The sequence below is a fragment of the Leptidea sinapis genome, chromosome 24, assembly GCF_905404315.1.
Source record: "Leptidea sinapis chromosome 24, ilLepSina1.1, whole genome shotgun sequence".
Lineage (NCBI taxonomy): Eukaryota > Metazoa > Arthropoda > Insecta > Lepidoptera > Pieridae > Leptidea > Leptidea sinapis.
The window spans coordinates 5120423-5192511 of record NC_066288.1 but is presented as its reverse complement, the minus strand read 5'-3'; the positions used below and the strand labels follow the sequence as shown (position 1 = coordinate 5192511).

The 72089-nt window shown below is 33.1% G+C and overlaps 4 protein-coding genes across 10 annotated transcripts; 2 read left to right on the top strand and 2 right to left on the bottom strand.

Annotated features, from left to right (window-relative positions):
* Positions 1-42035: 42035 nt before the first annotated feature.
* LOC126971591 (juvenile hormone esterase-like) lies at positions 42036-57529 on the top strand. Of its 7 annotated transcripts, none has more exons than XM_050817915.1 (4): positions 42036-42276; positions 50952-51090; positions 53854-55142; positions 56608-57529. In XM_050817915.1, the coding sequence occupies exons 2-4, from the start codon at positions 50965-50967 to the stop codon at positions 56762-56764; spliced, it is 1572 nt and encodes a 523-aa protein (XP_050673872.1). In that variant the 5' UTR covers positions 42036-42276; positions 50952-50964; the 3' UTR covers positions 56765-57529. The 7 variants fall into 7 exon arrangements, 6 of the variants coding, with proteins under 6 accessions (XP_050673872.1, XP_050673871.1, XP_050673873.1 ...); XM_050817914.1 differs by lacking the exon at positions 42036-42276 and adding an exon at positions 48330-48472; XM_050817916.1 differs by lacking the exon at positions 42036-42276 and adding an exon at positions 48922-49068.
* Positions 57530-59961: 2432 nt separating this feature from the next.
* LOC126971663 (uncharacterized) lies at positions 59962-62646 on the top strand. Its single transcript, XM_050818045.1, has 2 exons — positions 59962-60379; positions 61800-62646. Exons 1-2 carry the CDS (start codon positions 60196-60198, stop codon positions 62540-62542), a joined length of 927 nt encoding a protein of 308 aa, XP_050674002.1. The 5' UTR covers positions 59962-60195; the 3' UTR covers positions 62543-62646.
* On the bottom strand, positions 60385-62929 carry LOC126971629 (uncharacterized). The gene is made up of 2 exons (XM_050817990.1): positions 62634-62929; positions 60385-61328 (listed from the first exon to the last, which is right to left on the bottom strand). The coding sequence occupies exons 1-2, from the start codon at positions 62927-62929 to the stop codon at positions 60440-60442; spliced, it is 1185 nt and encodes a 394-aa protein (XP_050673947.1). The 3' UTR covers positions 60385-60439.
* Positions 60385-69670, bottom strand: LOC126971693 (splicing factor U2af 38 kDa subunit). Its single transcript, XM_050818088.1, has 5 exons — positions 69412-69670; positions 69109-69263; positions 68157-68314; positions 66987-67186; positions 60385-65602 (listed from the first exon to the last, which is right to left on the bottom strand). Exons 1-5 carry the CDS (start codon positions 69453-69455, stop codon positions 65473-65475), a joined length of 687 nt encoding a protein of 228 aa, XP_050674045.1. The 5' UTR covers positions 69456-69670; the 3' UTR covers positions 60385-65472.
* Between the last annotated feature and the right edge of the window lie 2419 nt (positions 69671-72089).

The following is a 72089-nucleotide window of genomic DNA, read 5'->3' as shown; positions in this document are numbered from 1 at the left end:
CAATAGCGATTGCTTACAACATGACGTGATCGTATCTGACCAATGCGCATTCAGTACCACATGCCTGCTCACCTCGCTTGACTGGATTGTTTGTATTCGCGAATATGTAGAAGTGTACTGGTATATAAAATATACAATAAAATAAAAATACAACCACAACTCACATATATCATCAGATATCACAATTGTAGTGTGTTCGTAGAAATGTATATTCTGTGAAAAGAACACAATTCAAAATGTATTGAATAAAATTTGATGTTCAATAACTAACTTTCATACCTAACGTCCTTTACTACATTACCGTGACGGTAACTTGAAATTATTTGATATCAATATATATTTTAATGACTAACTAACTCATTTACAACAGGATTTTTTCCATCTTAATATCTCCAAAATTCTACAACAATATGTCTAATATATTTAATATTAAAACTTTTCTTCTCAATCACTTCGTATTATAAAGTCCACCGCTGCGTCTGTCTGTCTGTACGCGATAAATTCAAAAGTACTCGATTTTCATGCTGTTTTCACTAATTGATAGTGTGGTTCTCGAGGAATGTTTATAACAATTTTTGTATACATATTTGTGTTAATTTACATTTTTGTTGGAGCTGTCGAAAAAAATAAGCCGTCTGGGAGCTTTCAATGAAAACTCTGTATAAGCCATTAGACATAATATAACAAAATAATGTATGGTGGAATTGTTATATAGATAGTTATATAGACAGAAAAGTCCGCGATGGCATATGTTAAGGAGAACATACTATGTCCATTGTTTCATTTTTAACTAATTGAAAAATTATAACACATTTTCCGATGACGCATGAACTAGATTTTTTTCAAATACATCATAGTTTTTTTTCTACTTACAGAACAGCGTCTGTCGGGTCAGCTAAAATAAAAACCAATCTTTATTTTTTATTGAAAAAGTTGATTGTCTATTAGAAACAAAGATCGGTACTATATTAGATATCTTTCCAGGAAGTGGAATACCCACGTAATAAAACTTTAAAATAGATTAGCGGTAATTTGGATTACAACCCGAGCCATCTAGGTACGTGTAAGACATCCTTAAACCGCTCTCTGTTCTACTGTCAACTGAAAACTTGAAGTCAAAATAGAGCTTATTTTCGAATTCATAATATGTACTCTTATGGTGAAGGCTACCATTGTGAGGAAAACTAGACGTACCTGTGTAGATATTAAAACGTTTTGTGGTAAGTTGGTCCACTCGCAGTGGGCAACGGGGACTTATAAAAACTAAAAATTCCTAGGGGTTTCTAGTGCCCACCTCACTGTAATAGATTTCGCAACGATTTGCCAAAAACTACCCATGAATAGTATTATATTAATACTAGTGGATTCGACAGACGTTGTCCTGTATTTGAAAAATCAGTCCAGCCGTTAGGAGGAGTTCACTAACATACACATGAGCAGGAGAATTTTATTATATGGACGGAATTGAGAATCTAAACCAATCTCAAATTCACTGGAACACACAAAAAAATCATCAAAATCGGTCCAGCCGTTTGGGAGGAGTTCAGTTACAACAGACGCACAAAAGAAATATATATACTTATTAAGATATATATGGACGGAATTGAGAATCTAAACCAATCTTAAATTCACTGGAACACACAAAAAATCATCAAAATCGGTCCAGCTGTTTCGGCGGTAGTTCAATTGTGAATCTAAACCCTTCTCGAATCCACCTGAAGACACACAGAAAGTTTTATTGAAATCGGTCCAGCCGTTTAGGAGGATATATATATTAAGATTACTAATGAAGTTGTAACGTACTTTCAGGACGAAAACATAACAGTATGTCACCGAACATAGTAATATAAATATACTAGCTGCACCGACAGACGTTGTTCTGTAGATAATAAAAAAAAATACTGTTTATAGAAATTTGCCAATAATATTTCAAAACGTCAAAAATTATTCCGTAAAAAATGCTCCCTGTTGACTGTTGTTATAATGAAATTGTTTCACAGCGGTAACTGTCAAACCGTGCGTCACTAAATTCTCTCATAGAAAATATGTGCATACAAAACAATTATTGAAAATAAAAATAATTATGGGTCCCAGATCGACATAAAAACTATCCTATCTCTCAAGTTGGACCAAACTGCACTCCATGAAGTAATCCACATTAAAATCCGTTCATTAGTTTAGGGGTCCATCGCGGACAAACAACGTGTCACGTAATTTATATAATATATATTAAGATGTATTTATGTAGCTATATGATTCACGATTGGGTGAAACACTATTCGAGTTATAAACAAACAAAAATAGAGAAAATATTATTTCCTTGGGTTGTTTCGAATTCGAATCACCTAAATGCGAATTCGGTGAAAACGTTAAAAATATTTCTAAACTAAGTAAAAAAACTCCTATTACAAAGTACAAGATTTTTAAATGATAAGAAACTTAGCTACGAGAATATACTTAGAAACGAGAGAGACGAGCAGGACGCTCAGGTGATGGTAATTGATACGCCCTGCTCATTACATTGCAGTGCCGCTTAGGATTCTTGAATAACCCAATAATTCTGTGCGGCACTACGATTGCGCTCGTCACCTTGAGACATAAGATGTTAAGTCTCATATGAACAGTAATTTCACTAGCCACGGCGCCCTTCAGACCGAAGCATAATAATTAATAATACATACTTACACATTACTGCGTTACGGCAGAAATAGGCGCCGTTGTGGTACCTAGCCGGCATCCTGTGCAAAGGAGCCTCCCACTGGTTGGTTATCAAAATACTATTAGTTAAACTTCAAATATTATTTCTTATTTTTTTTATGGATTTTATGGTTCAGCCTTGTATTGTTTTACTAGATTGCATTATTTTTAACATATATATGTTTAAATTTTTATGTAATTAGCATGTATTTGAAATGTATTGTCAATAAGATATTTTTGACTTTGACTTCGTATTCCATAAAAAAAAATTCAAATTTGTTCGACAAAAAGAGGAATACAAAAATGAAATGTTATGCATCTGCTTGTCTGTGGTTCGGAATTTATTATAATACACGTTCAATCTAACATCTCAATTTATTCCGAGCGCAAAAGCTACTTCTGTCTCTGTTTAAAATTCTTGATGTCGTATTATTTATTTATACTCCCATAGCAAAAACTACTCGTGAATTCAATGAATATGGTATTAAGTAGCTATTGCATTTTGTAATTTTAATTTGTACTTAAGCTTGTTGTACTGTGGACTTTAATATAAAAGATTTTTTAATTGGCGACTAGAATGGAGAAGAACTAATAATAATATTTACATTTCTGACGACCTGTATAGCCGAGTGGTTAGCGATCCTACTTACTAAGCTAGAGGTTCGAATCCCGGTGGGTGCACGCATTTATACGATGAATATAGATGTTTGTTTCCGAGTCATGGATGTTTAAATGTATTTATGTATGTTTAAGTAAGTATATTGTATTAAATATATCATTGTCTTGTAACCCATAACACAGGCTATATATGCTTAACTTGGGGCAAGATAATTTGTGTAAAAAGTGTGTCAATATTATTATTATTATATTATTTCTAAAGAGTAGGTATACCTACCTACTCTCCTCTCTCCTACTTCTATAATAATTATTGCGTATTGAAAATATATTTACAGACAATGTGTTTCCTCGTACAATTGGATGTAGTTCCTGAAAAACGTTCCAAGCCACAACCATTTTAAGGAATTCGTGTTTAAAGTTAGTGTATTCCATACATGTGGCGTGGGCTATTAGGTCATCATGTCATTTAAAGAGTGATAGTAGGGCTGCAATTTTTTGTCAGTCCGTTACTATAAATCCCGTGACCAGTTTAGTGTTCTTAACTCAAATTCGACATGATTGTGGCTTGGAACGCTTTTCTGGAATTACGTCCAATTATTAAACCGGTTGCGGTTTTAAGTTAAAAAAAACTCGTTAAAGCGATAATACGTAGGTCACACTAAAAGTTTTGCGTAACTTAAAAAAACAACATGTTATAACCAAAATATTATGTTTATTACTTTTCATAATACTCTCCTTTACATTTTAAACATTTTTTCATGCGTTCGAACCATTTTTTAAAACAGGAAGACCACAGATCTGAAGGCATGTTTTCTTCGTGCTGACTGAACGCTATCACTGCCTCTTCGGAATTGGTAAAAGTGAAACCTCTCATCAAATCTTTGATTTTGGGGAAAATACAGAAATCACAGGGTGCTAGGTGGGGGATAGCCCCGACCTAGCACATAGGTGCAGGATGGGTGACGAGTTGTGCTTTTTCGAAAGCTAAAAATGACTTAGTTTTGTTGGCAGTGTGTGAAGAAGCGTTGTTATGATGTAGGAGATGTAGGAGAACGTGGTGGTCTATCGCGAACTATTCTAATAGCACCCTGGGGAAAGAAATGGTAGAATACCACTTGGCATTAACACTCTTTTCATCTTCAAATGGAGCTGGAGGACTGTGCAGATGGGAAAGACCGAAGCTGAGAAAAAAAATTGCGGTCAATTTTTTACCAACGTTTCTCGCCTGCCTCACTTTTGTTGGCCATTTCTCATTTTCAAACACCCATTCACAAGATTGCTTTTCTTTTTCGGGTTCAATACAATAAATCCACGTTTCGTCTCCTGTGACAATGTCATAAACAGCATTAGAATGTCCGCTGTCGTACTTCAAAAGCATCTTTGAGCACCATTCCTCGCGAGCCCGCTTCTGCTCCGCTGTCAGTTCATGAGGGATAAATTTTTCTGAATTTGTCTCATACCAATCCCAAATAGTCCTCGAATTGTCTCATAGGTAATCTGCGGGTTTTCTTTAATAAGCCGCTTAACAGTTACACATTATTTTCGTTGACGGCAGTTGAAAACCGTCCTTCACGAAATTCGTCATGTAAAGAAACCCGACCTCTCTCAAATTCAGCCAACCATCGCCTCACGGTGCTCAAGCAAGGTGCTTCTCTCCTAAATGCATTTTGAAGACGAGTAGCACAGACTTGCGGAGAGAGAGAACTTTTAAAATCATAAAAAATCATCGCTCTAAAATCTTTTCGACTTAATTCTATTTTCGTTGCGTACGTATAACTTTGATGTGTGATAAAAAACAATCGACAAATGATTTCCCGCCAATTGTTGTTTTTTATTACTAAGAAGGTTGCAACGTTTAAAAAAATATAACATTCGAAATTCAAATAGTTCCGTTTAGCTAGAAGTGCAAAACTTAGTGTGCCCCATGTACTAAAGTATGCGGAAGTCGAAATAAAATTTTGAAATATTGATTGATATAAGCTTGAAATGGTTCATCATCATAATAAGCGAGTTCTGTTTGCTATAAATGCGGGATTTTCCTATTTTTTTTTCAAATTTATACAAATACACAGTTCCAAGCTTGTAAGGCGTAAGTTCGATTACTAAAGTTGACATTATATCATATTCTATGTAACTGGTACGCTATGTCGTGGCATGCATTGCGTCAAGTACAAGGCCAACTTAACAAGACAAGCATAACAATAAGTTTAAGCAACACAGTCGCCAGCCACATTGTTCTGCGGCGCCCTATTTCTCGTAGTCATTGCTCAATTATTCAGACTTATTTACTTTAATAAACATTTCGTGAATTCAACGGGACCAAAGTATAACTTAGTTAATGCCCTGAGAATATTATGGTCCATAAAGTTCTTTGAATCACATTTTCTAGTGAAAACTTTATTTTGTTTTCTGTGGTTCAAACATTTGACAAACTGAATTTATTGCAGTATAAAAAGTATTCACTGTAATCACTATAAAATTTCTAGTTGATTTTTCTCTATTAAAAATGTATCCATTATTAAACCTCTATTGCGTATAAGAACTTTAAAAACAATAACCAAGTCTTACCATGACTTTTTACTTGTTTACATCATGTCACGAGTCACGGACGAGTAAAAAAAGAAGGACATAACAGTGTAGCACCAAAACAAGCCGGGTAAATGTGTTAATACATAGGCCCGGGCACACACTTACAGTAATACAAACCGATCGGCCGCCATTATGAGATTTACCATCGTCTGTAACAGATCAGTTTGCGTCGCAATAAAATATTTAAAAATGCCGTCGTGCGTTGTGAAAAAGTGTAAAAACGATACTATATAAGTATTTGTAGCCATTTATGATTATTTACGGGAAAAAAAATTGTGTAACTGGTATCCCCCGTAACCGCACACACACTAGCATAAAGGTGCGTCACTTGCTAATATCACGGCGCGGAGTCCTTCTTTTTTTACTAGCCCCTGGTCACGAGTATTTCAAGAATATCTTTAGAACACATTTTCCGTGTCCCTCAAGTTTGTTTCTGCAAGTAAGAACGTACTTATACAATAAATTTGTAATTACTTATTTAATTTATTGCATTTCACGCAATAGCCTTAGTTGTAAGTAAAGTAGTTATTAAAAACGAAAAAAATATCGCCGGCACGGAACGCTGTCATCAGATGTGAACGGAGGTAATTATTAATTATTCAAATGTCATCATAATAAGAGTAAATACGGGCAAACTATGCACTTTCTAATGATAATAAATAATAGAACAGCTATATGAACAACAATTATTATAATAACTAATTATAAAATATAACGCCTTACACTATTCTAACAGCAAATTCTTGCTGTTAGAATTTGACTATACGAATTTGGCTTTACAGTAAGTACTGTTTTTCATAATTTACCTACAACTTTATTTAAACTTAAAATGTGTTTTTTTAGTTGAGTTCCCGGTTCAGGGCTTGTCATACTCGCTTAAATGACACTGCTCGTGGCGGCGACGTGGAGCGGGTCGTTATCTCCCTGAGATATCGCAAGGAATTTTATCTCGGGAGATGAAGATAGAACCTAGAACCAAGTCGCGTATTTTAAAAGATGACTTAGGAGTTGCAGCCTATAAGAGACGTACTGGTCATTTCTCAACTGATAATTTTGAAAAGAATAGGTTGGTAAAAGCGAAACATCTACAGAAATATCACGCAAAGGGAGGTCACAGATAAATTTACAAGTGAGCAACACTTTAACAAACAAAATGACCGTATTTATGCTCAAAGCTCTAAGGAAGCTTGCCAATTAGTAAACAGAGTGCAAGGTGGGCACTATCCGACTTCAGTAATGATTTGGTGGGGTATTAGCTATGAAGGAGTGACTGAGCCATACGTTTTCAACACACCATGTTCAATAACCAAGAATGGTCCTTCCAGCAAGGCTTGGCGCCAGGTCATAAAGCTTGGTCTACGCATCCTTGGTTGGAAACGAACGTTTCGGACTTCATCAGAGTTGAAGACTGGCCGTCGTCTAGTCCCGATCTTAATCCGCTGGATTATGATTTATGGTCAGTTTTAGAGAGTACGGCTTGCTCTAAACGCCATGATAATTTGGAGTCCCTAAAACAATCCGTGAAGAATTTTCCCATGGAAAGAGTGCGTGCTTCTATTGATAACCGGCCTCAACGTTTAAAGGACTGTATTGCAGCCAATGGAGACCACTTCGCATCAGTTTTTTTTTAATTGTTTTATATTTATTTACTAAACTAACACACTCCAAAAGTAATAAATGTTATTTGCAACAGAAAATGTTTTTGTCTTTGTTTCAGTATTTATGGCAACACTAGATATTTGTAGAGTGGCAATTAGTTTATTTAGGTAGATGTACATTTGTGTGTCCATAAGCACTTTTTTTAATAATGTAATTCGTGGTGGTTGTGGGAGGCTCCTTTGCACAGGATGCCGGCTAGATTATGAGGAAAACGGCGCCATTTTCTGCCGAGAAGCAGTAATGTGTAAGCATTATTGTGTTGCGGTCTGAAGGGCGCCGTAGCTAGTGAAAATACTGGGCAAATGAGTCTTAACATCTTATGTCTCAAGGTGACGTCAAGCTGAACGTACTGCTCGTCTCGCCCCTAATTATTGTCATAAAAAATAGTAGACAAACGATTGTAGATTTGAATTTAATATTGTTAATGCAACAGAATATTTTATGGCCAGAGTAATGTATAATGATCACAAGGACCAGTGGCACACAATACGGGGGTTGTAATTAAATTATGATAATCCCTCTGGCTTACGATTCCGATATTAAAACCGTAATAGTTATCTTTTGAGAGAGGGTTGTTTGGTTGTGCAATTACGTCGAACGTTGCAAGGACCGTGAACACACTAGAAATAGACGGAGCCGTTTCATGTAATTTGGACTTGGACATACCAGCGACATTTACGCTACAACAACTTGCAATATATATTTTATTTTATTTTTATTTATTTAATAGGTACACACAACAGAATTACAACAAATACATATTAAACAAAAAAAACAATCAGCTAAATACAAGATAGGCTGCAATTCCACGAGGGTGTGTACTCAGCATGTTTAACATAAATTAATAACTATGAAAATACAACACGCAAATATATACGCTTCATATCCCGATTATTACCTGCTAAATAAGATCATATAAGTTAAAACATGATAAGATTATTGGTTGTAAATAAACTTATTTGTCCTATGTTTAGTTTTGCTTGTAGTGAATAAAAATAGTCTTTGTTGTATGAGCCCTCTTAAATATTTATTTTAATCTGTTTTTTAGTATATGTTATATTAGTGGAAACAGAAATACATCATCTGTGATAATTTCAACTGTCTTACTGTCACGATTCATGAGATACAGCCTATTGACAGACGGACAGACAGACAGACAGACGGATGGACAGCGGAGGCTTAGTCATAGGGTCCTTTTTGTACCCTTTGCGTTCGGCACCCCAAAAAGAAAGATAAACGCTTTTAATTCGTTCATTATTATTGTGCATTAATATTATTATATAAACGAATTAACCAATAATAATTAAGAGAAATACTCTTTCTTTTGACATTACACAAAAGAAATCCAAGACAAATCATTAAATTTAAAGTTAAAACACAATAACTATATCTATAACTCATTATTTGGCAACTGTACAGACATCATGTTTGATCGATTGCACATAATTTATAATGATGCATGAAGATGAAGTGTTTCATAACAGATGCAGCATTCTGTTTAGTTGTTTCATTCATTCATAAATGTCGAAGCTTTAGAGAATTACGTCATACATTTGACCAAATCTGATATTCGGGTCGTTTGACAGACATCGCAACTTTATTTTGTATATATTATATTATTCTTTAACATTTCTTAACATTTTATTTATTTTTGTCGCTTATAACTAACAGAATAAATCTTTTAACTAACAAGGTAATTTTTTTTGTGAACATATTTTCTTAATTACTAGTGAAAATCTTATAACTAACATGTTTATTTTTAAAAAAATTCGTACTATTTTCATGGCTCATTTATCTTTAATTATATTATTACAGTTTTTTCTTAAATCTTATTATCTTATTCAGATCTACATGTTGCGTGCTGTGTACGTTCCCGCTTATTTGTTACTTCATCAGTTAATTTATTTCCAAATCAAATTTATCGAAGATTTTAAATAAATTAAAAAAATATATTACCTTTGAAACATTGTCTACCAGAAACAAGAACTAGAAATAACCAAGAATCCGTTAATCAATGACGTGTACGTATTTTGTCTCAAAAAAACAATTAAGTTGTTGTAATGTATGTGTATATTTACAAAGTTTTCTTTTTTTAAGTGATGACCCTCACTTCTGGGATTAAATATACAAATTTAATGTGTACCAAAATTTATGGACGATGCGAGAATCGAGCCCGCGCCTCTCAGGTTCTGTCCGAGTGCTCTTACCAATTGAGCCAACCGTCCGAGTAACGCATCGATCATAAATGTTGATATGTCTTGTTCAACTCTCAGGTTGTGGCTTCAACTACAGGATCTACTCTACAGTTGATAACCTGCTCAATTCCAATAATTGCATATTAGGAAATTGATTTGAGATGTCGCTCTTTCAAATCTAAACAGTTTGCTATTTTTAAGTGATGTTGCTCGCTTATGCGATTCATAGATTTCATATACAAATTCCAGAAAAAAAAATATCCCGTTATATTTGGCGTAATCCCAACACTTATCCCGGTGGCAATATTCACGTCAATGTAAGTTGGTACAACTCGCCCTACTTTCTCCGTCCTCCCTGCGTGACTAAGCCTACCTCTCTCTCCTATAAACTCGTTTATACCAATGAGATTGAAATACAAAATCAAATACAGTTCTTTTGACACTCACAGATATATATAAACGTGAAACTCATAATCACAAATTAAGCTTTCACGAAGGGTTCTTTTATCTTTACAATAAATTTTGAATTTGCCTTCTTGGGTTTTTTTTTAAATATATTCTCTGTCAAAATTTCAGCGGTCTTACTATTGCGGTTTATGATAATTTACAAAACAGATGGACAGACGGAAATCGAAGTTTTTGTATTAGGATCCAGTTCTCCATTATATTATTGTTATGTCGAATGTTCGCGAAAATCGATAGGTATTTACCGGCGTAAGGAAAACTTGACCTTGGATTTGCTTACAAAACATATTTTTGTTGTTGCTACCTACTACATACAATGTTCAACATCATTCTAGAATGACCTTTACTTATTCATTGATTCATTCAGAAACGAGCAATCAAGTGATTAGTCTGAGCGATACCTGTACTAGCGATATTTGTATTTATTAGTAATTAGTGTCATTGGCACATAACAAATAATATATTACCTAAGCATGAAATAAATTATTTGCGGGCGGAAATATACCGTTAGCCCTGTCACGTAACATTATGTTTGTTCTGTCTAGAATATTCTGTAGGTCTATGGCAGTTGTACCTAAGCATCGGCACTCTCGCTTCAGGCGTTACCCGGCACTCCCCTATGTTCTTTCTGCTCGTCCCCCCCACACTCCGTGTCAAATTGCCCAAATTTATGCAACTTATAGCCGTACCCTAAAACTAAATAGCACATCAAACGTCATCATTGCAAAAGGGCGCTCGTGTTTGAATAATTGTTATTTGAAAAGTGCAACCCGTGAAGTGTTTCTACGATGAATCATATTTATTGTTTTTTTATCAATGTTTTTTTAAATTGTATGTTATAAAATTGAATGGTATTAATTATTATAAATAAAATATTAATAATATTAACATTTTATTAACAATATAACAATTTTATTACTAACTGGCTGACCCAGCAAACGTTGTATTGCCGATATTAAAATCGCGATACAAAAGTAACTGTTGATCGTAGATGGGTGAAAATTTGAAGTTGTATGTATTTTTTAATGCTGACACATAATCAAACAAACTTAAAAAATAATGTCAAAAAAAAAAAAAGTTTGGCACCCTTAACATGTAGGGGGATGAAAAATAGTGAGATGTTGTCCGATTCTCAGACCTACACAATATGCACTCAAAATTTCATGAGAATCGGTCAAGCCGTTTCGAAGGAGTTTAACTACAAACATCGCGACATGAGAAGCTACACGGTTCTATGATCGATGTTTAAGTCTTAGTAATATTAATAAATGCATACTATTATTTAATATTTGTTTTATAAATGATGATCTCCAGTTATACCGCACTGCACCCTGAATGTTAGAATGCACCATGTGCTGTTAACCACAACAGTGTTTAAATTCTCTTTTGGCACTGGTGTAGTCATAGAAATCCGAATAAGAACGTATCTACTAGAAGAGACAGTCGCGTTAAACATGTCGCCACACAGGACTTACGGCCGTTCCCTATATTCAGTCTATCTCCGGTTGTGGCCTACTTGAGATAAAAATCATAACTATCGTTGACTTTTCTGTCTCAATAAACTTATCGACGGTAACTCACCCTATCTGTACACGCTGTCTGTCAATGGGATGACGTATAGCTTACCAGCGATAGAAGTTTTAATGGAAATTGCAATTCACGCGTCCCAATATAAGGTGATAAGAATGACTTATCGTAGGACAGCTTCAGATTATTGACAGATAATTACTGACAGTAGAAGGTAGTAATTTATCTCTATCTGTAGATAGTATATTGGGAACGGCCGTTATAGATCACCACGGAGTAAGTTGTATGTTATAAAATTGAATGGTATTAATTATTATAAATAAAATATTAATAATATTAACATTTTATTTTTTCACGTTAAAATAGACAGGAGGGTCTTTAAAACTGTTAGAGCTTTACAATTTTATGAATAAACGTTTATGATATTCGAATTCAAATATTTTTATTCAAAATAGGTTTTAAAATCACATATTGAACGTCAAAAACTACCACCCATTCGATATAGACTGCCTCAGGCCTGAGAAAATGTATTGATACATGTCAACGAACAGGTGACTTATAGGCAACCAAGTGGTACTGATTTACTGTTAATCTTTACGGCGGACGTGAGTCAACGTACATATCATTATATTTACCTTTCCGCATCGGACGGTGCCCACGGGCACTTGAAATTACAAACACACAGAGTTCGGCAGTGCCGCGAGGCACTCTTTTACCTTACCCAGTTTTCACCCTTATAACGTGTACAAGATGGTTTATTTTCCTACGCAATTATGAACGAGTGAAGTCCGATACACATTACGATACGTTACGATTCACCACCACCAATATTCGACGTCATAGCTTTACGGACATAGCATTTTTGTGTTAACTTGTTCCCGGGCGTCGCAGCGAGCGGTCGTTATCAAGACTGTGCACGAAGATTGTTCTTTGTGGAGATTTTGGTTTTATTTTATAATTAACATATAATGTTCATTACAAAAACATAAAACGAAATAAATAAAACATGTAATTAACATTGAAATTTCACCTTCGCACGACACGCCACAAGTTAGGATATCATCCCCACCATCTGGATGTGTGGCGATCCTTCACAGTGCGGTTTTCAAGAAGCTTTCTCCCTCGTACTACAAAGCTGTGGAATGAGCTTCCTTGTGCGGTGTTTCCGGGACAATACGACATGGGTACCTTCAAAAAAAGCGCGTACACCTTCCTTAAAGGCCGGCAACGCTCTTGTGATTCCTCTGGTGTTGCAAGAGAATGTGGGCGGCGGTGATCACTTAACACCCGGTGACCCGTACGCTCGTTTGTCCTCCTATTCCATAAAAAAAAAATTGAAAATCAACATTTATTCTAAAATATACCCATTTTTACACTTAATGTCGATTGAAAAGTCTGTGTGAAATAAAATAACACAATATGAATAATTTATACATGGTCTTATAGCTTGTTTCAATAGCTTTCAGTGACAGTCACTCAAATCACCCTAGTTATAAGCATTTTATTACTACACGTAAAATAATACGCACGGGGAGAACGCTGCGCGAGCGCCGAACGCATGCCGAACTTAGGCGAACATTTTGCGGCGGAAAGCGCCGATGTGGAAAGGTTTAACTGCGGAAACTTCCACAACCTACAACTATAACAATCAAAATATTACATTCCATCGGGACTTTATTAACTAAACTGCTGTTTTTTAAATAAATAAATTAATATATTTCAATCTGAGATTCTTAATTAAATTCATATTGGCGTCATTTTGCATACCATTCCTGCACAAGTAGATACCTGAATATCCGTAGCGTTGCAAGCGTACACAGCAATGTATAGGCGACAGTCAAGAAATTATCACTTAATATACTATGGTAGTTTTTAACGTTCAATAAGTGATTTAATAACTTATTTAGACTAAAAATGTCGGAATTTGTCTTTTAAAAACATTCCTATTACCTTTTTTCAGATTTCTTGAGTGCACCACTATTATGCTGCATAAAAACACCGGCAACTTTCCTCTGATTTCTCATTTGATCCTTCATTTGATTCCTCTGGTGTTGAAACAGAATGTGGGCGGCGGTGATCACTTAACACCCGGATCCGTACGCTCGTTTGTCCTCCTTTTCCATACAAAAATAGGTAAGGTGGTGACCGTATTACCCCAGACGGCTATCAACTAATGATTACTTGGTCGTTTGTGTAACATGTCATTACTAATGATACCCTGATCACTTGTCCACATTTTGAGGTAGATGAAGTGTAGTTACGTGTATTTTTTTAAATTTACAAATAACTTATCAGTAGGAGCATGTCTAAAGCCGGGGCTTGACCGAGTCGTGACCAAGATGAGCTGACATAGTTTAAGGAAGCGAAAAATAGCTTAATTGAAAATAATGAGCTAGGTTCGACCTAAAAATAGTTGCCAGCGATGTTAGTGTTGTGACGCCTTCTATACAGAACGGTTCTGTTAAAATCTATGAAGACTCGATCTGAGAAGATGATTTTAAGATTTATTACCTGGTACCTACCATAAGAGCGGCGCACCTGAAGAACACCGACGCCTCGCTCCGCTCGAATATAGTAATGCCACATCAAGGCTCTTGCCACCTATTTAAGCTCTTTCAGCCCGCTCCGCTACTCATTCGCGGTTGAACCTCAACTATGGAAATTATCGTTGCGAGTTAAACGGACTCATTAATGATCTCGCTCATTTCGCGGTCGAGCTCCGGCTTAAGCATTATTGTAGCGGTTCGAAGGGTGCCGCAGTGAAGCTACTGGGCTAATAAGATAACTTATGCGTCGAGCGCAATTGCGATCTGTGATGCCGTTCTGAACGTGAGGTTCAATCAAGAGTCCACGCAGCACTGTAATGGGCAGGGCCATGAGTAACAAACTAACCATTGCATGAAACTCTGGCTAGTCTCGTCACTATCTCATAAGGAAAACACATTGCAGAGTTTTATATGTTCACTGAAAGATACAAAAAAGTGGGAAAGCGTAACCTAACCATTGCGTGAATGTTTGGGTAGTCTCATCACTATCTCATAAGGAAAATACATTACAGAGTTTTATATGTTCACTGAAAGACACAAAAAAGTGGGAAAGCGTAACCTAACCATTGCGTGAATGTTTGGGTAGTCTCATCACTATCTCATAAGGAAAACATATTGTAGAGTTTTATATGTTCACTGAAAAACACAAAAAAGTGGGAAAGCGTAACCTAACCATTGCGTGAATGTTTGGGTAGTCTCGTCACTATCTCAAGGAAAACACATTGCAGAGTTTTATATGTTCACTGAAAGATACAAAAAAGGGGGAAAGCGTAACGCAAATAACACTACCTACCTTTGTATCTTCAATCACTTGATAACAACAGACTAGCTCCAGTAATGTATACTGATCAGATTGAAGCAAATTTTATTCAAAATAAGTTTTATTTAAGCATCCGGACGGCGGCAGCAAACAATGAAGAAACCCATGATGATGAAAGGTGAAAGAATACATGTAGTAAAAGCTACGAGAATGTACAAACAATACTGGTTACATTTCCGCGATGGATAGCTAGGCTGATCCATTGGACGAAATTTGATAGATTGAGACATAGATTAATGCTAACCTAAACACAAATCAAATTTCACTATTAAATTGTATAAATAAAGATCCTGGTATGTACTTGTATTCGTAACAATAATCGCCCTACAAGTCCAAATTTGATGGCTCCGTAATGACAGGAAAAAGTGCAAGATGCGATCGTCCCCACAATAAACTAAATCTATTGCTCGATGAAACAACATAACATATTACTGGCCGACGGCGCACAAAAAGCAATGAAAGCGTTTTCACATGAGCAGTTTTCATTCTATAACTCCCCTTTGTTCCCTGAGGAATGCCAAATAGTATCAGTAGATACGTAACCAAACCCTCTCGTAGCCGTGGGGAGGGCCACCACGAAATTGTTTCTCGTTCACCCTCGCATAGCCTCAAACCAAATTGTTTTTTCACGTTAAAATAGACAGGAGGGTCTTTAAAACTGTTAGAGCTTTACAATTTTATGAATAAACGTTTATGATATTCGAATTCAAATATTTTTATTCAAAATAGGTTTTAAAATCACTTATTGAACGTCAAAAACTACCACCCATTCGATATAGACTGCCTCAGGCCTGAGAAAATGGGCGCAAGAAACTCAGCGGGCTTTTTTTTTATAAAAATATGGATTACAATGTTATATCGTAAAATAAACATTTATAATTAAAGAGCCTGAGGGTGGCCGTTTCATTCCCAGTCTGCGGTATCATTAAGAAAATCATTTATGGTATAATAACCTTTCCCACACAAACCTTTTTTAACAATTCTCTTAAATTTCGTAACACATTGCTTACGTAATTTTTTCTACATCGCCCAATAAAAGACTTACTAACTCGACTTAACAAGTTTATGTTTGTTCCTCGTGTTATCATGATGTTATTAACAGTTTCTAGCAAATTCCTAAATGTGGTTATGAACCTATTATTAGAACATTATAAAGAATCTATTGAGATGCAACACTCAAAATGTTTTATTTTTTTTTTTAATTTTTCTCTTAATGATTCTTTAAACATTTTAGGATAGACATTGAAATGAAATATTATACGATATAGGAGATCTATTGTTTTAAAATTCTCGCAATTAAACATATACTTACACAAAAGTACCCAAATTATATATTACTTTGGCATTTAAAATGTCTCTATTGTAATGTAAATAATATCTATATGTCATAATGTCTATTTCATATTTTCTAGAAAATTATGTTTATGTACTTAGGTATCAAGATTGTTTCTTTTTTAACCTTGTAAAGCCCAAGTGTCCTCAGCATTAATTTAAACAAATATGAAGGTAGTTCATTAATCACGGAGCTGCGATGAAATGGTATGTTTTAATAATTACTTACATGTCGAACGTGTAAATAAAATAAATAAATATATCAAAATCACATATAAATAAATCACAAGTTTAAAAAAAAAGAGATAGTAAATAATTTACACCTTTGCTCATTCAGTTTATCTAGAACTTCAAAAACTCAAAATATTTATAGAAAAGGTTCTATACACACCGAAGAAAAATAATTAACTGACGATAACTAAAAAAAATATCAAGAGCAAGGATACACAGCATTCTCAAGTTATTTCTGTTAGTGCAAGCAAGCAACGATTGCTGGTCCATGCGTCAACTCGTTAAGGGGTGCTGCTTGGGTGTGTTCGACCTGCCAGTGAAACAGATGTTTGTAAAAATAAAAAATAACCTCAACGTATGAAGGGTACATTTGTGCCACCTCATTTAAGTATAGGTAGCAATTCTCTAAGTGGCGAACAAGCATGATTTGTGTTTCGGTTTGTCGGGCGCCGTAGCTAGTGAAATTACTGATCTAATGAAACTGTTACCTTATGTCTCAAAGTGACGAGCGAAATCGCAATGCAGTCGATGTCAGCCTAGGTAGCTTTGTAACTACATACATAGTTATAGGTGAGATGTGCTTGAGTCGTGAGGAGGCGAGAGCGGGTCGCGGCAGAAGGACACCGATTCCAAAAATAAAAATACTTGTAACTAGAATTAGATGGTATAAAAATAAGCTTTTATTTTTATACTTTTTAGTGCATATTATCTGCTGTTTTGGAATAGTATTTCTAAAGTCAGATGATTTTTTGTTATTTTTTAAGGTCTAAATATTATAAGTATTGTCATCGGTTATTAATGCCATCTTATGTCTCAAAGTGACGAGCGAAATCGCAATCCCGTTCAAATTTTGGGTTTTTCAAGAATCCTGAGCGACACTCAACACTGCATTGGAAAGGGCTGACTTACCATAGGGGGAATATCTTGCCCATATCAGTATTTCTAATAAAACTTGCACCACTAAAATAAGTTATCACGTATTCTTGATATAATAAATCTCGCAAAATTTACCGTAAGAATGCTTCGCTACAAAGTAAACAGTAAAGTATAACTTAAGTTTTCTTAATAGTTCAGAGAAATGCACTTTCCTGGTATAGCCTAATTAAGTACCTAATAAAGGTGAGTTTTGTCTCCAACATAATAATTAAATAAAGCTGAGAATACAAAAGTCATTTTAACGCACGTCTTACAAAATTAGAGTAAGGAGTTTTAAGGAGGCAACGTGTACGCAGTTGAATAGTAATAATTAGTCATTTATAACTACTACATAACATTATTAGTGCAAGCATTTATATGATGAATATGGATGTTTAAATGTATTTATGTATGTTTATATGAATTTATGTATGTTTAAGTAAGTATTATGTATTAAATATATCATTGTCTTGTAACCCATAACACAGGCTATATATGCTTAACTTGGGGCAAGATAATTTGTGTGAAAAGTGTGTCAATATTATTATACAGAATTACTTACAAAGTTATTTTTTAAAATTACAAGAATTAACTCACAATTTGAATGCAGGTAGTAGTTACCTCTTGAGGGCCGTTTATTTGGCTACGTCACGGTATTTTTTTTTTTTATGAAAACAAGGGACTCTACGAGCGGGACGTTCAGCTGATGGTAATTGATGCGCCCTGCCCATTACAATGCAGTACCGCTCAGGATTCTTGAAAAACCCCAAAAATTTTGAGCGGCACTACAACTGCGCTCGTCACCTTTAGTCATGTTACGTCAGCCCAGTAATTTCACTAGCTACGGCGTCCTTCAGACTGTAACACAGTAATGTCTACACATTACTGCTTCACGACAGAAATAGGCGCAACCTGTGCAAAGGAGCCTCCCACTGGTAAAATATAAGGCAAAAGGTATATTATAATATAACAAAAAAATATTTTTGCTACTAGTAACCTAAAAAAAGTAACGTGAAATAAATAACAAAATCTTATAAACTTATATGTTAACTAGTTTAATTTACTAAGGATGAATTTTTCTGTAGTTAATTGTATTTACGTAGATATCGAGCGTTATATTTACACAAATAAAATTTGAAAAACAAAATTTTATGAACGATGCGGGATTGAACCCACGACCTCCGGCGTTCCGTGCCGGTGCTCTTACCAACTGGGCTAACCGTTCGATTACCGCCTCGTTATAAAATTCTGTTTGTTTTGTTCAAGTCTCAGGTTGTGGCTTCATCTACAGGATCTACTTTACAGTTGATAACCTGCTCAACCCCCATATTTGCATATTAGGAAACTGACTTGAGATATCGCTCTTGTAAATCTAAACAATATGTTATGTTTTTAAAGTGATATCCCTCACTTCTAGGATTAATACACAAATAAAATTTGAAAAACAAAATTTTATGAACGATGCGGGATTCGAACCCTATACATCGGTTATATACGTCTAGATAGTCTATTACTGTTAGACAACCGATAAAAACAGGCCTAGAATATAAGTTTAGTGTGACAAGCTATGTCTTACACTCGCGTTTTGTATGACACTTTGTGATAGTGTGCGTGAATTGCTCAAGGCTAGTTCTAAAGTCTATTTTTTTCGACGGTTTCACAGCTTCATTCGTAGGTCTGAAAATCGGCCAACATCTATTTTTCATGCCCCTAAATGATAATGGTAACCTACGCCTAAATATTTTTTTGACAATTTTCTATGTTTTCATGATTCAGTATTGAAAAATACATACCTAAAACTTAAAATTTTCGCCCTTCTTCGATCTACAGCTATTTTTGTATCACGATTATTATATTATTATGTTCCATACACAGATCCGCAATTGGGTTGCAAGACGGCAATCGAATACATTAAATGTAGTATGATATTTCTATGTATCTACGATATATTTGTTATATGTTTTATACTTTTTATATTTAATTACTTTCTATGGCAATGCAACGTTTGCTGGGTCTGCTAGTCTAATATATAAAATTATCATGTCGCGGTGTTTGTAGTTAAACTCCTTCTAAACGGATTGACCGATTCTCATGAAATTTTGAGTGCATATTGGGTAGGTCTGAGAATCGGACAACATCTATTTTTCATCCCCCTAAATGTTAAGGGTGGTCCAAGACAATTATAATTTGTTGACATTTTTTTTTATTTGATTATGAGTCAGCATTAAAAAATACACACAACTTTAAATTTTCACCCATCTACGATCAACAGTTACTTTTGTATCGCGATTTTAATATCGATAATACAACGTTTGCTGGGTCTGCTAGTAGTCTTTAATTCAATTAATTATTTAATTTTTTTTCTTCTTTATCTACACCCATGCTTTAAATCCTCTATTAAAGATTCTGAAACAGTTAGCTTATTACCAACATTAAAACACCCAATATCGTAATAACCCAATGTTGTAATGTTGTACTGAATTTCATAACAACACTCATTGTTTTTTTTTTCGATCCCTTCATTCACAAAGAGTTTCAACAAACAGCCACATTCTTATTGCTCGATGCGTGGTATCTGTATGAATTTCAAAAAAAGAACATTTTCGTTTACGCTTTCCACGCTACCAGAACATGGCGCGCCGTAAAAAAAAAGTAGGTTATTCGAAACCCCGCCATTTTTCTTGAAAAAATGAGCGATTCATGTTTTGACAGCACACCGCCGGATATTTTAAACACTGCAAAATAACATAATATTCAAATGAATTTTAATAATTGCACTATACAAAATGTAAATTACTACTAAAATTAATAATTCTTTCATTAATACTTAGTTTATTTGTATATAATCAGTAAGGGAGGATATTAGGTTACTACTAGGGCTGGCTGTTTTAATGTTAGCAGTAAGCTAACTATTTCAGAATCTTTTAGAGGATTCATATTCTGGGTGTAGATAAAGTCTTGTTTGCAACTGTTGATAATTAGGTATTAAAACACTCATGTGATACTATTATCACACGAGGCGAAAGTGTTTTAATACCCCTTAATACACAACAGTTGCATAAATAACTATTAAAGCAAGTTGAGAGATTTAAAAAGCATCGGCGGCGCAATAGAACCGTTATGCCTCACCACGATGCCCTCATTTCAATTCTCGCTAGACTTATAAGAATGTGTTTTCGGGTTTTCGGTTTAAGAATTCATATAATATGTAAGGGAACCTGTTGTTTTTTTAAACCAGCCTTGGCACTAACTGTACCTAGGCCATGGTTTCAAAAATTTCTGCGATGTTAAATTCTATTGTCAAGTGTATTCTGTACGTAACTACTGATAATTCAATTTGAAGGTAGTCACTTACCGCCATTAAGCCGGTGTTTGGTGTTATCGACGTTAAAAAGTTTTTTTTGGCAAGAAAGTAAGTATTTTTAATATGGTTTGAAGTCTGATAGTTTTAAACGTTTTATAATAGTCAGTTAACTTTTATATTTTTTTTCTTTTTAACTTTATTTTAAATTTAATAAGTACACTTTTAACTTATTAATATATCTTGCCAAACTTTAACAGTTTGTTGGCAAGTTAATGCGCTTAAAAACATTTAATTATGTGTACATACTTAACTACTACTTACTTTAATCTAAACTGTTAGGACTTACAACTAAACATTATTAGAATTATTAAAATTAGATAAAAGAAAACATTTACTTAATCTATATACTATATTAGCATATAGCATTGTTGAATAACATTGAACAACATTCAGTGAGAGTTATTCAATGCTATTCAACAGCGCATTTTTCATCTTAAATTTAACTGCATTTTTATTTAGTTTGGGAACACTCCTCAGCCACGCTATCTCGTTGTATATGACTGGCACCACATATTCATTCAATCCTTTGCCGTAGTAATTTTTAATCTTCGGAAACATTAACTTTCCCTCCCTTACGCTTCTGGAGTTATATTTATTTTTATAGGAACTTTCAAACTATCGTTAAAATGAAAATCTATTGCTATTTGGAATTTGGTTTTTAAATCAACAGGTAGTATGTTAGTTAGTGAATATAGTTTTCGATAATCACCTTTACAATTATTTTTATCTTTTTTGCTTACCAAATATTTTATAAATCTGGTTTGCAAGATATATACCTCTTTAGTATATGTATTGTAGGTACGACCATACACACCAACAGCGTAGTTGATAAGCGAATCAACTAACGCATAGCACACGGTGCGAAGTGTTTGTTTATTAGTTACATACCTTAGCTGATAAAATTTGCTTAAAATAGCTCTCAATTTTATGCATAACGCGTCAATATGTAATTTTAAATTATAGTTCTTATCAACTACTTATCCTAAATATTTGTATTTTTCTACATATTCTATTGCGGAACAGTTTTTTTTAGTTTACATTTTTTGCATTTCTGTTGTAGGTAGAAAAAATATGCAAACACGATTTTTCTAGATTCAATATGATGCTGTTGTCATGCGCCCATTTTATAATATTTTCGAAATCGTCTTGAATTGCTATTTGTGCACTTTCTATGTTTTCAGACGCATATAATAGGCACATGTCATCAGCATACATATAAATATTACATTTTTGCACGATGTTAACTACACTGTTGACAAGCATTGCCCCTAGGGTCACCTTAGCCTCTTCACCAGTGGTTCCATTTATCATCGTGTTTACTGTCCGATTAGAGAGGTAGTTTCTGAACAACTGATTCATTTTACCCCCCACTTCGCATTCTTCCATGGCTTGCAGCAACACATCATGGTCTAAAGTTTCAAATGCCTTTTTGTAGTCTAGAAAGAGAGCTATTACCTGCTTTCCACTATTTAGACTATCATTTATAAAGTTGGAAAAGTTGTTAAGCGCTGTTTGAGTGCTGCGCCCCTGTCTGAAGCCGTGCTGGTGAGGTGTCAACATACTGATTTTTTCTAAAAAAGAGCAAACTTGTCCTACAATTATTTTTTCATCAATCTTATTTATCACTGATAATATTGCTATTGGTCTATAATTAGTATATTCGTAATGGCTACCACTTTTATAAACAGGTCTAATTAATGCACTTTTTAATATATTCGGATCCAGTGACAACACTAATATTTATAAAATGCGCTAAAACTGGACTAATCTTTTCGTTTATAAATTTTAAGTCTTTAACTCTTATCTTATCTATACCAGGAGATTTTTCAATATTAAGTCTGTTGATTATTTTATAAATATCCCTCGATGAGGGTTTAGCAAATCTGAAGGATACATTATTTAGGTTTACATATGTCGTTCGGTCTAACAATTTCATATTACTAACATGTTTTAAATCTATGATTTCTTTCGTAAAACTTCTTGAAAATTCATCACAAATATTTATCAAATTATTGGTTTTTCCTATGTACTTCATAATTACACTATCTATATTAGGTTTCACCCTTCCTATCCAGCTATTAATATTCCTCCATATTTTCCTATAATCTCCTTTACATAATTCTATTTGACTTTGCCTATATTTATTTTCAGCAGCATTTATTTCTTTATTTATGAATTTTGTGTACTGTAATCGTTTGTTAATATTATTATAGGACGCTTTCCACGCGCGAAATAAAGCATCTCGTTTTAGAAGCATGCAGTATAAATCTTTGGTAACCCACGGTTGAGTTTTTCGCTTCTGTTTTACTATAATTTCATTTTGAGATTCCAAATAAATACTGTTAAAAATAGAATAAATGTTATTATATAAAATTAGTGGACACGTAATTAGTAAAAGTTTATGCTAATCGTATTTATCTAGTCTATCTGCGATAAGATTCTCATCATATAAAACTTTGCATGCGTATTCACCTTCACAGCTGTTGCTTTGCGGAATGTTCATAGCAATACCTACAGCGTAGTGGTCCGATATATTACATTCTAATACGAACGCCTCACACGTCTCCTGTCTCGTTCGCACGCACACGTGCTCAATGCATGACGTATCCAGCTGGCCATTCACGATCTCCTCTCGTGTTGCCTCCGAACTCGGTATTGCGTTTATTAGGCCTAGTTCGGCTAAGGCAGTTGTGTACTTGTTTGTTAATGAGTCATTTTTATTTGTATATATATTGATGTTTGTGTCACCAATTACAATTATCTCATCACTCTTAGGCAGGTTTCGCAATAAAATATCCAGCTGTGTCACAAAACTTGCTTTGTTTTTTCTAGGGGGTCTGTATACCGCGAAGATATGTAGTGGTTTTTTACCTATAAATAATTTCCCATATATACATTCGGCTGCTGTGCATTGCATGTTCTTAAATTCTATATTTAATTTACTCCTGGCGTAAATTATAATTCCTCCTCCTTTTTTACTTTCTCTGGTGTAGGAGAATTTATTATCATAACCTGGTATTGCATATAAATCTATCTCTTCTTGTTTTATATTTATTTCTGTTAATATTAATACATGTATATAATTCAGGCTTTTGTTTAGCATAACCAATAGCTCATTAAAATGTTTCTTTAACGATCGTATGTTCAAGTGAAATATATTAATGCCATTGACGTTTTTTTGGAGTGATTTACATAATTCATTTGATTCTAAATATCTATTAAATTTTATATTTGTATATTCGCAATTATAGTCGAATTTTATTGAATTTTTTACTTAGTTGTAATTGGACTTTGCTTATGAAATATAATAAGAATATAATAAAAGCATTAGTTTGATATATTTTTGAGAGTTTCAATATCTTTCTCACTTCTTACTCTTAGTATTTTCTTATCATTTTCCTTTCTCACCAATATTTTGGAGTTTTGTACCCAGATATATTTATACTTCGATTTTAATTCGGTTTTTGCTTTCCAGAACAACTGACGTTTGTATTTAGGCAGGTCTTCTTGTATATAAATTCTTTCTTGGTTATTGTTGTTATATAATTGTCCATTAGTAACAATAATTTTCAACATCACAATTAAAGAAGATTTCTCCAAAGAAGTATAACTTAAAAGGAAGGAACTCATGCGCCAACTATTACAAGAGAGGGAGAAAGGCAAGATTGCCTACTTAGTGAAAGATAAACTGATAACAAAAGATCCAAAAGAAACCAACCTTATCAAAAGGAAAAGAGATCCAAAAGAGTCACCTAACGAAAAAACGACCACCAACAGATCCGCTATTAAGAAAACAAACACGAACAACATTTTCGATTACGTAACTCGATCACGATCTTTGTCTTGTTCAGAATCAAAAAACTAAACGGCATTGGCATCCGGAATAAGAACATAATAACAAGCAAACAGACTCCCAAAAAAGGAATCAGCACCCCAATCCGGCTGGTCACCGTGGGGGAAGATGACCACCACCCTCCAGCCAAATACAACAACAACATAAGATCAAATCAAAGTACACTAAAAATTTGCACTTTTAATGTAAAATCTTTAGTATCGTTAGAAAGATATATTGAATTAACTCTTGCTCTCAAAAATATCAACTTTGACATAATAGGCCTATCAGAAGTCAGACGAGCAGGCCTAAGCATAGAAGAATACCAGGACTATGTGTTATGTTATATAGGGAAAACAAAAGGTACACATGTAGTAGGATTCCTCGTTAAAAAGGAGCACAAAAACAAAATAACTAAATTCATGGGAATCTCTGAAAGAGTAGCACACTTACAACTGGAATTTGATAACTTTCCAATCTCTCTGATACAGGCTTATGCGCCAACAGAGAAAGCAAACGAGGACGAGATTAGTCAATTTTACGAAGATCTATATCAAGCTCACTCCCAAATAGATGGCAAAGTTCTGGTAATCGGAGACTTTAACGCAAAAATTGGCCGACAACAAAAATCTGACAACAACCAAATCTTAGGTCGATTTAGTCACGGTGAAAGAAACAAAAGAGGCGAGCGGCTAATAGAAGTAGTAGGGATTCGCCGGTTCTGGCTCACAGTAGTAGGGATTCGCCGGTTCTGGCTCCTCGATTCTGGCTCACTTGCTCGTGATGCCTACTAAAAAAAAAAAAAAAGAAGTTTGGTGTCAAACTGGGGGTTTTGATGTATTTCCGAGCGATTGCGCTGATCCGTTTTTCGATATCTCTTATAGTTTCAAAGTTAGCTTTTTAAATTAAACAGATCCATAATCATTAATAATCACTGGTCATTTAGCTAATGATTGGTGAGCGACTCAATGTCTAAATTTCCATGAACGTGATACAGGTAATTTACTAATTACCTCTATCACATTCGTTACTACGATTAAAAAGACAGTTTCTGTATTTATTATTTATTTTTAAAACATGATTTAAATAAAGTATATAATAAAACATCATTGCAGATTGTATCATTTTCAAAATATTTGATGAAATCATTCAAACTCTTCTTATTAAACTTAAAGTATAGATACATTATGCAGTACTCGCCACACACTGCGGTATATTCATTCTGTACTCTTGCAGTATTGTAGTTATACATTCTGCAATTCCTTTGTAAAAACATCAGCTGGAATCCCTGAGGTGGACGACCATATGAATCGAAGTATTGTCCAATACCCTGCTCATCAATGTGTATTGCAACCCAGTGAGTGCCTGGCTTATTATCACTATCTAAATTGCTGACAATATAACAGGGCGTTACAACATATATCGGCAATCGGTTTGCCGCGTAAACATTATTTTTAATACTGGGATCGATTTTGTTCAAATAATTCTGTATCTCGATTGTATTCATATTAGTTGAGAACAGGGTCTTGTCAGTTGCGATGATTGAATAGTTATGTGGATCATAATAACATAAGCACTCAATAAATAAGGCTTTAATGTATCTTATTCATGTATTTAAAACTTATATGGTTACAATAAAACAAAATATCATTACAAGCGATTCAAATATAAATCTATGAACATTTGATGAAATTATATTTTCATCAATTTTATTATAATATAAAAGCTGATTGAAAACGAACTTTGTACCTACATACTTACGTAGTCATTAGTACAATCTGGAAATGTTGACTCCATTAAACTATCAATAATTGAACTTATCATTTAAGTGCCATTATGTTTCATCACAATATTTAAAAACCAGTACTAATCATAAACAAATTTACTTTTACGATATTTTAGTATAAAATGCTAGAACTGTTCAGAAAAATAATCATTGAAGTGGCGTATTCAGTCAAATTATTATATATTTTGTGTCTTGTGTAATTGTTGAGTGATTTGCTGCAATGGAGGTAAGTTTTATCTATTATTCACTTTGAAATTAAAAAGTTATATCATTTGTTATATTAAGATATGTATGTATAATACTATTCTAAAGCAGTCTTATTGTTGTTGTAGAATGCATTCAACCCAACAATGGAAGAAACTACATATAAAACATTTTACTATCCATTATCTGAAGATAGTCAGGATTCATTAAAAGTTCCTCAACTTAAATCCTTGAAGAGGGCCAGCTCAAATGAAAATATAGATGCATTATTCGAAGTGAAAAAAACAAAACAAAAGAAAATATCATCATCAATATCCAGAGCACATGAGAATGGAAGTATTTACATTACAACTAATGCAGATGACGGAAGAAATGCATCACATTTGGTTAAAATAGAAATCTATGATCTCAATAAAATAAAAAACACGCCTGCACAAGAACAATGGAAATACGCTGATTATAGATTAAAATATTATACAATCGACAATAATGAAAGTTATAAGGACATAAAAAAGATTTTATACAATGTTACGAAGAAAATTTTAGAAACAGAAAATTATAAGAAATATAATTTTAACAATAAGTAGGTAGCTATGAAGAAATACATAAATATTAGTTCAGTTTAGTTATTAGTTTATTTATTCTCTTATACAAATAATATTATTATATTCTCATCATTTGGAAAATTAAACATAACGATATGGAACTCTGCTTTGTATGTAATGAGGTTGAAAAAATGATCAAGTGAGTTATTTTCTTTGTAAATTATTTAGTATTATATTATTGATGAAATGTGGCTAATATCATTCACTTATGTTGTAGTCAACCTGTTCTACAAAGTGGAGGAGGTTTTAAGAGAAGAAGTGCAGTATTACAAGGCAGTGAAGACAATGATACAAGTACAAAGAGAGGAAGACAAGGGGAACCATCCACATCATCGGGGCTCACCAGTGTGAACGATGAAATGGTGAACTGTTCTTTATGTCAAATCTTAATACGGAAAAGATATTATGCAAATCATCTTAGAAGTAACCTCCATAAGAATAACGTAATGCAATTACATAGTACTTTAAAAAATGTCACAGTACACGAATCGGCTTTTGGTAATAGAATTATCTCATATAAAATAAAGAGTAAATCCAACCAATTACAAACATTCGAAACACCAGAAATGTTTTTGAATTCTATTAAAAATGAAATTATTTCACTATTTGAGGAATCTGTTCGATTGCTTACAATTTTTAAAGTTAATTTTATTCTGCACGCTAATTTTGTTCAAGAAACAAAAAATATTTCTAATGAATTTGAATTTCAAACATGTAGTTATACTGTAATGCAGGGTGAGGATTTAAATTTTTTCTTTTCGTCCTTATGTGATATGTTGATGACTAAAATTAGCACATTTGAGAAAAAAGATAGTGGTTGGAGTCTTAAGAAAATAAATGCATTAGACATGAATATAAACAAATTCAATCCATTACGTGGAAAATCATATATTGAATTACCTAAAGAAATCAAATTAAAAAAAAGTGTTATAAATGTACAAAACTCGGATGATTTATGCTTTAAATGGGCTTTGCTTTCTGCATTATATCCAGTTACTAAGAACTCTCAGAGAGTTTCATCTTACAGTAAATATTCAAATAAATTAAATTTTGACGGAGTTACGTTTCCTGTTAAAATGACAGATATACAGAAAGTAGAAAGGTTAAATAATTTAAGTGTAAATGTTTTTGGTCTTGAATACAATTGTAAAAAGAAAGTACATGAATTAGTTGGTCCATTGTATTTAACAAAATCACGGAAAATTGTTCATATCAATTTATTATTTATTTCGCACGGAACAATTAATCATTTTTGCTACATTAAAAACCTATCGCGTTTAGTAAGTGGTCAAATTTCAAACCATGAACATGCAATCTACATCTGTGACGGTTGTCTTTTACACTTCTCAACAAATGATAAGTTATCAGCTCATCAATTGAATGATTGTTGTCATATTAAAGTGGAATTGCCTAATACAGAAAAAACTTTAAAAGATTGGTTTGAACAACCAATTTCAAACAATGTCTTAAAATTTGATAAATTTAATAAGATGTTACAAATACCCTTTGTTATATACGCGGATTTTGAAGCTTTCCTTAATCCAATTCAGACATGCTTTAACGATCCATCAAAACCTTATACAACTAATGTTCACAAACACGAAGTTTATAGTTTTGGGTACTATATTAAATGTTCATATGATGATAGTTTATCAAAATATGAAACATATAGTGGTCCTCATTGTACTCATGTCTTTATGAATCAGTTGTATAAAGATTTAGAAGTGATTTGCACAAAAAATTATTTTGTCATAAGTCCAAAACCTTTGACTTCCAATGATAATGAAATTATTTCACAATGTAAAGACTGCTTTATATGTCAATCTAATTTAAATGGTGAATGTGCATTATACTTTGACTCGCATACAGGAAATTTTAGAGGAGTTGCACACGAGGTATGTAAGACAAAGTTTAGAATCCCCTATCACATTCCAGTTTTTTTACACAATCTTAGTCAATATGACTCTCATTTTATTGTTCATGCATTAAATTCTATTGAAGGGGAAATTGATATTATTCCACAAACGAAAGAAAAGTACATTTCTTTCACAAAAACGATAAAATTAAATAATCATAAAATTCAATTGAGATTCGTTGATTCGTTTAAATTTTTACCTTGTAGTTTAGACAAACTTGTTCAAAATTTGAAGGAAGAACAATTTCAAACATTAAAATATAATTTTCCAAATAATAATGATTTTTTACGTCTTAGAAAAAAAGGAATTTATCCATATGAATTTATGTCATCACATGATTCCTTAAAACTTTCAGCACTCCCTAGTCGCGATAAATTTTACAATACATTAACCGACACACATATTTCCGATGAAGATTATGAACATGCCAAGGATGTTTGGCAACACTTTCATTGTCAAAATATGTCAGATTATTCTGATTTATATCTTAAAACCGATGTTTTACTTTTAACAGATGTGTTTGAAAATTTCCGAGCCTTATGTTTGCAAACATATGGTCTAGATCCAGCTCATTATTATACAGCACCTGGGTTAAGTTGGGATGCTATGTTAAAATGCACAAAAATTAAATTAGAATTACTTCAAGACTTTGAACAAATAGCTTTTATTAGATCGGGCATTCGAGGAGGTGTATCTCAATGTAGCAATCGTTATGCCAAAGCTAATAACAAATATATGCGAGAATATGATAAAGACACACCAAACTCATTTTTAGCTTATCTTGATGCTAATAACCTTTACGGATGGGCCATGTCTCAATTCCTTCCTACAGGAGGTTTTGAGTGGGTAGATGTCACAACTAATTTTGATGTCCCTGATGATTATGAATATGGTTTTATTTTGGAAGTAGATCTAGAATATCCTATTGAACTGCATGATTTACATTCTGACCTACCCTTATGTCCCGAGAATATATGTATTGGTAATACAAAAGACATAAAATTAGTTCCAAACCTTCGTAATAAAATTAAATATGTGATTCACTACAGAAATTTAAAGCAATGTCTGACAATGGGTTTAAAATTACAAAAAATTCATAGAATTTTAAAATTCAAACAATGCGCATGGTTACAATATTATATAGATTTAAATACAAGCATGCGTAAACTAGCCACATCTGATTTCGAAAAAGATTTTTATAAATTAATGAATAACTCAGTGTTTGGAAAAACAATGGAAAATATCGAAAAAAGAGTAAATGTAAAATTATTGAGTCATTGGGAAAATCAGGGTAAAATTCTAGGCGCACAAGATTTAATTGCTAAGCCAGAATTCCATAGTTTATCTATTTTTAATGAAAATTTGGTTGCAGTTCAATTACGAAAGACGAAATTGTTCCATAATAAACCGATTTATTTGGGATTTTGTATATTGGATATTTCTAAAACTCTAATGTACGACTTTCACTATAACTATATGTTTAAAAAGTTTCAAAACAAATTAAAATTATTGTACACAGATACTGATAGTTTAATATATCAAATTTTTACAGATGATTTTTACAGAGATATAAAACCTGATTTACATTTGCGTTTCGATACCTCTGACTATACAGAAAAAAATATATTTGGCTATCCAAAACTCAATAAAAAGAAGTTAGGCTACTTTAAAGATGAAAACAATGGTAACATATTTAATGAATTTGTAGGACTTAGATCTAAAATGTATGCATTAGATGTTGAGGGAAAATTCACAGCTAAAGCTAAGGGGGTTAATAAAAGTGTTACTAAGAATATGAAAATGGAAAATTATAAGACTTGCTTATTTGAAAATAAGAACGAATATTGTTCAATGCTTAGATTTAAGTCAATAAAGCATAATATTTTTACTCAAAGAATAAATAAATCTAGTCTGTCATTTAATGATACCAAACGGTACATTTTACCAAATAATATTGATACCTTAGCTTGGGGTCATCATAAAATAGAATAAATATTATATTAAATTTTAAGAATAAATTATTATAGTTTTAAAAAACCAAATGAGAGATTATTGTATTTAGATGTATAAGTTGCGGAGTAAAACATGATGTACTGTATATTGTTTCAATTATAGATTTTTCTGTTTAAATAAATGGTGGTTTAATAACAGATTGTTTCATTACTATACTAAACCTTAACACACATAGACGTAGTAGATAATGCATCATTTCAATCATCCATTCACTGCAATAGTTGCTGGTCCAAGTGGATGTGGAAAATCAGTTTTCGTAAATAATTTTATAAAATTTTTGAATGATATCTGTGATGCAAATTTTACCCAAATCACCTGGTGCTTTGATGAAATGCAGCCTTTATATAATCTCAACCACATTAATTATCTTCAAGGTTTACCTGATTTATCTATGTTTGACGGAAAAAATCCTCAACTTGTAATAATTGATGACCTGATGAGGGAATCAGATGGTCGTATTGTTGATATATTCACGAAAGGAAGTCATCATAGAAACTTAAGTGTGTTTTATTTATCTCAAAATTTGTTTCATCAAGGTAAAGGACAAAGAGATATATCACTCAACTCAAGTTATATAATATATTTCAAAAATCCTCGAGATAAAACCCAAATTCGATACTTATCTCGTCAAGTATTCCCTGAAAATCCGAAATATTTGGAAGATTCTTACAGAGATGCTACCAATGAAGCTCATGGTTATTTAATGATTGATTTGAAACAAGAAACAAATGAATTGTGTCGCGTTAAGACAAAGATATTTCCATCCGATGGATATTGCACTGTTTATGTACCCACAAAAGGGTTTAAATATGGTAAGAATCAAGAAATTTCGATCATTTATAAATGATGCATAGACGTTTAAAGACGCATAAAGATTTGTTAATTGCTCTACATAAACTGAAGCCAAAATATCAAAAAGCTTTATTAAAATCATGTAATAAAACAGAAATAAATTACATTTGTGAATGTATTCATAACGTACTGCGGGGTAACGTTGAATTGGCCGAGAAAGAAAAATCTAAATTAAAGAAATATAAAAATATTCTTCGAAAATTGGTAAGAAAAGGTACGAATAAAATTAGAAAAAATATAATTGTACAAAAAGGAGGTTCATTTCTACCGATAATATTGGGTTCTATTCTAAGTGAGTTGATTAATTCATTTATTTAAGAAAATGGATAATGCTAAAAAAATGTTACTTATTGAACCATCATTATTGGAGAAGTTAAAACAACACAAAGAAAATGATACGCCAAGATCTCGATTAGATACTGATATGCAAAATATCTTAAGCAGTGATATAGAAGATCGAAAGAAATGTATTTTATATTTGCAAACCCTTCAAAGATATCTAAACTTCGTCAAAGAGGATCGACAACCATACCACATACCACTTATAAATGATAATGATTCATATATTGGTTTTAATCAAGGTCATAATGAAATCGATACTGATTATATAAATCATGATGTGAATAAAATAAATGTAGTTCCTTCTCAAACATCAGTGGAGGTTAACAAAAATATTGGGGAAATATACACGAGCTCTGAAATACTGAAACTAATACCGAAAACATATGCTAAAAAAGGTGAACTTTTACTAAATTTGATTTCCTTGAATAAAAATAAAATAAGCTGGGATGAATCTGGTACCGTGATTATAGATAATGAAAAAATACCTGGGAGTAATATTGTGGACTTGGTGAGTGATACCTTGAGAGCTCTTCAGAAAAGTGAACCTATAGGTTGGGAAAAATTCGCAACAACTTTAAAGGAAATAAAAGTACCACTCACTTATATCGGGAACCCAAAGCGAGTGGATTTTATAAACCATTTGCAATTAAAAGAGGTTGAATCTAAATCAGTACCTGACGAGGAATTTTCTACACCAACAAGTAATAAGTACACAGGGAAACTAAAAAAAAGATCGGACTGGGAAAAATGGACCCCATATTAGAAATAAATAAAATTTATTATGATGCATCACATCCTGCTGGCTACAGCACTATTGATAAATTGTCAAAAGCAATGAAGGGTAAAATGGACAGAAATAGTGTCTTAAAGTGGTTACAATCACAAGAAACATATACTTTACATAAACCTGTTCAAAGAAAATTTTCTCGTAACAGATATATTTTGTCTAATATTAATGAGTTATGGCAGGCCGATTTAAGTGATATGAGATCTTATTCTGAATATAATGATGGTTTCAAATACATACTTTGTGTTATTGATGTCTTTAGTAAATATGCGTATGTTCGAGCAATGAAAAAGAAAAACTCTGAAACAGTTAAGGAATGCTTTGAAAGTATTTTTGCTGAAGCTAATACTACACCTACACATATACAGTCTGACAAAGGAACTGAATTTGTTTCCAAATATGTACAAAAATATTTTAAATTAAAAAACATAAATTATTATACAACCAATAATCCAGATATTAAAGCAAGTATTGTCGAAAGATTTCAGAGAACTCTTAAAACGAAAATGTGGCGCTATTTTACACACAAAAATACTCATAAATACATTGATGTTTTACAAGATCTAGTGCATTCATATAATCATAGTTTTCATTCTAGTATAAAAATGTGTCCATGTGATGTTAATAATACAAATATAATGAGTGTATGGCAAAATTTATATGATAGAGAAAGTAAGATAAAAACATCAATTAGTATGGTGAATCCAAGAATTCACGTTGGAGATTATGTTAGAATAACAAAACATAAACATATTTTCCAAAAAGGATATGAATCAAATTGGAGTGACGAAATATTCATCGTATCTACCATAATACACCGATCTCCGTTTGTAGTATTTACTTTAAAGGATTTAGAAGGCGAAGAGATAGTTGGTACTTTTTATGAAAAAGAGTTACAAAAAATCATATTCGACCCCACTACTAAATACAAAATAGATAAAATAATACGCTCTCGATATACCGGTAACAGAAAAGAATTGTTGGTGAAGTGGAGAGGTTATCCAAATAAATTTAATAGCTGGATATTAGCTTCTACTTTGAAAAAAATATGAATAAAGATAGTTTTTATTTAACTTTACTAAGCAATAGTTCTATGGATTATTTTCCTGATAATACAACAACATTATTTTCTACGAAACTGCCAAAACCAACAATACTAGAAGGTGAATGGAGGGTTGGAGTAGTAGAATTTCAGTACCCATGCACTATGTTCACCGTTCAAGAACATGAAAACATTATTTATATAACAAAGTTGATGAAAGTACCCGATGAAAGTAAACCGTCATATGTTTATTACAAGACACATATTCCAGCCACAAATTACGATAACATAAATCATATTTTGATGGCACTGAATAACACTCGAGAAAAAATTAAATTTAAATGCGATGAGGTTTCAAGGATTGTAGTTGCTACGATAACGGATGAATCCATAAAATCTGTAACTCTATCACCTAAATTATGTCTTCAACTAGGGTTCGAACCAAACAGGAACCTCGTTGAAAAAAATTTTGGAAAGTGTCCAGCTAATTTGCATTTGGGTTTACCGTCTCAATTATTTGTTTATTGTGACATAGTGGAGCCTCAAATCGTTGGAGATGTTATGACACCCCTTTTACGAATAATACCATTGGATCCCTCAAAATACATATATGGAGCGTACAAAATGCACGTTTTCTCTCCTCCCCATTACCTACCTGTGATGCGTAGAGAATTTGATACAATTGAAATAGATATAAGAACAAGCACCGGTCAAAAGATACCATTCCAATTTGGAACAGTGTGCATTAAACTCCACTTTCAAAAATTATAATGTACGGCAAACGTGATAATATTTCATGTCCATATGAACACTATTATACTCACCAGGCCGGATCGGGTATCGGAGTTATTTATAAAGGAGCACCGTATCAAAGAGGTCATGGAATCGGAAGTTTTCTTGGGGGGCTGTTTAGATCTATTTTACCACTACTGTCTAGTGGTGTTCGAACTATTGGTAAAGAAGCATTAAGTACCGGTGTAGGTATATTATCAGATATGGTTAATGCACGCCCCATGGAAGATTCAATAAAAACTCGTCTAAAAGAAGTCAGCTCAAATTTGAAACGAAAAGCTGATGCTAAAATAGATAATATCAACATGTTTGGATCTGGGTATATAACAAAACGAAAACGTCGTTCTGCGATCATTCCATCATTGACTGCGAAAGCGAAAGCTATTAAGAAATTAAAATTGAATCAAAAACAAATCAAAGATATATTTACTGATTAAATATGTCATTTTTACATAGTCAGTCTTGTGAATGCATTAAGTCCGAATTGGATTTATTTGCATTACCATCAACTCAAACTAGCATTGAAAGTGGACTATGGATTCATTATAAGCCCATTTCATCACTTGCTGATGATGGACCAATAGAATTTCAAGTACCTGGGGCAGGTGATGACTATGTGGATTTATCCCATACTTTACTCCATATAAAAGCTAAAGTTTTGAATCAAGATTATACAAAACTGACAGTACCGACAGTTGTGGCCCCAGTTAATAATTGGTTACATACACTTTTCAGTCAACTTGATGTATATTTAAATCAAAAACTTGTATCGCCACCGAATAATACATATGCATATCGAGCTTATATTGAAACTCTATTGAATTATGCACCTGCTGCAAAAGAATCTCATCTCACTTGTGGTCTATGGTATGAAGATACAGCTGGAAAAATGGATGCAACTGATGAACAAAATAAAGGATTTATTAGAAGACAAGAATTGGCTAGTGAAAGCAAAGAAATAGAAATGATAGGACATTTACATGGAGATTTATTCAACCAAGAAAAATTTTTGATTAATGGCGTTGACATGTGCGTAAAGTTAGTTCGTTCTAGAGAAAATTTCAATCTCATGGCTTCATCAACTGACCATAAATTTAAAGTGTCTATTACAGATGCAACTCTTATTATTCGAAGAGCACGAATCAACCCAACTGTGCTACTTGCACATCAAAAAGTTTTATCATCTACCACAGCAAAATATCCAATCACGCGAGCAGAAGTCAAAGTTTTAACTATACCATCAGGCATTCAGGGGAAAACCCTTGATAACATATTCCTTGGTCAAATACCCAAAAGGTGTATAGTCGGTTTTGTAAATAATGCATCCTTTAATGGTAGTCTCACAAAAAACCCATTCAATTTCGAAAATTATGATATTAATACATTTTGTTTATACATAGATGGACAACAGATACCTTCAAAAGCCTTACAGCCATCGTTTGACAATAATATTTTTACTACGGTCTATCATACGTTATTCTCAGGAACAGGTATACATTTCCTAAATGAAGGCAATGGAGTATCAAGAGAGCAATATGCCAAAGGGTTTTGCTTGCTAGCCTTCGACTTAACACCCGATTTATCAGCAAATTCTTCAAGTCATTGGAATCTTATAAAACATGGTAGTGTAAGATTAGAAGTTCGTTTTGAATCAGCTCTTACACAAACAATTAACTGTATTGTTTATGCGGAATTCGATAATGTTATTGAAATTGATAAAAATCGTAATATTTCTGTAGATTACAGCAGTTAGAATATAATAATTAATGTTTGAATCGTTTGTATCCTTGTGTATTTTTTATGTTGATTAAATACTAGATTACCTTATAAATTTATATAATAAAAATATGTATATAAAATGATATTTTGTTTTATTATGGTGAAACATAATGGCACTTAAATGATAAGTTCAATTATTGATAGTTTAATGGAGTCAACATTTCCAGATTGTACTAATGACTACGTAAGTATGTAGGTACAAAGTTCGTTTTCAATCAGCTTTTATATTATAATAAAATTGATGAAAATATAATTTCATCAAATGTTCATAGATTTATATTTGAATCGCTTGTAATGATATTTTGTTTTATTGTAACCATATAAGTTTTAAATACATGAATAAGATACATTAAAGCCTTATTTATTGAGTGCTTATGTTATTATGATCCACATAACTATTCAATCCTCGCAACTGACAAGACCCTGTTCTCAACTAATATGAATACAATCGAGATACAGAATTATTTGAACAAAATCGATCCCAGTATTAAAAATAATGTTTACGCGGCAAACCGATTGCCGATATATGTTGTAACGCCCTGTTATATTGTCAGCAATTTAGATAGTGATAATAAGCCAGGCACTCACTGGGTTGCAATACACATTGATGAGCAGGGTATTGGACAATACTTCGATTCATATGGTCGTCCACCTCAGGGATTCCAGCTGATGTTTTTACAAAGGAATTGCAGAATGTATAACTACAATACTGCAAGAGTACAGAATGAATATACCGCAGTGTGTGGCGAGTACTGTATAATGTATCTATACTTTAAGTTTAATAAGAAGAGTTTGAATGATTTCATCAAATATTTTGAAAATGATACAATCTGCAATGATGTTTTATTATATACTTTATTTAAATCATGTTTTAAAAATAAATAATAAATACAGAAACTGTCTTTTTAATCGTAGTAACGAATGTGATAGAGGTAATTAGTAAATTACCTGTATCACGTTCATGGAAATTTAGACATTGAGTCGCTCACCAATCATTAGCTAAATGACCAGTGATTATTAATGATTATGGATCTGTTTAATTTAAAATGCTAACTTTGAAACTATAAGAGATATCGAAAAACGGATCAGCGCAATCGCTCGGAAATACATCAAAACCCCCAGTTTGACACCAAACTTCTTTTTTTTTTTTTTAGTAGGCATCACGAGCAAGTGAGCCAGAATCGAGGAGCCAGAACCGGCGAATCCCTACTACTGTGAGCCAGAACCGGCGAATCCCTACTACTAATAGAATATGCCACTGAATACAAATTGGCGATAATGAATACTTTCTTTAAAAAGAAAAGAAATAGAAAATGGACTTGGATATCTCCGGATAGAAAAACTTTAAATGAAATCGATTTTATATTGACTAATATTCCACAAATGGTAACGAATGTTGAAGATATTAACAACTTGAAATTTTCCTCCGACCACAGGCTAGTAAGAGCCACTCTTACTACAAAACTACCGAAAATGTCTAGGAAAATTTTCAAAAACACTACAAGTACACCCACAACAAGCGATGAAATCGACAAGTATTTGAATAATCTTACAGAACTTTTGGGAACTTCAAACAATCTGAGCAAAGCGGTTGACGTACAGATTTACTACAACCAACTAGAAAGCATCATACTTAAAAGCCTAAAAACACACCAGGCAACAGAAGTCAAAACACATAAAATATTCAGTAAGGAAACAGAAACACTAATCAGCAGACGAACAGAACTAATAAAAACCAAAAACAAGAACACTTATATGAAAAAAGAACTAAGTAGATTGTACAAAACTACAAATAAATCAATAAAAAAACATTACGCCAACTACAGATACAACATAATAACTAAAAATTTAGAAAATTTCAGAAGTACAAAAAGAGCATACAAGGAATTAACCACTCACAAAAAATGGGTACATAACCTTAACCATATATCAGAGGAAACAAAAACAAGGAAAAACGTGATTGAACATGCAACAAACTTCTATAAAAATCTGTACATGAAAAATGAAAATGTGAACGATTTCACTAAAAACCGAACTTACTATGAAATAAAATCTAACACTAGATTTATTCGATGAAAAGGAAGTGCATACACACACAATGCAATTAAAAACTGAAAAGAGCCCTGGCCCAGATGGTATCAGCAATGAAGCTATAAAAACGGGAGCACCAGTCCTACTACAGCACCTTACTAAATTATTTAATATGATCCTAAACACAGAGACTGTTCCCAAATGTTGGTGTTCGTCAGACATAACTCTTATTTTTAAAAAAGGCAATCCGCAAGGTATTGACAACTATAGGCCAATTAGTCTTCTATCAAGCACATATAAACTCTTTGCTTCGATAATACTGAAACGAATAACTAAGGAAATTGACAACGCACAACCTACAGAGCAAGCAGGCTTCCGCTCAGGTTTCAGCACTATTGATCACATACAGACAATTGAACAAGTAATAGAAAAACACAGAGAATTTAACAGACCACTCTATGTGGCGTTTATAGATTTTAGAAAAGCATTCGATAGCATCAGTCACATCTCCATCTGGAACGCGCTTTACTCTTTGAATATCGACCAGAAATATATCAATATTATAAAAAACGTGCATGAAAATAGTATAAGAACAGTTAGACTGGAGACCAGCGGAGAACCCTTCAAAATCGAACGAGGTGTAAGACAAGGTGACCCATCGTCACCTAAGCTTTTTATAGCGGTTCTTCAAGACATTTTCAGTAAAATATATGGGACACGCAAAGGAATTCTGTTAAATCTGATAAATACTAACATTTGTTTGTATATTATGGGTTATGGAATAAATGGCTTATTATTATTATTATTATTATTATTATTATTATTATTATTATTATTATTATTATTATTATTATTATTATTATTATTATTATTATTATTATTATTATTATTATTATTATTATTATTATTATTATTATTATTATTATTATTATTATTATTATTATTATTATTATTATTATTATTATTATTATTATTATTATTATTATTATTATTATTATTATTATTATTATTATTATTATTATTATTATTATTATTATTATTATTATTATTATTATTATTATTATTATTATTATTATTATTATTATTATTATTATTATTATTATTATTATTATTATTATTATTATTATTATTATTATTATTATTATTATTATTATTATTATTATTATTATTATTATTATTATTATTATTATTATTATTATTATTATTATTATTATTATTATTATTATTATTATTATTATTATTATTATTATTATTATTATTATTATTATTATTATTATTATTATTATTAACAATAATTTTACGAACCTCTAACAATTTGTCCCTGTACGCCTTATTACGGCAGGTGATAACAAGCGGCTGGTATATTTTACCACTTATCTCTTTTTCTTTGCCTGCCCTCCTTGCATCCGCTATCTCTTCTGATTTTAAATTTAGTATCTTTGACATATTTTTCGCTATTTCAATTATCTTTTCATCTCTCTTTTTTTATAAGCCTATTATTTCCACATTTTTATGTTTTTCCTTTTGTTCTAATTGTAATATACCTTCTTCCAACGCCATATTTTGCTTTTCTAGATAAATATTTTTATTTTCTAAAGCCTTGTACTTCTTTTCAGTGTCTTCCTTGAATGCTATAATTTTTTTATATTGTTCGGCGTAGAATTCCATATGCCATTGGTTCTTTTCTATAACTAGTATTAAAACAATAATAATTCTACGATATAAGTAACCCTAATTTATTTGAAATCCACCAAGTTTTGTTGAAGTTGTACCATGGCCAAAGTACATTTAGATGTTGTACTTTGGCCAGGAGAATATTTTCTTAAATTATTTTACACTCACGTAGTATCATATTCTTAAATAAAAAGTCTAAGTCTAAGTAAAAAATAAAAGCTTTGCCTCATTATAAATAAGAAACTATGAATATCAATTTGATTTTATTTAGAATTTCTGAGTTATTTTTTGTTAAGAATATTTTTCATAAATTACCATATACCACATAGTACTGGCCTAGGTGTATAGGGGTATTTTGTACCTTGGCCATAATTCTCTTTTTTCGTTTTAATTATTAAAACACATGTAAGTATAAAATATAATTTTTTGATATTTTGGTGGTGAATATTCAAATAATTGACACTTCAAAATATGCAACAATGGTTTGAGTACAGTTATATTAAAAAAAAGTGTGTGTGTACTTATGTATGCACGCAAGAAGTTATACTTTATTTTTATTTTATTTATTGGGGTAAACAAACACTGAAACTTTAGATCTTACTAACTAAAGTACATTACAAGGTAAGTGCATTATAATGTAAATGTGCCACCAGTACCGTTTACCGCAGATTAATTATAAAAATTGAAAAAGGTAAACATTACAAGGTTAAAAAGAATAGAAACAAAAAAAGAGCGTGAAAAACGTATAATAAACTATAAATTTTAAACAGGTATTTGTTATGATTTCAAAGCTTGTACTATTTGATTTATAAACATTCCCACTGACGTGCACAAAATATCGATATGATTAAAATTAACATTATAAGCTTCACCAATTCGATATAACAGCAAGCATTTGCCTGCATTTGTACGACATAATGTGGTGGCAAAAAGTTGATGAGCTCTACGACAGTTAGAACTCGTAGGAACTTTGTACATAATGTTATGTCTTCTCATGATGCGCGCTTCTAAAAATTTCACTCTCATAATTTTTTCATAACGCGCCTAAAGAAGTATAACATTAAAAATAGATATCTAAAAAACTGTCCTATGCACAACAGGTTCCCCTACTCTTATGCGACGCTTTATAAGGTCGGCAACGGTCTTGCGATTCCTCTGGTGTTATATGGATTGCAGTCATGTTGCGGTGATCACTTACCAAAAAGTGATCCGTATGTACGGTTGTTTAGGACAAACTCTTTCAAAATAAATATAGTTATTCATACCTAGTAAAGAAGTGTAAAACCTTATATATCAAGGACGTAATACACGCTAGAGATATTATCTGTTTATGATTGTTTTACAACCACATTAACAATTTTCATTGTCCTATATAACCGTGTAAGGTTGTGAATGTTACAGTTTCACGCGACTTACCGACAATTAATAACTTATTAGAATTAGTTCTATCTAACAATAATTTCTCTTCTTTCCATAATATCGCAGAAATCATTCTAAAATATTAATAATTTATAGTATTTACCCGTCTATACTCAGCTCAACCTATCAGGTCCCAATACAATGTGCCCAATCGCAAAAAAATATCATCATGATTTAGCCAATTAAGTTGAGAATAATTACGAGCAGACGCACACTGGATATTTGCTGGAATCTTGAATAGAAGGTAGGTATAATATTATATTGATAATTTCATTTCGATAGTTATAACTTTCATAAGTACTAAATATTTAAAATGACAAAACAATCACAAAGACTAGGAATTAGACCGAGTAGTCAGCCATGATGTTTTACGAGATACTCGGTTGTTGGAATTAAGAGATCTTGGTGCAGCACGTGTAGATGGTAATGTTTGGGCAGGAGCAGCCACGGCAGCACATATTCATTGTTTTGTTGTTGTTTGTTTATATTACATACTTACTATTATCTTATAAGAATACATTATTTAAAATATGTAAATTGAAAGTGTGATTAAAGATTTCTTAAACAATATTTCTGTCGTGCATAAATTCAGTGCGTTTACTACTACTAGTACAGTGGCTGCAGCTCCGACTAAAAGTTCTAGGTTACCTACTAAAAAACCAGGGTTTTGATTCCAAATATTTCCTTTTTCAAAAGTTAACCAATCGTAAGAAAATTCTGGAAAATGCATTTATTTGATTGGTGTCATGTCAATATCCCATTGGATGGGTGTGTTCCATGTCCGAAAATTTTGCCCTTATTGTTAACAGATTTGCATCGGTACTAAGTAGGTACGTTTTAAGCACTGTTTGGATTATTTTAGAAGTATTTACTTAAAAGCAAATACATCAAAAATAAAATAAAACAGAGAAAAAGATATATTGATTTGAAAATATTATTTATTTTAAAAACCCAGGAGTAAAGAGTCGTGAACATATTTGTATGGAAATAAGGTATGACCTATTAATATTTCCTCTTGAAAGAATTCATCAATTAAAGATTTAGATAAATAAAGATAAAGTGACGATTCATATAGCCCAGTGGTTAGTGAGCCTGCCTTCTGAGCTGGAGGTCCGGGTGCAAATAGGTAGGTGCAAACATTTATATGATGAATATGGATGTTTTTCCGAGTTATGTATTATACAGTACGAGTATATGTAAATGTATTGTATTAAATATATTATAGTTTTCTTGCACCCATAGTACAGGCTATGACTAGTTTGGGGTAAGATTATTTGTGTAAAAGTGTGCCAATACCACTACATAAAACAAAATCCTCCGCAGCGTCTGTCTGTCTGTTCGCGATAAATTCAAAAACTACTGCACTGATTGTCATGCTGTTTCCACCATTGGATAGCTTGGTTCACGAGGAAGGTTTTAGTATATAACTTGTAAAGTTTTGTATATTATTAAAGATATTTGTTAGAGATGTTGGAAAAGCGGTCTGGGAGCTTTCAACGAAAACTCTGTGTAAGCCCTTTTAGATATATTAGTAATAGTTCTACAGAAAAGTCCGCGATGGCATATTATGTCTATTTACTAAGGATAACGTCATATTACTATCCGCCAGTTGCAGAAAGGATATTTGAAGTTAATGTTTCGTTATATCACATGCTATCTGTCACTGTCACTGTCAAAATGAAAAAGAAAGTGACAGTATTATATTTAATGAAACATAAACTTTAAGGATGCTTTGTGCATCTGGCGGTAAATCCGTTGTTTCATTTTTAACTAATTAAATAATGATAACACATTTTCAATGGCTTTAGATTACATTATTCATAATACTAAAATCAAATTTAATTTCTATTGACAGAACAGCGGGTGTCGGATCAGCCAGTTATATTATATTTAAAATAAGGCAATCAGCCATGACGTCGCTTGAGGTGTTATAACTTATAATTAATGTGTGTGCCGTGACGTCATAATCGGACACCGTTTTCGCGGGCAAAGTTTTGTCATCATGCCTAATGCTTGCTGACTTTCTTGCCGATTATTCTCAGGCTTAGTAATTACCTTATCTGGCAAGTAAGTTATATAAATCGATGCTTATGTTAGCTTACTTGTATTCAGATAATGTGCCCTTAACTTAAGGCAAGTTTTAAGTTGTATGCTTAACTTGTGCTTCATTGATGATCAATCATGGGAAGGGCTAGATGAAAAGAATGGTTGGGATAGTGTAAGCGATACCGACGAGGGTTTAGTTGTTGGCATGGGGTAGCGCCGTGGCCTCATCCTACACTCTGGTGTAGGATGAGGCCACGGCGAAAAGTGTGATTCCCATACTCTGGTATGGGAATCACACTTTTTCCAGAGGGATACATAGTGCTTTATACTACATCTACGAGGACAATAAAAACACAAATTATAATAAATACAAATAATAATAATTCCAGATGTAGTGTCTTGACATCTAGTCTGAATTAAATATGGGGTACCAATCATTGTCACTGTCATGACATTGACAGTGAAATTATCTGTGTGTCATTAATGTGCTATAAAAAAAATGTACAGCAAAACGGGAACGCCACGCCAGTTCAAATCGGCCATCGGTTGCGAGCGGACGTCGGTGTAGTGCTACTTACTAAACAAGAGTTATTTTACCCGTGACCGATTTTCATGCAACTTTTTGTTGGTTTATTTTATTTTAATATGCAAAAATTAATCTTCAAGAGAATAGGTTGTCAAATGTCAACATACAGTAAGAGTGACATATGTGTCAAATGTCATCGTACAGTCAGAGTGACAACTATCATTTTTATTTTACCTACCTCACGCCAACGCTATAAAAGTAGCTTACTCTGTTGCTTGCAGGGCATTACTCTGTTATCTGTAGCTTGTTGTACAGAACAGACGTAATACTTCCTAGTGATACAAGAGATTAAAATCAGTAATTACAGAAATTCTTTTGTTTACTTAGTTTTTCAATACTTTTCTGCCCTAGTATTTGTAGGTTCTTATATTAATTCTAAGGCACTTTCTAAGAAAATATTATTGACAACATAATATGAAATGTAAAATAAAGTATTTTGTCTACTCTGGCGCATACATAGCCAAACAAAATAAAAGTCAAATAGATTTTCGTTTAAAACATGAAAACGGTGTAAAGAGTTAAAGTAGTAAAAAAAATGAGGTATGCACATAAATCCCACTTTAAAATCAAATAAACAATAACTTTTCTAGAATCTGTGAAAATTTTTAATGTAATTTGACGCACTAACAAGGACCTCAGCTGAGATGAACGTATATTCTCTTTGGATTAGATTGAAACAACTTTTCGACTCGAAGAACAACTTCAGGACGTCATCGTCAAGTCAATTCGTAACAGCTGTCATTTTATAACGTTTTAAAGAATAGCGTTACTTATCAGTAAGTTAGTACCAAAGATGGTTAGTACTACAAGATATTAAGAATCGAATGCTATCATGCCTTTATCGTGTTATCAGATTGAGAATCTGTGTAAAAGTAGATATTCGCTCCGTTCTCAAGATACCAAATATTGCTTTGTTGAATGGCGGTCTCTTTGCATAATCTGTGAATTTGAACATTGCTGAATAATGTTTAAATTGATTAAACTGCAAGACGAGTAACTATATCTATCTTTAGACATCTGATAATTAAACAATTATACAATTAATAGTTACATTTACAAAATTACCACCTGGCAAATACATGGGGCACGATAAAAGTTTTGCTAATCGGAACTATTTGAATTTGGAATGTTATATTTTTTTAAATATTGCAACCTTCTTAGTAACAACAATTGGCGGGAAATCATTTGTCAATTGTTTTTATCACACATTGACTTTAATGTCTTTTAATTAATAACTTTAATGATTAAAGTTCTATGTGCGCAGCGAAAATGGAAGTCGTAAAGATTTTAGAGCGATGATTTTTAAGATTTTAAAAGTTCTCTCTCTACGCAAGACTGTGCCGCTCGTCTTCAAAATGCTTTTGGGAGAGAAGCACCTTATTTGAGCACCGTGAGGCGATGGTTTGCTGAATTTGTGAGAGGTCAGGTTTCTTTCTTTGCCGGCCATCAACTGCCGTCAACGAAAATTGAAGGCTAATTGAAGAAAACCCGCGAATTACATATGAGACAAATCGAAGACTATTGGGAATTGGTATGAGCCAAATTCAGAAAATTTTACACGAAGCTTTCAAAGTTCGGAAACTTTGTTGTCTTTGGATCCCCCATGATCTGATAGCGGAGCAGAAGCGGGCTTGCGTGGAATGGTGCTCACAGATGCTAATGAAGTACGACCACGGACATTCTAATGCTGTTTATGACATTGTCACAGGAGACGAAACGTGGATTTATTGTTTTGGACCCGAAAAATAATCAGCAATCTTGTGAATGGGTGTTTGAAAATGAGAACAGGCGAACAAAAGTGAGGCAGGCGAGAAACGTTGGTAAATGAATGATCGCATGTTTTTTCTCAGCTACGGGTCCCATCTGCACAATTCCACAAGTTCGCGGAAGACGACCCAAAAGCCGCGTTCTCCTACATCATGACAACGCTTCTACACACACGGTCAACAAAACTTAGTAATTTTTAGCTTCCGATAAAGTACAACCCATCCTTGCACATAGCCGCGACCTAGCAACCTGTGATTTCTGTATTTTCACCAAAATCAAAGATTTGATGAGAGGTTTCACTTTTACCAATTCCGAAGGGGTAGTCATAGCTTTCAATCAGCACGTAGAAAACATGCCTTCAGATCTGTGGTCGTCCTGTTTTAAATAATGTTTCGATCGCATGAAAAAATGTTTAAGACTTAAAGGAGAGTATTTTCAAAAGCAATAAACATAAAATTTTGGTTATAACATGTTGTTTTATTTAATTACGCTAAACTTTTAGTGTGACGTACGTATTATTATAATTTTTGACTGACAAGTTTCCCGTTTTATCTAGTGTTTGTTTCAATTCGATCAGTACACCTAATTGCTAATGCCGACGGAGGATGAAAATTAATGTTAATTTTAATATCTAATTATAATTCAAAACAAAATACTTACATATTATATAGGTGCAGGCGTTATTTTAAAAACGCAAAAAGTTTTTGCAGGAAAGCGCAACAGTGCGTAACTTTGTAATTACTATGACGGGTAGGTACTTACTCACGATATGTTATATTTTAATAATTTGATGCCGTTATAGATATTGCATGAATCGTGGTCGCAGATTTTGACAGTAACAGATTTATTTTTCGTTACAATCTTTACCATTAATAAAATTTTGTATTTCTTAATGTTTCTTTAGTAAAAACAATTTTTTTTCATCAGTGGAACAGTCTGGCTGATTTTTTCAATAAAGTAAGTAGTCGTTCATTTATGATCATCCGCTACTGTGATAAATCCGCTTTTATTAATTTCTAGCACTGTGAATAAATACAGAAAATATAAAAATAATCTATTGAACTGTAATACTATTATTGTTCGCTGTACATCCGACTCTCTGTCTTCTTTCTTTTGCGTACGAAGAGTAACAAAGAAAAGAAAGTACCTAGTATGTAAATTCACTTAATAAATAACTTTTCGGGAAAGCCATCTTGCGTATGAAACCAAAGCCTAAAAATACTTAAGTCTCTAACTTTATTCAGAATAATAATGTTTCCATTACAAAATCAAACTGTACAAATGTATCAATTAAATAAATGAAATTAAGCTATATTGGAATGTACCTATATTATGGGTATATTTTTACTTTTTATTATAATTTTTTTCTTGCTGTTAAACATCCGATAAAAACAGGCCAGGAATAATTAGTTTGGTGTGCGTGACAAGCTCTTACACTAGCGATTTGTATGGCTCTTTGTGTTAGTGTGAGTGAATTACTCAAAATAGAGGTTAATTCTAAACTTAATTTTTTCGACGTTTTCACAGCTGTCATAGTCTATCTAGACGTAATAATGTTGTAAGCTTTTTCTATTAGGAACGGTACCTACCTAGACGTGTTATTCAAAAATGTTTTTTTTTATTTATTTAATTAAGTTCTTAGTACGAAAACCTCGAGTCTTACTTGTAAGTTTTTTTATTTAACCTCAATACAAAATCATTCAAATGAGATGAGTTTAATTGCACATATTGTAATATATTATATAAACAAAAGAAACAATGTTGTAGGTAGTAGGTATTTACTGAAGTCTATAAAGCATTTTATGTAGTTGATGAAAAAAGACATGAACCGACGATATTACCATAAAATTATAATTAAGTAGGTAGATAATCTTACATAATAAAACGCTGTAGTATTGCGTCATTCAGTCATCTACGGCCATGGTTGTATGACTGTATGAATTATAATAGAATAGTCTGATAAAACAACAAGTGCGATTAGTGATTACGGATTAGGTACCTACGTTTTCTGATCGGCTGTATTTATGAGGGACATTTTCAGGCAAGTAAACACAGCGAAAATTATATTTTATTTGAAAGAGTTAATTATTAGTGTAAAAACAATTATTATGCAATACCTAATTTACAAACAAAATAGATTTGGCCTACTCATTCTATTAGTACGTATTTTAACTTTTCTTACCGTAAAATACGGTCTATTTACTAATTACTCTTTAGTAAATAATGCCTGGCACAAAGGAATTTGACAGACGTCAGTGTCATTTGCCAGGGAGATTTTATTTTTGGGATTTTATGACCTGGTAACTAAGACCTTTAAGTCAAGTCTTTTTTTTATTATTATATTATTAATTATTTTTAATAGCAAAACAACGAGTTGAATTATTGATATAAAAAAAAATCAGTGTCATGGAGACAAGTATACGGTCCCCAGAATATTATATTCTCACAAGAACAATCAAGATCAGTGTTTGCAACCTAACGTAGCATACAATCATATGCGGATTGTAGGATAATTACATTATAATGGAAAATTTGATGATTACACTAAGAGCATGTCTGGTCAACTTCAAGCGTTGTTTCATGCCTGATGCCAAGAGAGTAACGAGAGATGTCGCCCCATGTATTAGAATGGTAAAGGTATTGAATCGTAGATAATGGATTATTAAACCTGGATTATTAATTATGTAGTTTTTTTGTCATTATATTTGATAATTATGTAAATAAATACGTTTAAAAAATTATAGTATAGTAATAAATAGAATTAATAAGTAAATATGGTAATAACACCATCTATAGTTTCTCGGGTACAACTTTTTGGCTGTGTCATAGATGGCGAGAATATTGTAATTGATTGTCAAAAATAGAATCGGAATAGAGTGGCGTCAGTGTTCCTCTTCTAAGTAATAAATAGTCCGGTCAATTTAGACCAAAAAATGAGAGTGAAGGTACATAAAGTCCCAACAAGCTGAAAATCAGTGAAATTGTTCAAAACATAATTATAAACAATGTATAAGAGTTCTCCATCTTTCCCGTGTATGGATTTTTTTTTATTCAAGGTCAAATGTCAAAAAAATGAGTTTTTCGCGATTTTCAGCAAAACGGTAAGTTTTATCATAAAAGTTCCTCAGACAAAAATTGTAGATCATAAAACTATCTAAAAAAAAGGTTTCTATACTTTTTTTCTTACGAGCCACCGTTTCTGAGATATAACGATTCAAAAAGTTATAGTTTTTGTCTGTGGTACTTTTATGATAAAACTTACCGTTTTGCTGAAAATCGCGAAAAACTCATTTTTTTGACTTTGACCTCGAATAAAAAAAAACATACACGGGAATGATGGGGATCTTTTAAACATTGTTTATAATAATGTTTTCAACAATTTCTCTGATTTTTAGGTTGTTGGGACATTATGTTACTTCGAATGTCTAAATTGACCGGACTAAAAGGTCATGAGTATTATTTTAAAATCAAGGTAGGTTATTGACGGCGTGGATTTTAGGTACCTTTTTGTGATGTTATTGCAGCAACATTTTAATCTTTAATTATTGTTGGTACTTATATCTAGCTTCATTAAAAAGAGAACTTTGACAACAAAAACATTATCTTGTTGACAACCTTGTACATTTAAATGTTGGGACGCCAAAAATGCTGAAGGACTTACTTTGCTAGAAATCGGAAAATTTGGCATAGATAAAAGAGGACCAATCGCACCATAATTTTTTTGTTAAGTACATACACCTCAAAGGGAATATAGGTCACGTTTTTGATAAAAGCAGCTAGGAAGCTGGATTGAGTTTTTCCGTTATCATCACCATACTTCAACCACTTCTTTGAACACACCTTCATGAAACACTCTTTCTTTTAGCAAAAACCTCGTTAAAACCACGGACGAGAAAAAAAACTCCGCGCTGTGATATTAGTAAGTGAAGCACCGTTATGCTAGTGTGTGTGCGGTTACGGGGGATACTAGTGACACAATTTTTTCTCCCTTAAATAATCAAATATGGACACAAATACTTATATAGTATCGTTTTCAAACTTTTTACAACGCACGACGGCATTTTTAAAATATTTTATTGACGCAAACTGATCTGTCACAGATCATGACTATTGCCATAATGGCCGCCTATCGGCCTGTAGTGTGTGTGCGTGGGGCTATATATTTACACGTTGATCGGGTTGTTTTGGTGCTACACTGTTATGTAAGGCGACACGAAGTCCTTATTTTTTTTTACTAGTCCGTGGTTAAAACCAGATAAGTATTTATAGAGTTTATCGCGAACAGTCCGACTGTTTGTTTTTTCATATGTAGTGATGACCAAAGAGGTACATCTTTACTATTTAAAATACCTACATTACGTAGACGTAGAAAATGTCAGCTATTTGGCTTCGTATCAAATAAATATAATTATTGTTGTACCAGATACCAATATGTTTACCCATTACGCTCCATTGTGGCGTAGTGTTACCATTTACTTAATAATTACTAAGGCTCTAAATGTGTCCAATTCTCTTTTCAGTGAGCGAAAAACAATGGTGGTGGTTGAATTAGAACAAGGCAAGTTAAAAGGTGTTATTTGTGAAATAAAAAGTGGAAAATACTGCGCGTTTAAGGGAATTCCATACGCGAAACCACCTATCGGCGATTTGAGATTCAAGGTTAGTTAATAAATTTTAAATTTGTAATAAACCAATATAGGCCGATTCACAAGGAATTCAACTGTGTCTTATTGTCTATCTTTCGGTGCATACATAATGCTACATGCATATTTATAACGGTCGAAACGTCATCAATTCATCTTCTTAGGACGAGGAACTTCATTCATGTAATTGTTTTAAGCTCAGTAGATCGTGCGACACCCCGATAGTCCACTTACAAATGGTCTAGTAAAACAATGTAATTATAATAGCGCTGATGTAACTATGAATATTATTCGTACACTAAATGTGCATGCTACTTCGTCTGTGTGGATTCAAATCTATATTGTAATTATAAAATAAAACAGTACATATCTTTGCTGTTTGTATGACAGTGTACACGCCGTGGTGTACCTACACCATTGTTTTGGGGCATCTAGTAGATTGGAATCAACAATGACTTGCCCACGTCAACGTGAAGCCGGGGCCAATACTTATGTATCTTTACTATAATCTCCAATCTCTGTAAATTGAAGTGATGTAGGTAGATAGATCTACAAGAGTATGGAAAGCAAGTAACACAAAATAATAAAATATTTTTAGTACTTTCGTGCAACAACATTTGAGAATTAGTACCTAGACTATAACACGTACAATTAACTAGCTGAACTGACAGACGCTGTTCTGTCAATAGAAAAAAATAAGATGTATCTTGTAGGTATTCGGGGAATAGTGTAGTCTCAAAGCCATCGGAAATGTCGAATCTTGTAAATCGAATCAAAATCGTAACTCAGAATGATCAAACCTACCCTTCTACTACTGTCCCTTGATTGTAGTAGGCAAGACGGTGCGGGGGAGGGTCATATGGCATCAAGTAATTGTATTATGGTGTAGCTAAGAGTAATAATTTATCTAACTTATTTAAAATGATAGCTATTAAGCCTTAATAGGCTCGTGACAATCACTACATATTATATATACCTATATTAGTATGATATGATATATCATACTAATATTATTCACGGGAAACGGAAACTGTAAGAATAATAAGCCAAGTAAGAACCAATTTCCATCAAGATAGTGTATGTAAGCCGTTCTTGAATAATAAAAGAAGGTACAGACAAAAAATTTAATAATCTTATAATACCAGTGGGAGGCCCCTTTGCACAGGATGCCGGCTAGATTATGGGTACCACAACGGCGCCTATTTCTACCGTGAAGCAGTAATGTGTAAGTATTACTGTGTTTCGGTCTGAAGGGCGCCGTTGCTAGTGAAATTACTGGGCAAATGAGACTTAACATCTTATGTCTCAAGGTGACGAGCGCAGTTGTAGTGGCGCTTAGAATTTTTTTCATGAAATTTCCAGCAGAGCGAAATGAGTTATTTATTATTTTGGCGCCAAATCTGCGAAATGCTACGAAAAAATATCATGGTGTTAAGGGGCATGGGTCTGCCCCCAATTATAGTTAAAATCAAGAAAAGACAATAGATAAAGAAAAGTGAACGAGGACGATAAACTTATTTTGTTTTTCGGGTTGTGTTCGAATTCTCATTTAGGTACGTTCATTCGACGATTTTTAATGTCAGCAACGCAATACATATTGTAAACTACTAACCCTAATATTATTAGAGTTATTGACTTGACAAATTTTAAAAAAGAATGAAAAAATGTAAAACAAAAATTATTGTCGCTGCAGTGTTGAACTAAACAATACACTATATAAATATTGTTACAGGTGAAATTATTATCAAAACACCTGTTACTTTTAATTATCTATTTGTATTGTTTTTGAAAGTGTAATTTTAAAACAGTAGATAAGTACTTAGTTACTTAGAAAAACTTTATTTATAACCTCTTAATTTAAAAGCCTGCATGATAAAATATGGTTTCGTTCTCGTGTAACATAAAGCCCCAAAACCTCCATTTGGTACCTAATTTTAAGCCTTTGTAAATAGACGAAATCAGTGATTCATGAATTATTAGACCTATTTTAACACGTTTTTTTCCTTCTTTCCCCTAGAACTTCCATTACAGAGGTTCTATTGTACTTGGTGGTGAATAAAACGCTCTCTTGACAGTTGACAAAGATGTCTTTCTGTAGAGCTGATAAGTATACTGAAGCCAAAAAGTGGATTTCACTTCACGACTTCTATTTACATTTGTAAATTGTGGTAATATATATACTCGTACTAATAGACACTATAAGTCGGCAGACTGGAATGAGATTTTATTTTTTGCATGACTGTGGAGGCAGATTTGTTTTGTGCTGGTCAATTCAGATGCCGCTGTTGAATCTGTTACTTATGTGGTCCATATTGCAAGGTCTCTTCTTCTCAACTATCTTCAACTCTTCATTCCGTTCTCTTCGGTGCCTATCGGTGGAGGTCTCAACCATAGTTTGACCGCTCCTCTAAAATTAGCTTCTCGTTGAATGTTTGTAGAGTCCATCAGGCTTAAATGCGGTGGTATCTAAGGATAAAAAACACTAGGAAACTTGAAACACACTATAATCATGCCTCAGGGACGTGGCCTTAAAAAGAGTTATTGGTGACGCGAAGTCGACTACATAGGCCGAATTAGCGAGAAAGTTGCGCGTCTTTAAAGACTGTCACAGGAAATTTCCTCCAGCCTCCCATTCCGTCATTGCACTGGGACTATGACTCGCTGAACCATAGCGCGACAGAGGAAACTGATCTCCTTGTGCTAAGATATGCGTACACCAAAAAGTCGATTATTCGTTGCTACAAAATAATATCTTATAATAATGAGCTTTTATTCACAGGCACCCGAACCTCCGGAGCCTTGGCAAGGAATACGAGATGCATCAGAACACGGCCCGGTATGCCCTCAATACAACGAACGTCTCAACCGATTTGAAACAGGCAGTGAAGATTGTTTATTTCTTAACGTTTACTCCAAAGCTATAAAGCCTGCGCATCCATTACCTGTCATGGTTTGGATACATGGTGGAGGATTTTACACAGGCTCGGGAGACTCGGATTTTTATGGACCAGATTTCTTTATGGCACACGACGTTGTTCTTGTAACTTTTAATTACAGATTGGAAGTGCTCGGATTCCTTTGCCTTGACAGCGAAGAAGTGCCTGGTAATGCGGGCTTGAAAGATCAAGTTGCAGTTTTGAAATGGGTCAAGAAAAACATTAGTTCCTTCGGAGGCAATCCAAGTAATGTAACTATATTTGGAACAAGTGCCGGCGGTGCATCAGTATCCTACCATATGATATCAGACATGAGTGTAGGTCTTTTCGACAAAGCAATCTGTCAAAGCGGTGTTTGTCTTAATGATTGGAGCTATAATTTATATGGTCGACAGCGTGCCTTTCAATTAGGAGAAATCTTGGGGAAAAAAACAGACAATGTGACTGAGTTATTAGAATTTTTAATGACAGTTCCAACTGAATCTTTAGTCAACATAAAATTGCCAAAATTGAACACCGTTCCAGCCGATACTTCCGATGCATTGACATTTGCACCGGTAATAGAGAATCCATACCTGCATGTTGAGAAATTTATTAGCGATATACCAGTAAATTTAGTAAGAGATGGTCGCTTGGCAAAAGTACCTCTTATGTTAGGATACATGTCGGGTGATGGTATTGAAGTTGCGCGACACCTTCCAGAAACATTATCTTTAAAGCAAGGCTCATTTATTCCAAGAGAGTTAAAAATGAGCATGTCCTCTGAAAAACTATTGGATGTAGATGAAAAAGTACGACAACAATATTTCGGTGGTAACATTATAAGTAGAAATATGATAACAGAAGTTGTTCGTTTGGCTACTGATGTAACATTTGCCTATAACACTAGAAGATTAGCACGGTATCACGTGAAAAATACGTCAATGCCGGTTTATTTTTTCCAGTTTTCAGCAGAGTCTGAACGAAACTTTACAAAAAAACAGTATAATATGACACACGCGGCCGGTGTATGCCATTCTGATGATCTACCTTATTTATTTAACATTACTAATCTGCATGTACCACTTACCGATGACTCCCAGCAGATTGTAGAACAAATTGTTACATTATGGGTCAATTTTTCATCGTTTGGGTAAGTTTATGTAAATAACCTTTTTAGAATTTAAGATCCATAATAATATTTAAAAAAAGATAGGTGTGTGAGCAAGTCATCGCGGTAGAAGTGAAACTTCTGAAAAGTTGCTAATTAAAAAAAATCATTGAAAAGTATTGAAAAAATAAACAGTCGCTTCAGTAAATGGTAAGACTAGTACGATGGAGTGCCGCTCAGGATTTTTGATTGAACCCTATAAATTCTGAGCGCCATCGCAATTGCGCTCGTCAAATTGAGACACAAGTGATTAATCCTCATTAGGCCAGTTATTTCATTAGTTACTACATTACTACTCACGACCGCAAAAAGCACCGCTAGGTAGGTACCCACCTATCCGATATCCTGTGCGTAGAAACCACCCACTGGTTAATGTACAAGTCACATCCAATAAATGTATATTCAGAAAATACGTTTAAGAACTGCGTGACAGCTGTGAACACGTCAAAAAAATATCGGCGAACTGTTAGCCTCTATTTACAGAAACGCACGTACGCTAATAAAGAGTGACTCATATTTTAGTGTATCGCGAGTGTAGACATAGCAGCAGCTGTCAGGCACCAAAAATAATAAACCTGGTGTTGTCTAACAGCAAGAAGCTAACAAGACGTAGGTATAAATTATTTAAGCCAGAAAGTTTATACGGTGTACGTTGAACCTCAGGTTTAGTCGTATAGTCTTTCTTAATATATTTTTTATTTTTATTTTTTTATATTATATTTATTTATTGGAAAACAAACAGCTTAAGTTATATACACATTGTAACACATAATTTATATTACACAAGCCAATAAAGTTTCCACTTAAATATAAACAAAGTAGGAGTGAATATAATACAAAATATAACGATTTTATATACAATTAAACATAAGGCGAAAAAAGTACACAAAAATACAAATGAAACAAAATTTATCAAATTTATCGGTTGGACATATTTTAAGAATGTTTAAGATATTCTTTAATTTTTTTAGTAAAAGTTGGATAGCTGCTATGAAAAATGTCTAAGTGACTATAATTATTATTATAAGTGTTGCATGCTCTTATAATAAAACAATTGCTAGTATAATTAGTTCTACGAACAGGGATAAAGAATGTATCTATAGAACGTGTATAATGTTTTGGACAGTTAAGTTTAATGTTAGGATAGGATACTTTTTATTTCTATTTGGGACCCATAATAATTTTTATATCCGATATTTGTTTTGTATGGACATATTTTCTATGAGAAAACATATTGACGCACGGTTTGACAGTTCCACTGTGAAAGAATTTCATTACCAACAGGGAGCATTTTTTACGAAATAATTCTTGATGTTTTGGAATATTATTGGAAAATTAATATAAAACAGTATTTTTTTTTATCTACAGAACAACGTCTCTTCGGGTCAGCTAGTAATTTATAAAATTTGGTTAACAAGGACTAATTTCACTTTCGTTTTGTTTTCAGGGACCCCACTGCGACATTCAAAAACATAAAATGGAAGCCGTTCAAAGAGACTGAGAAATATTGTTTTGATATTGACAAAGAGCTCAAATGCGTTCTAAATTTGAATGAAGACAATATGACGCTTTGGGACGAGATCTATAAGGAAATTACTATTTGATACAATTTTCTATTGCTAGTGGCGTGGAGACTTCCGAAGGGTGCTATTATTACGTACGAAACTAGCTGACCAGTAATGATTTCGAATTTAAGCGTTAGATATTTATAAGATAACGTAATATAATAAAGAACTAAATGAATACAAATTTTTCTTAAGGTATCTCTTAGTGTAGGTACTACCTACCAAGTATGATGATTGTTAAAATACTTACACATTTTTATATTAATTAAAACTATAGCCTGTATCAATCCTACAGATATATTCTTAACGAGAAACTGGCGTATGGGTCATCTGTCGGTTACTGCTCAAAGCCGTCTATAGGTACCTACTCACTCGCAAACACACTTCACATGAGAGTTTTCGACCTTTTGTGCGCTTTTTCTATATAGACTGTAAGATCTGGAAACAGGCGGATGTTTGTCAACAGTTTGGTCTTAAGTGGAATAAAGTTTTTTGATGGTGGGGATAATATTTTAGTTCACGACATGTGGAGAGAGTGGACGTCAAGACGAAATGGAGCGGTGCCACTACGCAACACCAGGAAATCGCAGAGTAGGTACAGGATCCTCGATAATTCGAGGATGCCAGAATAGATTAGAGCAACACTCAATATTATGTGGACAGAGGATCATTTATTGCCTATAGACTTGCATCCTGTGCCACTAAATAAATTTAAAAAAAATGTGATCTGAATCTAATACTGGTGTTGGATTTTTCTAATAAATTAATATTAAAATCACCACATGTTATGATATACATCTTAGACTCAGATAGTTTTAATTAAACCTCCTCCAATACACTTTCAAATAATTCATATACTGCATCTGGGGGTATGTATATACTAACAATGGCGCGCTTGAGCTCTGCACAGGCTATTTCCATGGTACGTTCAACAGAGAGGCCTACAATATCTTCTCGTTCTTTGAATTTAAATAATTTACTTACAAGTATAAGAGAGCCGCCACGTGAAGCCTTTTCTCTGCTAAACACACTTGCCACCTGATGACCACTGAAGTTAAAGATGAGCTCATATTTTCTGAGCCAGTGCTCTGTTAAACATATAAAATACAACCGACTTCAAAAACACTATTCCAAAACAATAAATATAATATGCACTAAAAAGTATAAAAGTAATTGTGTATTTTATACAATCTAATTCTAGTTACGATTATTGTTATTTTTGGAATCGGTGTCCATCCGCCGCGACCCGCTCTCGCCTCCTCACGACTCAAGCACATCTCACCTATAACTATGTATGTAGTTACAAACCTATCTTGGATGACCGACTCCAAAAATTACAATAATCGTAACTAGAATTAGATTAATTAATTAGATTGTATAAAAGTACGCAATTATTATATCTATTGTTTTGGAATAGTGTTTTAGAAGTCGGTTGATTTTTTGCAAAAAAAAAAAAAAATAATTTTAAGTGAATGAGAAGTACACTAAAAACAATTTATCTAAATATGTGTAGATATGCTAAATATTTCAATGCAGCAATGAACTTAAGCGCTTTGAAATTTGATTAAAGAAAGTTAAAAAATTCTGCCACAGATCGCACCCTTACTATAAGTTGTTAAGGAGTCCCATTGTTCACCATATTCGACTGCGATAATAATTACTTGACCATAACTATGTTATGGTAGATGACTTAAATATCCGGATAGCATAAATAAGATTCGGCCGAGTAATTTGCGTTACATTGTCATGGATTTCGTAATCAGAACTTAACCCAACTCTCACCAAACTATCTTTGAAGTATGTATATCCTTTCCAATAAAAAAGGAATCATCGAAATCGGTTGGTGCGATATTGTGTTATTCGTAAATTTATCATCCACTTTGTTATACGTATGTATAGCAAATTTAAGACTTTTATGGTTTTCTCATGGATGCCATTGTCACATCTGGACCATAATGCAATGGGACCACAGGGGAAGCACCAGCTATCAAATAAACAAAGAATTATCAAAATCGGCTCACCCAGTCGAAAGTTTTGAGGTAGCAAACATAAAAAAAAACATGCTGACGAATTGAGAACCTCCTTTTTTTAAAAATATGTATATCATTATGATTCATAAATAACTCCAGTTAGTTCTTTTCCAAACAATACTTGCATGTTTTGGTGCACCAGGTTTGCAATTTTACAATTATTACATAATCTAGAACTTGTTATATTACTTGTTTTTACACTGCTAGAGGAGACCCCTATTGTCTGATTATTTAATTTTTGGAAAATATTCCAAATCTTTATTTAGTACACTGCTCAATAGACGCAGTGGTTATTAAATTAAAACTCTTAAGTTATGATCTTACAATCTAGTTTCTAAAACCTATTGTATAATAACTACGTTATTGTAAGTTTATTCTCACACTTCTGCTATAAAATATTTAAATTTAAAATACATACCAAAATTTATGGTGGATGCGGGATTCGACCTCGCGCCTCTCCGGTTGGCATGTTTGTTCAACTCTCGAGTTGTAGCGCGTAAAATTTTAATGAAACCACCAATACAATAAATGCAAAATTAGGAAAGATCCTTATATTTATTCATCAACTATGTTTCATAAAATAGACCTTGACAATATCATTAAGTCCCAATCGACTGTACACATTACACTGTATTAAGAATAATGACATATTATTAATTACACTGATTGTCAAAAAGACATTTTCTTGTAATATTCATTAGTTATTACTTTGCCATTTGTTGAAGTTTCATCTATATATTCAGCTTATATAAAAAACAATAATAGATACAAGTGTTTTTATAATGTAAGTAATTATTTATGTTCAGGTAGGATATACTGAACTCAGCGGTGGATAGAAACCATAAATAAAAAATAGTAGTTTAAAAAAAACTAAAATACGCTTTTTATAGAAAACCAAACTAAAAATAGAACTATTTATTTCCTGCTTTTTAGTTTGGTTTACTTATAAAAGCGTGTTTTTTTAGTTTTTTTAAACCTATTATTTCAATTTTTGAATGAAAAGTTCTCTTTGATATTCAAAAATTTCCTAATATTGCTTAAATCTGTTAAAGACAATGGTTGAAATTTAAAATTAACATCAATTCCTGCCTTATAGCCGGTAGATGAAAATTAAATAATTTAACAAAAATCTTATTTTGCAAATTGAAAAATGGAATAATTTTAGCAAATTAATGCATTTTTACCGGTCCTCAATTAGGCTAAGTTCATATGGCCGCGCGGTACCGCGCGGAACTACGAACCGCGCGGCACAAGATCAATATAAACGATAATTATCGTCTACATTACCGCGCGGTACCGCACGCCAACGCGCGGCGCGCTCTGACCCGCGCGCAAGATCTAGAACCGCGCGCTGCCGCGCGGCCCAAGTATTTCAAACCTGTATCGACCTGTTCAGTTGATCCGCGCGCCTTGAGACGGAAAGACACATAGATCGATGCAATGAGTACCGAAGATGACATTGTGCCTATCGATTTGCTTATCGACGAAATCGAAAAAAGAGATGCGATTTGGAATCTTAACTCTAAGGATTATTCAAATAAAATATTAAAAAGAAGGTCTTGGGAAGAACTAGTTTTAATTTTTTGCAAAAATGATGATTCCGAAGAAAAAAAGAAAAATTTGGGTAAGTTGTTTTTTAATTAGTTTTATTTATTTAAAATAAGTTTTATAAAATCATCACCTATTACACCATTTTATCTTGCCAATCTAATTTACCTTCAGTAACAAAATAATTTGTGAATTTAGTTCGAATATTATCTACTTCATGGATTGCTCGTCCACTGTTAGTTGGATTCACATTAGGTAATGGCGCTGGATTGATCATATCATCCTGATTTATACCATCTCTCATCCTTACCAAGTTATGTAAAACACAAATAGCTTTGACGATATCAACAGCAAAATCTATCTTCACGTCTATTGGCCGGTGTAAGATACGCCACTTGTTACACATTATGCCAAATGTACATTCGACATACCTTCGTGCTAAAGAAAGGCGGTAGTTAAATTTTTTTTTTTCTTTTGACAACATTTTACCACCATAGGGTCTCATCAAATTTTTAGTCATAGCGAAAGCCTCGTCAGCTACAATTACGTATGGTAGTTTAAATGCATCGCTCTCATTATTTGTGATAGATCTAGGCTCTGGTAAGTTCAACGAATTTTCTGAGAGTTTTTTGAATAATGACGTTTCCTTGAAAACACCCGAATCACTGTCTTTTCCGTAAGCTCCAACGTCTATCCATATGAAGCAATAGTTAGCATCACATAAAGCCATTAAAACTAATGAGAAAAAGTGTTTATAATTGTAATACATTGATCCTGATTCTGGTGGCTGTATTAAACGAACGTGTTTGCCGTCCAACGCTCCAACACAATTTGGAAAATATGCTTTATTTTCAAATTGTATAGATATTTGTGTCCAGATTTCTTTTGTTGGTGGACTCATGACCAAAGTTTTTAAATTTCTCCAAAAAACTTGGCACACTTGCTTAATTATACCCGATATCGTAGACTTGCCAATTTTATAACCATATTGTAACTCTGCAAATGAAGAACCAGTTGCTAGGTACCTGTAACATAATAGTTATTTAAGATACACGTGCATAAAGTAGATCTTTACCGAATAAGTGCTACAGTGAAAACACAAGCATAGCGAGTGTTTACAGTGTGGCACGCGAGCATAAAGTGCATATGCTCACGTGCCACGATAAATATTCCATTTCTATTCCTACTCCTATTCCTCGTCAAATTCCTATTCCCATACCTATTCCTACCCCTACTTACTCCTATTCCTACTCCTATTCCTATTCCTAATTCTATGTCTATGTCTATTTCTTTTAAGGAAATCTTTACTGAATAAGTGCTACAAAGAAAACACATTCATAGCGAGTGTTTACAGTGTGGCACGTGAGCCTAAAGTGCACAAAGTACAATTTGCATAAAGTACGAGTAGGTCATAAGGACTCTTTATGCACCCGTATCGTACAACATTTTTCAATAGTTTTGCAATGAAAACTAATAATTAATTATTTACTTTCTAGGATCGATTTTGCAAAAAAAATGGAAAAATTTACGAGATGCCTATGTAAAAGAACTTAAGAAAACAAAACATTTGAAGTCTGGTTCCTCAGCATCAACACCATCTTCATTTTCGTATTTCCAAAGATTGTCATTTCTTAAACAAGTTGTCCAGAAACGAAAAACTGACAACAGCCTTGATGTTGCGGAAGTTACAGAGAATCCTGATTTGGATAGTGCAGTTAACAGCAGCGGCGTTCAAGCTTCAACAGAAAATGTGCCCCGGAAAAAATTCAAACTTCACCCTGCCGATGAACATTTTGCAAATCTTTTACAACAAAGCATAAATACTCGAAATAATAATGCAGCAGAAAAGAAAGATGACGATGAAGATAAATTATTTTGTCTTTCATTGGTTAGGGAAATAAAAAAAGTTCCTGAAAACCGGCGTTTAAAACTGAAAATTGAAATTTATAATTTATTAGAACGATACCAAGCTACACGAGCACAGCCACTTGAAGATTTTAACTACCCGTCTACTTCATATAGCTCACAACGACCACCCAGAAACTATCATGCTTCATTTCAAAGTTCTCAATATAGCAACCCAATGCAGTACTCTGATAGAGAATCAACACAATATGGCTATACAACTAGTTCATACACTTCACCTCCCACAAGTTCATCGCAAGCAACATCACCCCCGGGTGATGTTACTTGTGACCCGTCATACGAAGATTCTCAAGAATTAGATCTGTTCAATTAAACTAAAAGTTAATTTGCCAAGAAGCCTCGCTCATAATTTCTTATTTTTTATAATTTTTACTGTGATTATGATTAATAAACAGTTAACTTACCGCAATGTTACAATGAGTTTTTCTTTTGGTGATATGCAATATCTTACAGCATTTTCACTGGATTTTAAATCATTTTCAATGAAATCGTATAAAAAATCAAAGGTTGCAACTGACATACGGAAATAATTAAAAAAAATTTCTTCATGTAACCTCAACTTAGGGTATAAGGTGACAAACAGGCTTGAAGAAAGTCTGTCACTTAATATTGGATGCACCCAGTATCGCCTTTGTCGTCTTCTGCGACGTCTCAGTCTTCTATATAAAATCCACAAGCAAATTGCCTCCTCCACGTCCATTGTATATCAATGTTAATGCCAGACTGGCGCTCGTATATACCCTGTCATGTGAACTCTCACATCGCGCGTCGGCGCGCGGTGCCGCGCGGCCATATGAACTTAGCTTAAATCTACGAAGTTTGAACGAAATCTAACCGTTTAAAGTGGGTCAAAATCGCGCCCAAATGAGTCGGTTACAAACAAATATACATACAGGTGAAGCTAATAAAAAGCATGTAAATACTGGTATACCTACCTAAGCTAAGAAAAGTACGTAAGTTGGTTGTTGTGTGAAAAATATGCTACTAAAATAAGATACCACAATGTACAAACGAAAAAACTGGAGTGTAACCAAAGAGTGACCTTCCTTCCGGCATTTCTCCATTTTGAATCAAAATATTCAAATTATAATATTGATGAACAATAATAGTACTTATATTCAATCGACAAGCTGTATTAAAACCTATGGGTTAGTGACTCTTTGTCTAATAAACTAGGGGTCCGAATGCTACATTGTATCAAAGAGTACTACGTAAGTTAAAATTTATATTTTGTTTAATATGAAACGTGCAGTGATTTGACAGTATGGCGATTGGCGACGAAGGATAATCCGACAAAGTTTGAAAGCGAACAGTTGCTTAAAACGTTGTGGATTTCGGCTAGATCCTATTCAGAGTCATAAATTTTTATGTATTATGTCGAAAAAAATTGCGGCGAACTGTTAACCCTTATTTTAAGCATCATACGCACACTAAAGTAATCCTGGCCTGTTATTATGTGTTGCCTAGCAGCAAGAGGCCCTATATAAATGTATAAATTATGTAAGTATGCATAATGTATTAAATATATTGTTCTCTGGCACGCATACAGCTACATCTAGTTTGGGGAAAGATAATTTGTGTGAAAGTGAAAAAAAAAAAACATACAAGTCATGATATCATATGAATGAATTAATATAAAATATCATATTGTATTTAAGAACAAAACATTTTTGCGTCTTTTCTACTTTTTTTCTTAATACTTCTATATGGTTAATCAACAGGCTTAATTCAGTCCACCCCAAGTTTCGTCAGCAAAAAAAATAAAAGGCTACATTGTTTTTCATTTTGATCATGATAGCAGTATAATTGCATAGACGACTTAATTTTATTTTTCCCAAGTGTAATGTAATATGCTACAAGTTAATTAGAACCCATATAATAGAGTTGTAGGTGAAGACAGTATATGTTCGAGGGAGCTCACTGTACATTTTCTCCTTAAGGGAATGTAAGAAGCCAACCAATTGTTTTACATTTTGATCATGATATTATTTTCATTGCTTTGACGACTTAATTTTATTTTTCCCAAGTGTAATGTAATGTGCTACAAGTTAATTAGAACCCATATAACAGAGTTGTAGGTGAAGACAGTCTATGTTCGAGGGAGCTCACTGTACATTTTCTCCTTAACGGAATGTAAGAAGCCAACCAATTGTTTTACATTTTGATTATAATATTATTATCATTGCATAGACGACTTAATTTTATTTTTCCCAAATGTAATGTAATATGCTACAAGTTAATTAAAACCCATATAGTAGAAGTGTTCTCAGGACATAGTCTATGTTTGTGGGAGCTTACTGTACATTTTCTCCTTAACGGAATTTAAGAAGCCAACCAACTATCAAATTAAGTATTCAATTTGACTTGTACTATAATATGGGTTTTGATGTAAGCATTGATACCGTATAACATGGCAGGCAATAAATTATTTGTGTCAAATCAATAGTAATTACTGACATTTCAATAGTTTATAACTTGTATGTCGTTCAATCACTTTTTACATCTCTTTCGATACTAACAAGCTGAGAACCAACTTGTTAGAGTTATTGAAGATTTAATAAAATAGCTATTTATATAGTTATTGTAATTTTTATATGAATATTCAATTCATTGAGAAATATTTACTACTAGATCATTCTAAGTAACATAGTATTTTCTTTCATTAATGCAAGTGTTACACATTTAAATAAAACACTTTTAAAGGATTAAAACTGTGTCTTGACATTAGATTTTAGCGTAAAAGTTACATTTTTATTTTGGTGAACCCGACGTTTAAAGACAAGTCCCCCGGAAAACGAGATCTGGAAAGGTCTTGAAACATCGTATTAACTAAAAAAAAAAGGAATTGTGTGGTTTTATGAAACCACGATGCAAGTGAAACTTTTTTTCACAAAATAACATAGGTATTAATATCAGCATAGAAAAAAACAAATTTATATATTATGCTTTATATTTTCATAAAATAAAAAACCTTTATCAAGTGTTTAAAAAATTTGAGACGATGTCATAAAAGTTTTACTTTAATAAAAATGTAACTTTTACGCAAAAATCGAATGTAAAAACACAGTTACAATTACACGCGTTTTAATCCTTTTAAAGTGTTTTATCTAAGTAACATAATAAAATTGTGACAATTTCGATTGAGCAAATTTTGAATAACTGCTGTAGTAACAGGTATTGGGGTATTGGTGTCATGTGATAAAGTATCAATACAGTGTAATATTATGTGGTAGTAAGGTGCGGTTAGTAGCGGCCCGAGCGGGAGTTGCGCGGCGGTTCCCGACGACGTTCCCGAGAGCGAGAGCGGCGAGGTCGTCGTTCGCGGGACCGGGAGCGCGACTTGCGACCGCCCTTGCGACGCGAGTACAAGTATCTGTTAGGAATAAAAACGTAAATTAGTTACTTATGCAACTGTTGTGTAATAAGAGATATTAAAACACGAATGTTAGTTTTATAATAGTATCAAAAGAGTGTTCATTACAACACTCGTTTAGATGATGTAATGGTTATTAGGTAATTAGTTTAATGTTGGCAATAAGCTAACTGTTATAGTTAATAGAGGAATTAAAGCATGAGTGTAGATAAAAACATTTACCGTCTTAATAATATACGTTAAGTTACTCCAAGTTTAAAATTACTTCTCCCTGTCGTGTTTGATTTTTATGACATTTGACAAATGTAAGATAAAGACAAACCTTACAAATAAACTTAGTATAAACCAAGAATATATGCAAAATGTTTACTAATAAACATTTTATTTATTGGTTTATTCGGACATAATATAACGTTTCCCGCATTCATTTGCAAGGCTGCCTCACATTCGGAAAACTTCAGAATTATCATTGCATTGACAATGTTATCAACGATAACGACGAAATAGTCAACATTTCTGCATATTCTTGGTCTCTCTCTATAAATTTATACCAAGGCCAAAAAAATTTAAATTTGGAATAACTTTACATCACGTTTATTAATAACACAGTTATACTTAATCGTTGTTATAATTAGAGAATTTAAGGGTTTCCTAGTGATTAGATTTTGATATAAATGTTCACCATCATCGAAATACCTATCAGAAAACTCAAATCTGTTTTTAAAGCTATAATTCTGTTCCGTTTTCTCATACTAATTATTCCATTTAATATCAGTTCTTGTGACACACAAATCATATTTATTGGAATAACTGGTTTTACGGCTACAATGAACATGAATACTATTAGACGTTGAGTTGCAGGTCGGTACCTACACTTTTAGGTAAAGAAGTCAACCCTAATTTCATCAGAAGAGATAAGATTTACGCAATAGAAAGTGAGGCAACTTCTAGGTGAATAAAAATGTAGGTCAGTAGAACTATGCGATCTGAATTACACCTTAATGTATGACCGCAAGAGTCCCAATTTATTTAATTGATTTTGCAGAGTGAGACATCCATGTATTATTGTATATTCTTTGCTAATGTATAACTAGGGATGCTGTAATCAATCATAAAATGATAGTGATTGAATGTTACAGATCTTTCACAATAGACAATAGAGATAAAATATTGTTGGTGAAAGGAAAATCCTACTTATCTAAATGAAATTGGTCGACCACTATCAATTAGTTACAATTCCAATTTGCAATATTTCCAAAAGCATGTCTGCTTGCAGCCATAAAAATACAAGAAATTATAGAATATTTAAAATTTTTAATTTTCAATAAATTATTAATCTAAATGTAGTTTTCTTAATTTGGTTATTATAATATTCATGTGTTACCGTCTTAGTTCTCGAGAGATTGGTTTCAAGTGCATAAAATTGCAAAAACCACTTCGGGTGCATTCTCCCATTTCGTATTGTCTACAGCATGCCTCACGAAAGTCAGTGACAGGAGACAGTTCAGCATACACAGGGCGACCTCCAAACCAACGGTTGTTAAGATCATTTACTGCCTTTTCGGCATCTTCTTCGCGGCGAAACTGAAACAAAACAATCTTTTTGCTAGGCATAAAAATATATTATAAATTAAAACTGTAACACACATTTTGCTTTTATCAAGACAAAGTAATACTCTCAGTCTTCCTTGTACAATTTTATACCTCCTGAAATCCCCTGCCCCACCTCAATGAAATGTCTTCTCACCTTCGTTTTTACTCCTTTTGTAAATATTTTATGTAAATATATTAAACAAAATAATATTAAGTTATAACAGAATAAAATATGTTTTATATAAGTAATATTATCAGTGTTAGTACATTATAATCTAACAGCATGTATATTTGTTTCAGGTATAATAAGAAAATAAATCTGTTATGATTCTGGGCACCGGTCATTTCTATAATCACTTGTAAATTTGTTAACACTGATCAAATGACACACTCTAAGCTTGGTGGTCTACTGACACTGGCATTGGCAAACGTGACATCGGCACATTGTGGTGCACCTTCCACAGAAGCCACTAGAAAGAATAGAAGTAATACTCTCAGGTTTTCAAGTATAAATAATGGTTATAATCACAATATCTTTATAATATGAAAATTAATAACAATGAAGCTAGATATTTCAAGCAGAGCTCCATTACAATCTCACCTAATTATTTAATTATTCCATGTATTTTAATAGACATACTTTCATCATCAACCATGGGCCATATGAGGCTATAAACAGTCAAATTAAAGCATACAGGTATCATTGAACAATTTTATATGTGTCTGATAGTATGATTGTCTAGTTTTAGAGTTGATTAAAAGTAACTATAATAAAACACATTGTGAGGTTGTCAACTAAAAGACAGGATTTATTTAAAAGTCAATCACATTACAATAACGCCACAGATGACACTAGTAGCAAGGAAGTAGACAGAGAATACAACCATAATGTTATTGGCACACAAAGTCAGCCTATTCACCTAAGCAGAATGTAAACATTATAATAAATAGTAGATCTTACCTTGATATATACATTTCCCACTAAATGGTCACCAAGATTGTCACAAACATTCATTTCCTCTATCTCCCCATACTTATCTTCACACTCAACAAACACATCTTCAAAGAAATTATCATAATGCTCTTGCATTTCTTCATCAGACACATTGGCTACAACCACTGAAAAACCAATTAAAATCCACATTAAATAATGACTACCTTGAGATTCTCATGTTATAAAGTATGACCATTAGAGTTTAGACAATTCAAAACACGAGCTGGTAATTATTTCAATCAAGATAAAATAATGTCAGTTTTACAAATTAGAATGTATCAAAATGCATCTCCTCTTTAGTTCTTAAGTCATTGTCAAAGTAGGCAAATACTCTGTCTGCTGCCCTAAATGATTATAATTTAACCTTTCCGTTCTGGGAAACGGATCGCGTGGTATGCCTCAGATTGGTGCGATTTTGCTGCTCGCTCAGCGTTCTTTCAATGTGTAGCAATAGATTACTTACTAGTTAGGATGATTTGAGTGAATATATCAGAAAGCTATTGAAACAAGCTATAAAACCATGCAAAATAGGGTCTGAACTGGGTGAGGGAGTAGGGTTCACACTCGGTTATTGTCTATCTGAAAAATCTAGTACCCTGGGGCACTGGTCTTTCAGATAGATTTGGGAAGGGTATATGGGTGTGAATGTGGCCCATATGAAGGCAATGTCGATCATTTGTTCTTCAATTGTCCCTTAATGTTTTAACTATTAATTCTTTGTACAATTTTATACCAGCTGAAGTTCCTGGCCCAACTTCCTTTAAATGTCTCCTCTTCCTACTTTTCACTCCTTTTGTAAATATTAAATGTACAACATATTGTTAACATTGCTCAAGAACAAAAACCACTTTTAAGAACCACTTCATACAATGCTTTTATATGGATTTTACAATACAAGACTATAAATAAATATACTCACAATGACTTCCATCAGCCGACTTAGCTGAATTTTGAGGATTTACATAAAGATTTTGAAGCAGAACTGTCTGTGAAAATGTTGGTTTATTATGTATTCTAGAACACCGGTCGCCATGCCTACATGCTCCAATTTTAAAATAAAACGAACAGTTGACTCTAAAAATTAAATGGGATTTAAGAATTAACTAAACATTCTAACCTAAATTAATATTATGATTATTATAAATGTCAAAATATTTATGTTGCAGCCTTAAATTGATAACGTTTTTTTTTATTCTTCAACTTATTTCATATTTTTACTTACTTATCCTTTTCTGTACCAAATATAGCCGCCAAATATTCGGCCATACTTTCAAGTCAATGATTTGTTTGATGGTATGCCCAAACAAACTACAAACTTCTTAGAACGTTTTCAGAGTGCAATTGTATACCCACTACGAATCCTAACTTCTACGCTAATAGATTGATAATTATATGTGCACACATAATCATTAAATAATAACAATCCGAGTTTAATTATTTAAAATAATAATTCAGTACCGAAATACGAAAGCCGAAACTGGAAAGCAATTACCAAAGAGAATTGAAACACTCGTTCACCAATTACCAAAGAGGACATAATCGCTATAAGAGAGAATATATTCACTACCATAGAGAATATAATCACTGGCAGACAGAATATTATCAATACCAAAGAGGATATAATCACTATATTCTACTCGAAACTTCGAAAGGCGGAATATTCTTGCATTTATTCAGTTTCTTTTTTTAAGTACAATAGTAGTACTTCTTTCGGCGCGTTATGAAAAAATGATGAGAGTGAAATTTTAAGATGCACGCGCATGGGTGAAGTTGGTTCCTAAAATTTTCTGACGTTTGAGACATTTGTTATTTTTTTTGTTTATCCGTCCATTATTAGGATAGGCAAAGGGCTTTTAGAGACTGAGCGTTTGGAGATTAAATAAAACAACTGCTTGAGTAGTATGAAGACTGTGAGGAATATGTGGAAGATATATTTTACTTCAGTTACATGATATATATACAAAATCCTTAAAACTAGTTAACCAATTACAATTGTTACTTAAAAAATATTTACAAGTTTAGAAAATACAAACACATACTAAAGCTTATATTTTGACCAATAGTTAAACGTTTCATTCAATAAGAATTGAGAATAATATTATGTGTCCCCTTCAAGTGAAACGCACCGGCAACTTGATGTGTCGGCCTGTCCATGACATTTTGATAGGCTGGGACGCCAAGTTGTTCGTAGGGTCTGGTAACTTAGTATCTTGGGTATTGGTGGTATGTTTGTCAGGTATCGGTAAGGTTATTGGTAACTTGTACAGGTAAAGGTAATGCATATAATGTATTGTTTTCTTCAGTTTCATTTAATAAATATGCAGGTTTTAAACGGTACGATAACAAGTACGGTCCTTGATATGGTGTTTGTAATGGTGATTTTACTGAATCTATTCTAATAAACACATGACTGCATGTAAGTCTTGACGAATAAATATGTGTTGTAGGTGAGTGTGGTTTATTAGCTGCGATATGGGTACGTAATTTATCACCGTAGGTATGATCCAATTAGGTAGATAATGTTGGTGTGCTTATGTCGAAGAAATCACCTGGTAGATGAAGGTTATAGCCGTATGTTAGTTCAGCGGCGCTAACGCCTGTGTCCGATCGTAGAACTGCGCGCAGTCCTAATAATACGGTTGGTAGTTCATTGATCCATGAACAGGTGTTTGTTAACCTTGAACGAAGGGCTGTCTTCAAGCAACGATGAAAGCGTTCTACCTTTCCGTTACTCTTTGGGTTATAGCTAGTACTTCGTATCCGTTTAACTCCTATAGTTTTCATGAGGTTGGTATACAGAGTGCTTTCGAATTGTCGACCTTGATCACTAGTTAGTGTCGTTGGGCATCCAAATCTTGAGATCCAGTGATTGTAGATGATATCTGCAATTGTCTCAGCTGTAATATTGTCACTAGGGATTGCCTCAGGCCAACCAGCATGTCTGTCGATCATTGTTATCAGATAACGATGTCCTTGGGCAGAGGTAGGTAGAGGTCCAACAATATCTATGTGTATATGCTGAAAGCGATCGGTTGCGTCGAAACATTGAATTTTGCTGACTGTGTGGCGTTGTATTTTACTTTTCTGATAATTTATACAAGTTTTACTCCACTTCCCGATGTCGATATTCATTGAAGGCCAAAAGAATTTTTGAGATATTAATTTACGTGATGTTCGTATTCCTGGGTGAGTAATAATATTATGTACACTATTAAAAATTTGTTTGCGGAATTCTGTAGTTTCGCAATATAATTCTAGGTTCGTGTTAGGTACATTTATTTTCTTGAAGGTTAAGTTTGGTTGTTGAATGAGTTGTGTTATGCTGGTGTCTCGCTCTTGTGCGCACACTATCTCGCTGTAATCGATCGTAGGTGATACTGTTATTGTTTTTAAGCGGCTTTATGCGTCGGCAATTATATTATTTTTTCCACTGATGTGTCGAATATCGGTTGTGAATTCACCGATGAATAATAATTGGCGCGTTCGGCGTGGCGTTTCGTTTGCAGTATGTGTTTTATTTATAGTGAATGTGAGGGGTTTGTGGTCTATGAATATAATTAATTCACGTCCTTCAAACATCTTACGGAAATGTTTCACTGACTTATAGACAGCTGAGAGTTCTCTGTCATACACCGAGTATTTCTTCTCCGCCTCTGAGAATTTCTTTGAGAAGTAACCGAGTGGTTGCCAATTATTTTCGATGTGTTGTTGTAGGACGGCACCTACTGCATTGGCAGATGCATCGCAGAATATTGCGATAGGGGGTCATACCATGGTCATACCCATCATGTGATGGGTGAGCGAGTAAGGTAGCTATAGATATGCTATTCTTGCACTCTTCGAATGCTTGCGATGCTTCGTCGGTCCATTCAATTATTGTTTTATCACGTTTCTTGACAT

What these genes read in the sequence shown, in the direction of transcription:
- LOC126971591 (XM_050817912.1), top strand. Translation starts at nt 50,746, where the DNA reads ATGACCAAAGAGGTACATCTTTACTATTTAAAATACCTACATTACGTA. An exon ending in TCGGCGATTTGAGATTCAAG is followed by an intron (nt 51,091 to 53,853) that starts GTTAGTTAATAA and finishes TTTTATTCACAG; the next exon opens with GCACCCGAACCTCCGGAGCC. An exon ending in GTCAATTTTTCATCGTTTGG is followed by an intron (nt 55,143 to 56,607) that starts GTAAGTTTATGT and finishes TTTTGTTTTCAG; the next exon opens with GGACCCCACTGCGACATTCA.
- LOC126971693 (XM_050818088.1), bottom strand. Translation starts at nt 69,455, where the DNA reads ATGGCCGAATATTTGGCGGCTATATTTGGTACAGAAAAGGATAA. An exon ending in TTTGGTACAGAAAAGGATAA is followed by an intron (nt 69,264 to 69,411) that starts GTAAGTAAAAAT and finishes TTTAATTTTTAG; the next exon opens with AGTCAACTGTTCGTTTTATT. An exon ending in ATCTCTCGAGAACTAAGACG is followed by an intron (nt 65,603 to 66,986) that starts GTAACACATGAA and finishes TATTCCTAACAG; the next exon opens with ATACTTGTACTCGCGTCGCA.
- LOC126971629 (XM_050817990.1), bottom strand. Translation starts at nt 62,929, where the DNA reads ATGGACGTGGAGGAGGCAATTTGCTTGTGGATTTTATATAGAAGACTG. An exon ending in AAACTCATTGTAACATTGCG is followed by an intron (nt 61,329 to 62,633) that starts GTAAGTTAACTG and finishes ATTATGTTACAG; the next exon opens with GTACCTAGCAACTGGTTCTT.
- LOC126971663 (XM_050818045.1), top strand. Translation starts at nt 60,196, where the DNA reads ATGAGTACCGAAGATGACATTGTGCCTATCGATTTGCTTATCGACGAA. An exon ending in AGAAAAAAAGAAAAATTTGG is followed by an intron (nt 60,380 to 61,799) that starts GTAAGTTGTTTT and finishes TTTACTTTCTAG; the next exon opens with GATCGATTTTGCAAAAAAAA.